The sequence below is a fragment of the Solanum lycopersicum genome, chromosome 8 (genome assembly GCF_036512215.1).
Source record: "Solanum lycopersicum chromosome 8, SLM_r2.1".
NCBI lineage: Eukaryota > Viridiplantae > Streptophyta > Magnoliopsida > Solanales > Solanaceae > Solanum > Solanum lycopersicum.
This window is the reverse complement of record NC_090807.1, coordinates 51942331-52014419: the sequence shown is the minus strand read 5'-3', so window position 1 is coordinate 52014419 and position 72089 is coordinate 51942331. Positions and strand designations below refer to the sequence as shown.

The 72089-nt window shown below is 34.8% G+C and overlaps 2 protein-coding genes and 1 long non-coding RNA gene across 3 annotated transcripts; 1 reads left to right on the top strand and 2 right to left on the bottom strand.

The window, feature by feature from the left end:
• Positions 1-25411: 25411 nt before the first annotated feature.
• On the bottom strand, positions 25412-27821 carry LOC101245973 (uncharacterized). Its single transcript, XR_183017.5, has 2 exons — positions 27021-27821; positions 25412-25992 (listed from the first exon to the last, which is right to left on the bottom strand). It is a non-coding gene; the product is annotated as an uncharacterized lncRNA (long non-coding RNA).
• A 4711-nt stretch (positions 27822-32532) lies between these two features.
• LOC138338022 (uncharacterized) lies at positions 32533-33458 on the bottom strand. The gene is made up of 3 exons (XM_069288482.1): positions 33285-33458; positions 33012-33162; positions 32533-32897 (listed from the first exon to the last, which is right to left on the bottom strand). The coding sequence occupies exons 1-3, from the start codon at positions 33456-33458 to the stop codon at positions 32533-32535; spliced, it is 690 nt and encodes a 229-aa protein (XP_069144583.1).
• Positions 33459-37136: 3678 nt separating this feature from the next.
• On the top strand, positions 37137-46821 carry LOC138338021 (uncharacterized). The gene is made up of 11 exons (XM_069288481.1): positions 37137-37175; positions 37290-37403; positions 37609-37857; positions 37900-38078; positions 38153-38307; positions 38461-38522; positions 38640-38762; positions 38915-39037; positions 44806-44884; positions 45334-45578; positions 46708-46821. The coding sequence occupies exons 1-11, from the start codon at positions 37137-37139 to the stop codon at positions 46819-46821; spliced, it is 1482 nt and encodes a 493-aa protein (XP_069144582.1).
• Positions 46822-72089: the final 25268 nt, after the last annotated feature.

Genomic DNA, 72089 nt, shown 5'->3' with positions numbered 1-72089 from the left:
GTCTGTCTAAAATACAAGATGTTACAAATCTTCACCTTGGGAACATTCTTCCTCGAATGAGAATTCTTTATCTAAGCTAAGGATAGAAATTTCATTTCGGCACTCAACAACACAAGCAAGTAATACATGCTTATACATAACCTCATAAAGTATTAAGAAGAGAGTTTAGTACCTTGATTTGCCTCCTTTCCAGATTCAAGAGATGTGGATATCTCTTTTTCATATCCTCCTCTGCTTTTTAAGTCACTTCTTCAACAAGTTGGTTCCTCCAAAGGACCTTGACTGAAGTAACTTCTTTTGTCCTCAACTTGCGAACTTGCCGATCCAAAATCTAAACCGAAACTTCTTCATAGGATAAGTTATCCTTAATCCCAACATTCTCTGTTGGTACTATCAATGAAAGATCACCCAAGTACTTCTTCAAATTGAAATATGGAATACTGGATGAACCGCTTCTAATGATTGGGGTAGCTCCAATTCATAAGCCACATTGCCCACTCTCTTGGAGATTCCTTCAGGTCTAATATGCAGGGGACTAAGTTTCCCCTTCATACCAAACCATATAACTCCTTTCATAGGTGAAACCTTAAGATAAACCCAATCATTTACCTTAAACTCTAATGACCTTCTAATATATGTGTAGGACTTTTATCGACTTTGTGATGTCTTCAACCTTTCTTAAATCACTTTCCCCTTCCCCATATCTTGGTGAACTAAATCTAGTCCTGTCAACCATGCTTCGCCAACTTCAAACCACCCAATAGTACATTTGTGTCTTCTCCCATAAAGAGCTTCATATGGGGCCATTTGGATGCTCGAATGATAACTATTATTGTAAGCGAACTCAACGAGAGGTAGGTGATCATCTCAATTTACCTTAAAGTCGATCAATCAAGACCTTAACATATCTTCTAAGGTCTTGATAGTACATCTGTCTGAGGGTGAAAAGCAGTGCTCAAATTCACCTTGGAACCCAAACCTTTCTGGAAAGATTTCTAGAACTGTGTAGTAAATTGTGCACCTCTATCTGAAATGACAGAGATCGAAACTCCATGAAGTCTTACCACTTCTTGAAGGTACAACTTGTCATAATCCTCAGGCGAATAGGTAGTCTTGACGGGCAAAAAGTGGGCTGACTTTGTCATTTTGTCGACAATCACCCAAATGAAATCATGTTGCCTTTGCGATCTTGGTAACAATGTGATGAAGTCCATGTTAATCATCTCCCACTTCCATTCTGGAAGCTCTATATTCTGAACCAAACCTCCAAGCCTTTGGCGTTCCACTTTCACTTGCTGATAATTTGAACACTTGGGAACAAACTCAGCAATATCTTTCTTCATGCCTTCCCACCAATATACCTCTCTTAGATCACGGTACATTTGTGTGGAACCCGGATGAATGGAATACTTGGAGCTATGAGCCTCCTCCAAGATCCTCTCTTGGAGTCTATCCACCTTAGGTACACATAATCTACCTTGATACTTCAGCACCATCTCCCCGTTGTTCAATGACCACTACCCAGTGGTTATGGACACTTGACTTCAAATCAAGCAAAATAGTGTCTTGGTGTTTTTTCTCTTTCACCTCTGACACTAATGATGATTCAGCCCCATTTGTTACCAATATACCTCCTTATGTGGAATATATAAGCCTGACTCCCGAAGGTGCAAGTTTGTGCACATTTTTTGCCAACTCCCTCTTTTCTTCTTTGACATGGGAAGTACTTCCCATTGATAACCTGATCAAGACATCAACAACCACATTAGCCTTACCTGGGTGGTAAAGAATACTCATGTCATAATCCTTGAGTAATTCCAACCACCTTCTCTGTTGAAGGTTGATCTCTTTCTGAGTGAACACATATTGGAGGCTTTTGTGATCAGTGAATATATCCACGTGAACACCATATAAATAGTGATGCCATATCTTCAACGCAAACACTACTACAACCAATTCTAAGTCATGAGTTGGATAATTATTCTCATGAACTTTCAACATCCTGGAAGCATAAGCTATAACCTTGCCATTCAGCATTAATACACAAACCAAGCCAACTCTTGATGTATTACAATACACCACAAAGCCTTGAGTATCGTCTTGGAAGGTCAAAGTCGGAGCGGTAATCAATACCTTTTTCAACTCCTGAAAGCTCTTCGTACAAGCTTTAAACCATTCAAACTTGATTGTCTTCGGGGTTAACTTTGTCAAATGAGAAACGATAGATTAGAATCCTTCAACAAATCTCTTATAATAGCCAGCCAAACCCAAAAAACTCCTTATATCTGTTAGAGATATGGGTCTAGGCCAACTCTGAACTACTTCTATCTTCTAAGTGTCAACTTTAATACCTTCACAGAAACAATGTGGCCTAGGAACGCCACATACTTAAGCCAAAACTCGCACTTGGAGAACTTGTCATACAACTCGTAATCTCTCAAAGTCTGAAGAACAACCCTTAGGTGACTAGCATGATCTTCTTCATTCCTTGAATAAATTATTATGTCATCAATGAAAACAATAATAAAAAGATCCAAATATGGTTTGAAGACTCAGTTCATAATATCCATGAATGTTGCAGGTGCATTAGTTAAACCAAAGGACATAACCAGAAATTCATAATGCTCATACCTTGTTCTAAAAGTTGTCTTGGGAACATCACATTCCTTAACTCTCAACTGATGATAGCCTGATCTGAGGTCAATCTTAGAAAATAAAGAAGCACCTTGAAGTTGATCGAAGATATCATCTATCCTTGGAAGATGATATTTATTCTTGATGGTCACCTTATTCAGTTGACGGTAATCTATAAACATCCTAAGGAACCCGTCCTTCTTCCTAACAAACAAGACTGGAGCGCCCCAAGGTGAGACACTTGGTCGAATGAAGCCTTTATCTAACAGATCTTTCAGTTGTTCTTTTAATTCTGCTGGTGCCATTCTGTATGGAAAATAGAGATCAGACGAGTGTGTGGGATGAAATCTATGTCAAAATCTATCTATATTTCATGAGGGACTCCGAGTAGATCATCAGGAAAGACTTCTGGAAACTCACTAACTATAGGAACTGACTAGAAGAGAAGGTTCCTCAACACTTGAGTCATTAACTCGGACTAAGTGATAGATACATCCCTTAGAAACTAATTTCCTCGCCTTAAGGTACGAAAGAAACGAACTTTAGGCACTGTTGAACTATTAGCCCACTCCATGACTGGCTCATTTGGAATCTGGAACTTGACAACTCGAGTTCTGCAATCTACTGATGCATAACAGGCATGAGTCAGTCCATACCTATGATGACATCAAAATCTACCATGTCTAACTCTATTAAATCAGCCATGATACTATTGTGATTGATGGAAATAGGAAAATCATGATAGACTCTTTCCGCTAGAAAAGACTCCCCAATAGGTGTAGAAACACGGGAAGGTTCACAAGGCTTTTCAGGGAAAATTTCAAACTGATTTGCAACATAAGGAGTTACAAAGGATAAACTTGCTCCTGGGTCTAATAAAGAATAAACATCAAAAGTTTAGACTTTGATCATACATGTGACAACATTAGGAGAGTTCGCTTGCTCTTGGTGGCTAGTGATTGCATAGAGGCGATTTGCCCTTTCGCCGATACCAGAAGTAGCTCCTTTGGATGCAGCCCTTTTGGTGGAGCAATTGATGAAGATTAGGCTTTGTTGCCCGGATTTCACCACCTTGCTTATTATTAGGGCATTCTCTCATGAAGTGACCTTCTTGACTACACTTGAAACAACCCGTCTGGACATCACGACATTTTCTAGGATGGATTCTAGCACATCTACCACATGCAGAACTTCCACCACCTCTTTGTGACACACTACCCTGAGATTGGGGCGGTCTAGCCTTGAAGTGCTATGAATAGTGACCGCTATACTCGCCTCGATTTCTGGGTGATGGTGCAGTAGCAAATGATGGTGTATGCCCCTTTGATTTCTTGAATTGTGGTCGGCTTGAACCACCTTTCTGTTGGCCAGACTCATTACCAATCTGCGCCTTCTTGTTTCAGTACTCTTCTCTATCATTCACCTTCTCTTCTTCAACTTGTTGAACATATATTATCAACCTGGATATATCCATATCACCAATCAACATGGTAGTCCTACCTTCCTTACTTGAAGCACGACCCAACCCTGCAACAAACATACACATTCCGCTCCACATGTCTTTCACCATCTCCGGAGCGTAGCGAGATAGTTGGGTGAACTTCAACCCATATTCATAAATACTCATGGAGTCCTGTTTCAGAGTAAGGAACTCCCTCACCTTGGCTTCCTTCAGTTCACGAGGAAAGAACCTCCCCAAGAATGTTTCCTCGAAGCAAACCTGTTTTAAGAAAACATTTAATAAAATAAAAAATGACTAAGTTTTGAAAAATCAATTAATCTTATTATTTAAGGAAAATCAATTTTCCGAATTAACAAAATTGCCACTTGATTTTTTATAGTAAAAATCAAGAAAACTTACAATTCTTTTTTCAAAAGATTTAAACAGAAATAAATCAATTGAAAGAAGGTTCGAACTTCAAATATACATTCCGAGAAGGTGTTAGGCCCTCAGAATGCCCACTAACTCGCGGTTGACCGGCGATTTGACTAAAATGACTTTAGACTCTTAATTTTTAAATTTTAAAGTTGAAGTGAAGGATATTTATTTATTTATTTATTCGTTTATTTATTACTACTATTTTCTAATTAATCATTTAGGGAAAAGAGGGAAATCATTCTCAAGGGGGTGACTTGAATTTTGCCAAGATCAAAATTAAAATGAAAAGCTAGATGATAAAATAAACAAATAAATAAATAAGTAAATACTTCAAATTTTAAAATATATTAAATGAAATGGCAAATCTTTGGGGAGTTAATTAAATTAAAACCATAAAGTAAACAAAGTAAGTCAAAATACAATAAAAGTAGGAAAAATTAGTAAACTAGTCAAAATAAATAACATATTTAGTAAAAATATCCATACTTTAGAAATATTAGCAATAATGTCAAAAATGTCATTATTTTTAAAAATTTATGTGTCCCATTTTTCTTCCTATTTTATCTCTCTTTTTCAATTAATTCTATATATTCTTTTTTTTAAAAAAAAATTATTCTCTCTCATATTTATCTTTTCAAATTGTTAATTCTCTCTCCCATTTAATTTTTTTTCTCTCTTATGATTATCTTTTTTAATTTTCCTCCAACATTCAAGTTGCAAATATTTTTTTGCCATATATTTTGGTTGTTTTTTTAATCCAAAATTGAATCAACAAGATTCCCTTCGATTAAGGTATCTCTAATCTTTATCCTATTTTCAGATTTCTTTTCTAATTTTATTTTTGTTTAAATCTTAAAAAAATGTTGTTTGTATTTTTCAGTTTCAGTTATGATTTACTCTCCAATGGCTGAATCCATGAGGCTTACTAGAGGTATTCATCTTAATCAACCAATTTCTGGTGATTTTTCATCCTTTAATTTATTTATTACTTAACAAATTGTGTATAATGTATGATCCGCTGCTAAAATGAGGGAAGAAAGAGGGTAAGAACATTTACAAGACTCATTGGTGTGCAAAACCTTCCTCAAATTCAGAACGCAAATGTAAAATCTTTGTCTACTCGTGAGGATCTTGAAAAAGACGACGAAGATCGCGAACAATTTTCTATTAGTTTGTTTTGTATTTATAGTTCTTTTTTAGAATTTGGTATGCTTTCTTAATTTGTATTCAAATCACTATGTATACTATCAATATTTGTATTTACTAAAAATTTCTATGGTTTATGAATCTTGTATTTGTCCCTAATTTGCATTCATCCAAATGTATGTCAACTAGTTATGTATTTTATTTATAAGAAGAACAACTTTCTATTAGTTTATTTGTATTCGAATACAAACACAAATAATAGACATATTAGAATGAATACGACTTAGAAAAGGAAACAAGATTTTGAAAAGAAAAATAAATACACAGTGAAAAATATATACGAATACAAATGTATTTCTTAAATAGCTACATTTTATTTGACATACATATTGGAATGAATACAAACTAATAAAGGTATGTCAACTGAATTTGATATTTTTTTCTAATTTGTATTTATTCTAAATATATTTCAACTAGTTATGTATTTTATTTAAGAATGAGTACACCAAATATTCAATTATTTCTTTTCAATTTTCTATTTCATTCACTTTTTCATCATACTAATTTTTTGTATTTTATATATTATTATACAAAATTCTAAATAAAAACTAGAATAAATAGAAATACAAATAAAATACATATTGAAATGAATACATATAGGATTTTTGAAAAAAAAAATAACTATATAGGAAAAAATATATAAAAATACAAATATATTTCTTAAATGACTATATAGATAAATTCGGCATACCTATTGGAATGAATATAAACTAATAAAAAACTATAAGAATTATAAGAATATATTGTGGAATGAATATAATTTTAAAAAGGTAAAAATTCTGGAGAAAAAAACAAAATTTAAATTTTATTTGAAAATATAACTGATGAGAAAATTAAGGATGCTTGCCTTTTTTTGAAATATTCACCCCTTAATTTTCTCCTTTTTGTTATTAAATAATTATATCCTTTAAATAAAAATAAATAATAAAAACATACATAACAAACTAAAATGACATTTTTACTAAATATTGAAGTTGTTGCTAATGAGTCCTCTTAAATGCTAAAATATTGACATTTTGAAAAATTTCCCATAAAAGTAAGAGTAGAAAATAGAGATATTGAACTTGGGCCTCTAGCCCAAATTCCAAATTTAATGACCTGTCCTACCCTAAAAGTGACCCGAAATGGTTTGGGCCTGTTCAAATGTTACTGGAATTTCCTCTTGGGCTCTCAGCCCCCTTTTATCCTAATTTACCATGGTATATATTTGGCGTATATACCATGTATATCATCTATTCTCGAACTCCAAAACCTGTAGTTTATAAGTATTTTCGTGTTTCTTGCGTTTTATCATGCAGTAGAACGTTTTGGCGTATATATATATATATATCATTTTTTTGGTTGTATATGAGTGTATATAGAAGGTATATCAGCCAGTTCTTTGATTTTCCGGGGCTGGAAAATTAATTTTCAGAAGTGTATTGCTGCTCTTAACCTGTCCGCCGGTTTCGAGAGGGGGCTGACCAACTCGGGGTAAAGGTTTGAGCCTTCGTGTCTCAAACAAGGGATGCAAGGATGGAAATGGAGTCCAAATGGACTCGAGAGGAGTTCACACAAGAGAAAAAATGATTAGAATAACTAGTTATTGAACTTGATAAAATAACCAATTAAAGCCATTGGAATACGATAGGTGATAGTAAATTCACAGCAATTTGGGGTGACAATATTAACAGATACTACATGTTGGCAATGTATAAATAAAGATACAAATACACAACCATTCAAATTTGGAAAAAAGAAAAAACTACCAGAAGACAAACTTAGCATAGTAACTTCTAATTTTTAGATTGACCAGACATCTCTAATATTATAATTCCAAATAGGAAAGATGGGCTAGTGATGAAGTAACTGGAAGCAATTGAAAGCAGGAAGAAATCGGGATAATAATAAAGGTCGAACCGTCGACCGTCGACCAACAAACACAAATAACACAACACAACCTCCATATGAGCCCATTCTCAACATTTTCCCTCATTTCCTTTTTTAAAAGGAGAACAACATTAACACTAGTAATATGAGAGATCTTTTGGAGCTTACAGACAATAAAATAACAGGAAAAAGATTCAACATCCAGGCAAATAAACGAGAATGAAAATGACCAAAGAAAATTAGACAAGGAGTAGAAAGATCACAAGAATGACGACAACTTGAATCATCCCATTCAACGATTCCCCTTTGTTATAAATAAAGCTTGAAATTGACTAAGACAGGTGCAAAATATATACTCGAAGTAAAAAACTAACTCAGAACATGAACTCGGAATATTGACATCCTAATTCATTCTTCATGTCACACCCTGAATCTAAACCCGGATGCGACCGACGTCGTTAACCTCTCAGAGGTTGCAGACAAGCCTCTTCTTAGAGTTCATCACAATCATACAGTTAAATTTTACGGAAAATTTAAAACTTTTAATATACTAATGAAGTATACCTAGATTTTATACTTAAGATTTATAAGAACATACGATATTCTAAAACTGTCTCACATATATAGAAACCATCTAAGAGTGCAAATCTGAACTTAGCCAATAATAGTTAATAGGGAAAAGGGTCAAAAATACTCTTGAACTATAGGGAAAAGTCTAAAAATACTCTCTATTCATCTTTTGGTCTAAAAATACCCTTCCATTCACCATTTTTGCTCATGTATACCATTGAAACTAACAATTCTCTCTTTATTCTTTATTTTTAAAAAATATTTATTATGTGTCATTCTTCTATTGTATAATATAAAGAGCCCAACTCAATTAGATTATTTATCATTATTTACTCAAATCAAAACAATATATTTTTTCAAGACCTAATTTTTTATTTTTTAAAAATATTATAATTTTTTTATATTTATTTTTGGATCTAATTCCTCTCTATAACCTCAGTTTTTTATTTGAATTTTAGACTCATGACAAAAGAAAAAATTAACGGCTAATATTTACTTAATTAAATCAAAAAATGATATAGATGATTAATATTTTATAAAAAAAAATATTATTTCATACTTATAACTATATATTATTTTATCTAGAAATACATTATACACATTTTTCTCTATTTTCTTACTTAAATTTTCCCTACGAATATCCATCTTTTTTTTAAAAATTTCTTTTTAATAAGTTAATCTTTTAAATAAAATTGTTTGTGGAACTTTTTCTTTAAAAAGTTTTGTTTTTGATAAGATTTTATTTATATCACAGATTATCAAAAAAATTAAGTTAACAATTTTTTCTATTTATTTATTTTTAAAAAAGGAAGATAGATATTGTGGCACTATTAATATTTTTATGATATATTAGTTATTTAAAATAAGAATTTTTTAAAAAAATAAATAAATTAGAGAAAATACAAAAAGTACTAGATTTTTTTTTTGTTGAGAAAATTGGGATTTTGAAGAGGTATATATATTTTTGATTTAAATAGATTGTGGGAAATAAGTAATAGAGATGAGATTTATATTTAATCTAAGAAAAAAATGACAAATAATAAATATTTTTATAAAAAATAAAAATAAAAATAAAATTGGTTACTAGTTATTAAGGTATAAAGTTAGTCAAAAAGGTGAATGAAAGGGTATAAGTGAGTCAAAAAGGTGAATGGAAGGATATATGTGAGTCAAAAAGGTGAAAGGAAGGGTTTTTTTAGATCAAAACATGGATGGAGGGTATTTTTAGTCCCTTTCCTATTGTTCAAGGATAGTTTTGACCCTTTTTTCTTAGTTAATATGCCATATAGGTCTTATTACAAAAGAATCCAAAGAACATAATGGAAATAGAGTAATTCTTAAAACTACTAAAAATCTACGTAAGCTAAAATATGAAAGATAGCATCCCCGAACATGATGACCTACCAAGACTTGGAGAAAGAATTCCAAGCTTCTTCAAATCGACCTCCTTAAGCTTCAACGGTCGGAACCTACAGTTGTAGTAATCTAAAGTAATGGGGTTAGTACGCCACATGTACTAAGTATGAGTATATGCACATAACACATAGGGACAACTTTAGATTACTAAGACTTGGAGAAAGAGTTCCAAGCTTCTTCAAATTGACCTCCTTAAGCTTCAACGGTCAGAACCTACAGTTGTAGTAATCTAAAGTAATGGGGTTAGTACGCCACATGTACTAAGTATGAGTATATGCACATAACACATAGGGACATGCATGAAAAAGTATCATTTATCATTCTTTAGAAAAAATGCTAAGTCATATGAAAGTCTTCAATGCACATACCATATAACATTTACAAGTAACGATTCCATCACTTAACGCATGATCATAATAGAAGGAATATTCTCATAAAGTCACGCTAACAATTCATATTCAATAAATCATACAATCATAACATACAAAACACTTACCAATGATTTCATCCCGCAACCTACAAGTGCAATGGTCATGTGAAGCCCAATAACCCCACATAACCAAGTAGATAAGATAGGAGACCATAATTAAAACTTTGCTTCATATAACAATATAACTCAATAACATATTCATTATAATAGCCAACGTTCACGTAAGAGTAACATCATATATCATAAACATATATCTTTCACATCATCATATTACTTAAGAACAATCTGATAGGACTTCCCTTAGAGTCAAATTGCACAATGTCTAGGTAGCGTCCCATACCACTACCTATACTAAGCAAACTCCTCAAGTCACCCTAGTCAACGTTCATTTACTCGTCTTTCGTATCACATGAGGGAACATACGCATTAACCGACATAGACCATTTGAGCTAAACATGGAATCCGGTGTCTTCTCCACACCGAAAAGAGGTGGTCTACCGGCCAAAATAGAACAGAACATGACATAATTTTCTAGGTGGATCCACTAGCTAATATCCTATGGTGGAAACATAGTTCAAGAACTAGGAGATGTATTAGAGAATCATAGTTCCACATTACATGGAAGCCTCAATCTCATGAGAATCATTGTGAACCTACCTTCCCCTAGGGAAGGGACACTTCCCATCTGTAGTTCATCGATGGCTAGCTTAAGTTCCTTTTCTTGAAATAACCTTTAATTTGTTTTTCATAATAAACTATCATAGGTCATAAGAGATTATCTCCTTGTATAACATGATCACTAGCTCTTTATATTAGATGAGAATTGTCCTTTCATCGTAACCTTTCTTTTGTGAGATTAACATAGCATAATCACCTTGTGTAAAACATATAAGGGATATCATACACTTGCATATTTGTGTTCTTATCATGATCTCACAATTTACATATTCATAGCCAGCATATTCACATAGCAATATCATACATACTTTTCATAACATAACATCACAACTTATAGGCTAACATAAACATCTTAGAGTAATCACAATTTTAGAAGACTTACCTCTTGTTTCCAAGAACCTTATTCATCATGCTATATTCATAATAATACTTAGTGAAATAGTCAATGACATAATCAATAGCAACTGATAAAATTATGTACAAGATCAATACATAGCATAGGAGAAGGTAAACGGGTCATTAAAGGGTTCATTTAAGTCTTAATCTCAATCCTAATGTTTACATGTTATCAAATACCATAAACAACCCATTCGAAACCATCACTTAGAGAAACATCATGTATCACACGTCATTCAAACATTATCAATCAAATACTCAACAATTCGTGTGAAATTAGCAAAATGTTTACTTTTCATTGAAGAACATAATTCTAGAGTTAGGAAGAAAATCCGTTTTGTAGAGTAAAAACCCTAGTATTTGAAGTTCTTGAAAACTTATCTTGAATGAACCTCTTGGGGAAATAAATCCATGAGTTAAAACCCACACCTTATAGATGAAGGATCCATGAAATCTTATTGGAAACTTCAAAACCTTCGTCTTCTTCCTTAAGCTTTTCTTGTTCTTCAATGGATTTTGAAAACGTGAGCGTTTCTTGAGAGCGAATGAAATTTCATTTGATTCTTATTTGGGATGTGTAAAAGTGGTCTAAAACTGACCTAATCTCAATATATAGACGTCCCAAGAATTACCTTAAAGACCCTCCGCTTAAATTACCTAAAATGCCCCTCCTAGATTGACTACAACTAGGAGAATATTTGACTTAGGGTCTCGAGTTTTGACTAGGATTAAATTAATACATTAAGTTGCTAATTTAATTAATTTAGTGACCTAGCGTAACCACTAAAGTCGTTAGGACCATAACCAACCGCTTTGGACCATCCTAGGTTAGGTACTAGGATGTTTCTTTAGTTAGTTACTCTGCTAGTGTCAACCGGTTAGGTCTTAGGTTGTCGGGTGAACTTGTTAGTTTATTTTGTTTGTCCTAGGTTAGTTAGCTATATAGGCGAGTTAGAGCCTAGGACTGGTTAGGAAGCTAGGCCCCATGTGGCTTGGACTACCGTGCGCCTGACCCCTATCCACCCTAACCGAATAGGTTGGGCTTGTCTTATGGCGCTCGGCCGGCAGCACATGTGTTTCTACGCCCTTATTATTGTCCCAAGGATCCTCACTATGTCCTTGGGCACTGTTTAATCTACATGATCATTTTAAATGGTTATGTGCTATGGTACCTAGGCTTGACACTTGGATGCGTCGTACCTAATGTGCACAACTAAGAAATTAATATTTTAGCTTAGGGTCTTCATTGCTGGTACAATTCCTAAACAATCTTGGATTGGGCCATTTGAACATCAAATTATATTCTAAGTTACTTGTTAATACATAGAAATTGGCTAACACCCTTAAGTCAATATTTTCTAACATGCCCAATATTACTAAATATTGGACAATGGGATGCCTATGTACCCGAATACATATTTTTAAACCTAATAGACTCTTCACTGGATAATAATATTTCTGGAAATATCATTTAAGCATTATTAAATATATTAAGCTCTAGTCTAAGTCATGGAGTTTCCGGAGTGTTACAGTTCATTGAGGTGAAAGAACAAAAATAAGGAATCAAATACCAAACACTACTGGTTGTTGACATTAGATAAAAAAAGACTCCTAAAAGAGAGTATAATCTAACAAAAGGCTTCAAACGAAGTAACAAAGAGATAATACGAATCTAAAATTTTGAATTAGCATATAGGCTCGATTAACTATTAAGAATTATACTTCACAACGAGACAGTGTCAACTTAATAACAGCAGACAAGCAACAAACACATAAATGAAAATTTTAGACGTCAAGCTATCATTTCAAAGATGGAGAAGTGGGAAAAATTATACGATGTAGAGAGAAGTATCACCTTTCTCCGGGCAGCGACTTGGAGACGAACGAACTTTAAAGGGAGGCAACTTCCACACTAACACAAACCTTAAAAAGGAACACAAACTCGTGCAAAAGGTCGACCTCAAAATAGACTCGAGAAGAGCTTTGGCAGCAAAACGGAAAAGAGAAAAACTAGACCAGAATTCACTATTCTCTCTATCTATTTCAAGTACTCAACAAGATCTCTTCACCAAAGACCAATCTAAATCCCTCAATTTTTTCTATATCCACGAATTCTTCAGACTAAAATCTCCCCCCAAAAAATTATCCCCCCTATTGAATGCTAAAGAGAATATGTATATAGAGGGTGGATTTAGGGTTCCAAACTTTGTGGAAGATGGATAAAATTTGGATCCGCCCTAGGCCCATTTCAAATTCAAAATCAAAAATTTTATCCGAAAATCGAATATTCCTTTGATTCCAAGTGATTTCGAACAAACTTGAGGCGAGGTGGAGGGCTGAGATCGGCTATTTGTTCGGGCGAATGCTGAAGGTAAACGTTGCAGTGTCCATATTTCTCTTGATGGGAAAAATGGATATGGGTTGGCGGGTTTATGGATAAAGAATGGGTTGTGAAAATTAAAAAAAAAAAACAAAGGGAAATGGGTTATGAGTTGGAGGTGGGATGAAGTAATATGGGCTGAGGGAGATTTTTTCTGGTGGGCAATACAGTTTACTAATGGGGCTGGGCATAATGACCCAACATTGGCATTTGATGAGTTCAGGGAAATGGGTTATGCTTTTGAACTTTAAGAAAATAGTCAAATTATATTAAATTTCGGAACTTTGACTAAAATTTAAATAAGACGAATTAATATTAACTAATTAACGAGCTTCTTAAATTTTAACAAGACAAAATAATTGTTTTATAAGATACTAATTTAGACAAAATTAATTTAATGAAGTGTTAAGTAAGCTAAAATTTTTAGACGATTTTCAAATATTTTATAAAATAAATTGATTATATAACACATATGTAATATATATATCATTTAAAAATTATATAAATCAAACTAAAGCTATCTTACGATTACTTGAAAATATTTAAATCTTATAAAATCAAGTATTTCAATTCGTTTAGAATTTAAGAAACTCATCAATTAATTAACATCGAGGAAGGCTAAAATAGGTGTCAACAATTGTCCCTCATTTTACTTGGATTGGTGCAAGAAATTCGAGGAAAATGAAGTTAACTAATCCAATTTTAACCGACCACGTATTCGTCCTTAGGAGAGGAATTTGTTACGGAATTAAGAATTATGGCCAAACCCCGGAAATGGATATCCAACATATCTCAGGCTACATGAGAATTCAGGCCACTTGTAGTTCGATACGCTTGAATTAACGCATGATTTTGAAAGAATTTAAAAGTCATACCGATATCGGATTATGAAAAGACCAGAATGCTCGAGAATAAGATTTAAGAGCGAATGTTAGAATACAACCAAGTTTTTGACATTGAGTCCGCCTACATATCCTTAAACCTTGGGAATCAGGCTGTTTTTAGTTCACTCGATCAGCTGAAAAGGAAATCTATTATGTTAGATAACCTTTGGTTTGAAAAAGTGACAAAATAGATCGAGTATGGAAAGGATGCTTGTAACCTCTTATCCATGAATGTGACATGCTTCACACCCATAAATAAGAACTTACATGGACATAATTTTTAAACTCCTGGTGTATATCACTTCGATTGGAAAGTTGCTTTTAATAGATACCAAAATTTCCGAATGCAAGACTGAAATAAATAAATCTAAAGAAAAACCCACATGCCTTCTGATAAGGGTATGGTTTTATAATGGTGGAAGTCGCTCCTTTGCTCACGTCCTAAGAGTGTGACACTCCTCTTTTGACTATGTCCCAGTTCGCTGCTAAAAAAAAGTTCCATATTGTGCTGCATCTTTTTTGATATCATCTGCGTCGGTGGTTTGCTTGTGGAGAATTCATGCTTCCTAATGCTCTCAATAAGGACTGAGATAAAACTCGTTAACATAAAAAAGCAATTCAAATGGGAGATAGTTTCTTTTGCCATGTTGACACTTAAATGTTCTCCTTTAACATTTGACGTCAACTCGATCGATTTGATGTAAAGCAAATCTTATGTTTGTAATATAATCCTCAATGTTATCTTCATTTGATGTCAAAATAAATGAAAACCAATGCAGTGTTGATATTTTTCTTGATGTCATCTTCGATGATTCTCTTGGTTTTTACTCTTGTCAAAATAAAAGAAAGCAGTTAATGTTGATGGGCAAATATTCTCCAGGAATGCACGATTTCCTTCTCTGCAGTGCATGATTTCTCTTCCGCAATGCATGACTTTTCTGCGATGCATGAATTTCTCTTGCAATGCATGACTTCTTATCCACAATGTGTGACTTTTCTCCGCAATGGATGGCTTTTTCGCTATGCATGAATATTAACTTGCGATGCATGATTTCTCTTGCAATGCGTGACTTCTTATCTGAAATGCATGACTTCTTCTTTGCAATGCATGACTTTTCCGCGATGCATGAGTTTCTCTTGCAATGCGTGACTTCTTATCCGCAATGCATGACTGCTCTCTTCAATGCATGACTTTTCGGCTATGCATGAATATTAATTCGCGATGCATGATTTCTCATGCAATGCGTGACTTCTTATCCACAATGCATGACTTTTCCGAAATGCATCAATATTAACTCGCGATGCATGATTTTCCGAATGCATGCATATCTTCTTAAGGTGCATGATATTTTCTGCGAGGCATGAATATCTTCCTGTGATGTACGATTATCCACGATGCATGAATATCAACTCGCGATGCATGATTTTCTGCAATGCATGAACATTAACCCGCGATACATGATTTTTTGCGATGCATGAATATCTTTGGTACCAAATGAAGATAGTGCTTCAATCAAGCCACATAATGATCTTCTGGGTGTCTTCTGGATAATGACATAATCTTAATTGACGATACAGTAAAATGACCCTCCAGGCAGTGCATTATCTAAATCGATAATACAATTAAAATGACCCTTTCTCGAGATTTGCATTTGATTCATCTTTGAACATAATTACTTCTTCATTATAGACTTCATTGTTGGAAATTGAATGAAACAATAATGTTGACACTCCTTAGTCTTCGATAAATAAAAATATTTCCTTCATCCATAGAAGAATTGTAAATTTTGGGGAGCTATTCGCCCCCTTGACTTCTTCAAATTCATCGCTCGGAGGAATTTATTGATTTCAGTGCAACCTATAAACCTACGTCCACAGAAAAATCATTAGTTTTAAAACAAGCTAATCTGTGTCGATTTCTTCAGTTGTCTGCTCCTTGTCCTGCTATCTCCAATTGATTTTCTGATCTCCCGACACATGATAGATAAGACAAAATATTTTATGCCAAAATAAAATGAAACATAAAGGGGAAATTTTAAGAAAAATAATTTTTTTGAAAAGTAGTATTTTGAAAAAAAAAAAGTTACTACCAAGCATCATGTCAAGTCAGGCTTAGCGAACTACTTTGAGTCTGATGTTCGTAAGACAATTTGATTTTTCACTAGGAGTATTAAGAGTCACTCTAGACGGCTAATGAACCCATGTTGAAATTTTGAGGCAATCCTCAAAATTTTTGTCTCAGTTAACTATCTTGGTTTATCTTTGACTGCCGATTAGTAAATCACAGAATTTTTTAGATCATCACTAAAATTTTGTCCTAGTTGAAAACTTCAAAGTAGCTTCAGTATTCACTTGTTAAATAAAAAAATTCTTCCTTGAGAAGTTTTGAGTCCCTCTCAAAAATTCTGTCCCAGTTTCTATTGTAAAGAGGAATAAAAATCTTATGGGAGATATGACCGAGTCCTTGTGGGATGACTGAGGCCGACGTATGCCGCCTACGTATATCTCATTTTTTAGAATTCAGGTCAGACGTAGTTCATTACAAGAGGGACAAAATTTTAAACAAAACCAATACAAGCAAATAGAACGATTACAAGTAAATGAAAGAAATGAAAACTGAAGCTTCACACATAGTATCTCTTGACAGCATCTGAGTTAATTGGTTTAGATCATGCAGTGCCATATTTCCAACAGGATCAAAACACCTCCAGATAGTATCTTGCGAACCATGTAAGGTCCTTGCCAATTCGGCGCGAATTTCCCTTTGTACTCATTTTTGTGAGGAAAAATGTTCTTAAATACTAACTGACCGATTTGAAAAATTCTGGCTCTGACTCTCTTTTGGAAAGCAAGAATCATTCTCTGTCGATATAGTTGTCCATGACAAACAAAAACAATTCTCTTCTCGTCGATCAAGGTTAACTGATCAATCCGCTTGCGGCCACTCAACGTTACTTAATTAAACTTCTTTGATGATTCTCAAAGACGCTATTTTAACTTCAGTAGGTATGCCGACTTCTGTTCCATACACCAATAAGTATGGGGTAGCTTCAATCGACGTTTTGACAGTCGTTCAATAACCCGACAAAGCATATGGCAAAATATCATACTAACCTCGATGATTGTCAATCATTTTCCTCGAAATCTTCTTGTTGTTCTTATTGGCGGCCTCTACAGATCCATTCATTTGAGGATGATAAGCGGTTGAATTTCAGTTAGTAATCTTAAACTGCTCACATATATCTCTCATCAAGTGACTGTTAAGATTTGCACCATTATCAGTATTGATGAATTCTGGTACTCCACCTACATATCAGATTATTGCGAACAAACTCAGCTACAATTTTCTTGGTTACCGATTTGTACGAAGCGGCTTTCATCCACTTGGTGAAGTAATCAATGGAAACCAAAATGAATCTGTGTCCATTAGAAGCGACTGACTCTATCAGACCGATGACATCCATGCCCTAAGGTACGAATGACCAAGGTGAACTCATAACATTGAGTTCGTGAGGCGGCACTAGAATTAAAAATCAGCATGCACTTGACATTTATGACACTTCTATACAAACTTGTAACAATCATGCTCCATAGTCATCCAAAAATAATCGGCTTGAAGGATCTTCCTCGCCAAAGTGAGTCCATTCATATGCGTGCCATAGACTCCAGCGTGTATTTGTTCAATAAGATTCGCAGCTTCAGAAACATCGATACATCTAAGAAGACCCAAATTTGAAGTCCTCCTATAAAGGATTTCTCCAATTAAAAAGAAGTTGAGGGCCAAACGATATATCGACTTCTTCTTGTTAAATGTCACATTCTCAGGATAAGTTCCAGACTCTAAATATTTCTTAATATCAGAATACAATGGCAATCTTTCAGGTTCTGCTTCAACATGGGAACAATGAATTGGTTGCTCCTTATCTCTATATCCAGAGGATCAATATAATCAATATCTGGATCCTTAATCATTGAGGTGATCTATTCCTTAATCTTTATTAACTTAGTTTTAAACTTCCGAGCTTTCTGTTTCACTGGACTGAACCAAGGATTAATCAGCAACTTGTGAGACACCACATTGGTACTCAGGCCTAGTATGTCGCAGACTTCACAGACGAACACATCAATGTATTCAGTAAGCAAATAAAATCAGATACTCTCTTTGAGCTTCATTCAATTGGACACTGATTTTGACTTCTTTGACACACTCTTGGTCTCCCAGATTCACGATTTCTGTTTCTTCCAAATTTGGCTTATGATGATTTTCTAACTGTCAAAATTCCTCAGCGATGTATTTCGGTACCTCATTTTTCTCTTCGTATTGTGCACCCTCGTCATTACCTACCTCATTTTGTTCGTTCATCTCGTGACATGACATGACATTGGCAAGTTTAAAATTAGTACTACTTAAATAATAAACAAACAAAGTTAGGAAAGTGAAATATAGCATATAAGTAAATGAAACAACTTTCAATAAAAGAGGCTTTCATTTAAATTGGAAAACAATGCAAGATTTGACTATGTAAAAGGTCCATGTTGCATTTTTAAACATGACGGGTGGAATTTTTTAATTCAAGCAATTAAAGAAAAAGAAAAAGGGAAGATCTCGGGCCTCTTTCGGACTACCACCGATTTTCAAAACATGCATAAACAATGTCCTTCTAACAAGATGATCAGGAAATGAAGATTGGTGTAAAAGTCCAATTTTGTACCTGCTCTCCAGGCTAAGCATCACGTATACCAGCTAGCTCGACCTCGTCCTCTATGACATCATTGATCTATTCGAAAAGGACGCAAATTCCTTCCTTGAGGACATCATGATCGGCGTAATCATGGACTGGAAACGATTGGTATAGGTGTCCTAGCCAATGCTTGATCACCGCTCTTTATCATTTTCACCTCATCATCTGTGGAGATGTACCTCAAACCATGTTTTGCTCATTTGACGGGAATCTGAATAGACTCAATAATTCATTGGGAATTATTTCCCAATCCGAAAACTAGCTCGAACCCATTCTGCAGCATCAGGGTGGCGATCATCTTGTACATAGAAGGTATGGGAGGTTTTGGGGCCAAATCTTCGGCGGTTGCATTTACTAGCTCCACCATGTAGAAATCGGTGTCTCGCGAGACTTCGTCAATAATTGGCCCTCATAGTATTCAGGCTCTTTCACCCGCACAAACACTTCAACTATTTCTTTCTCGGATAAAGGAGGTCGTACTCTAGTTGCTTCCTTGCGCTACCTGTACGAAAACTCTGTAGATTTCGTTGGACTTTTGTGTCATCTTTTCTAATAAATAACAATCAGGGACGATATCTACATTGTAGGCAAACCGTCCGATGAAGTCCTCAGCCAAAGCATTCCAGCTAGGCCTTTGTCTCGTCTCTAAGATGTAAACAATTCCAAAGCTTCTCCGATCAAACTTCGGCTAAAATGTCGCATCAACACAACTTTATCCCTACCAACTCCTACGAGATTCTCACAGTAGGCCCTTAGATGCGTTAAGGAATTCCCCATTCCTTCAAAAGTATCAAACTTTGGAATCTTGAACCCTTGTAGAAGGTCCAGATTTGGATGAATTCATAAGTCCTTGTAATTCAAACCGGCGACTTCAGGAATACACTGAAATTCCTTCATTGCCTTTTCTTTGGCCTTCCACTCTCTTTCCTTCTCCTCATAATGGTACAACATAGAACCATTCACATCATGCTCATTTGGAATGAGAATTTGGAAGGTGGTTTTTCTAGGTAGGGGTGGAGCTACGAAGGGACTTGGGGTGTTTTGAGTAGCTTGGTAATTTTTGTGGGAAGGTATATGGTTAGTGTGATGATTTTGATGATGGAGAGGTGTTCGAGGATGGAATGTATTTTGGTTTTGTGGGAGCGGAGCGGTTTGATGATGGACATTTTAAAGAAGAGGTGGTATTTGGGAATTGTTGTTTTCAGGAGGGGGTGGGGTTTGGTAAGAGGTGGAGGTGTATTGAGGATTTTATGTGGTCAAGTCTATTAATGAGGGATTTTGAGCATGAGTAGATGATAGAATCTAAGCTGGATCAATGTTTGGAGAGGAAAAGTATAGAGGAGGCCTTCCATCAATAGTACCGTTAGCAGTAAAACCTGGTGGAGGTAGATCATGTCTCTTTTGCATTTCCACTCTCATCTCAACAATCTGCTGCATTAAATGCATAATCAATTTGTACTTATTTGCTATGGTGGGTTAAGCCACCACAACATCAGTAAGACTAATTTCTTCGTTATTGTCCCCCATTACTGTTTTTCCCTTGTCTGGCCTTTGGCCGAGAAACGAATTTGCAGGTCCTTTAGATCTAGTGTAGTATGGATGATCAAACAGTTTAATCGACACAGACCAGTTTATAAGTACCTGTGGAGGAAAACAACTCAAAGGTAAATTTGTTAGTTTGAGTTCGGAATACGCAATGCAGGATATAACATAGAGAACAGATAAACACACAAAGTTGTTTTGTTTGAGGACATTTTGAACGACGAGTAAACGGAAACTAATGTTTGAACAAGCAAGAGTTTGCTTGTTTTAGTTCGACATTGTCTCAGAAAGGTTAAATCACATTGAGCTAAGGTCTTCTTGCTGTATATCTTTGACGTCCGTTGATCTGAGCTTCACATTTTCTTGTAGGATGAAAGAGAGGGAATAAAATTTTTAAAAGATAGGGGTCGGGCCTTGTAAGGCTGCCTACGTATCTCAGAAGGAGTATTCAAGCCCTACGTAGTTCGAGTACAAAAGAAAATACTTGTTTTCATTCATTCATTCATTACGATTACAAGGAAATTGAAGAATAACAACAAATCTTTTAAAGATAAACAGTGGTTCCATCCCAGTCGTTCCTCTTCTCATTACTGCTTCAGTCACGGGGAACAGACTCGAATCGGATCTTTCTCAGGTTGATAAGGGTTTCTATGTCATAGTAAAAACTGAGGCACCTTGAGAGACTATGATCTGTAGTATTATGATAAGCACAAGGTTTCCAGATTTCTACCCCGAGTCGTCAAGTGCTTTGTCATTCTCTTGGGCAGAGGCTAGGACTCCACTTTGAACCAAATCGCTGTAGATTTCCTGTAACATCTTCTTAAATGGCGTGAAACAATGACAAATAAGTTGGGTGTGATCACTGGGCTTTGACTGATCGTAGGTGAGGACAGTGTTCCATCCCAACAAGTGCGTGATGTTTCCAGTGTCGATCGGATGACAGATTCTTGCTTTAAGCTATATACATTCCTCTATAGTATGTCCTCGCTGGTTCGGATGGAAGGAACACACCTCTCAATAATTCTCATGTTCCAAGCTGAAGTTATTCCCTCGCGAGATTTCCATTTAAGATGCTCGCACAGAAGGGCGCACGACACAACCTTTACCCTTACTCTATGTGTTGGCTCGTAAGTTGGGAGTGTGATCCACTTGTCTCCTCCTCTTAGATGGCCCAGGAATGGAGGCATATAGCCGATTTCTTCGTCGCTGTCTTCCCCAGTTGCTCCAGGGTGAGTGTCCTCTGGACCATCATTAGCTTCTTGTTCACAGACAAAGTATTTACCACGCACTTTCTAAAGTTTGACGATCATGTCCTTGTGGAAAGCCTCATTCTTCTTCCTCACTTCGACCATTCTTTTCCTCATGGTAGTGAATTCCTCCATCTCCACTGTCGATTCCTCATTAAGTGCTGCATTTCTTGCTAGCACATTTGTGGTTTCTAAATCTATCTCTGCTTCTCTTGCCTCCCTTTCCTAAATCATCAGTCGAAGCATATCCAACTTCATCCTTAAGTCCTCTCTCTCTCTCTCTCTCTCTCTATCTCTATGTCTCTCTTTTTATTCATATTAGACGCCAAATCCTCATCCAACGTCGTAGTTGCGGATTTGTAAACCGCTGTGGCAATTGCGACTCTGAGTCCTTTATCTCTAACTTCATGAATTTCTTGCGCGATTTGTTCTATTTTTTGCAACTCCTCTCTAGTAAGTTCCATCTTGACACTCTTACCCTTTCCCATAGCAATGATCTTGTTTTTTCAGAGACGATAGAGTATCATTTTAGGATTTTGAGATAGAATATTTTTTGCTTTTGATTGAGAATCTTAAGACTCGGAAAATTTGGTCAAACATATTATAGTAGTGATTTGTATATATCTTTTGGAAATTTTTGGGAAGGAGTGGATTAGCAACATCCTCATTCAAAACAACACATCACATAAACAGTTAAGCACACAATAATATAGATAAATATCGCATCCTAAACATGTTTGTGACCTTTTTATGTTAAGGGTAGGCCTAACGAATTAAAGGATGTATATGCCTTTTTAAACAAATTCATTATCCCCAAAATAATTCATTATAACATTCAAAATGTTTGATAATCATAAAACAAGGAAATAGTTATTCTGAAATTAAATTAAAAAACAAAGTACAAATAAAGTAGTCCCATGCAAGGGATGATAATAAAATTCAAGCCTGCTCTGATCCTTCGCCAAGTGTAGTCCTTTTGGCGATGCTAACCTCTTGCCACATAACATATGTGTTTGTCCATAGATGATCTGTCGCTAATCGAGCTCCCTCCTTATTTCTAAACCCATCCAACAACTAAATCTATTGTTCCATGCTATTGTCTAACTCTGTCATGCATTGTCTGGCTCTTCTTAGCTCTTGTTCCAATTGAGTTATGACTTTGGCGTCTTCTGAATGGTGGCATATATGCTCTAATTCATTCTTATCAAACTTCTCTTGAAGTCGATGGAGTCGGACTTGATGTTTGGCTCCAACATCTACGATAATGCGAGGAACGTTTGGACCAGGCTCAATAGTTCCAGCGAGACTCTTTTTTTCAACGATTCCTTGTGCTCCCTTCAGGACGAAACCTATTAAGTACGGGTTCACCCAATACTCTTTGAGACCTCCACATCCTACGTATGTCTTCAGCAAATGCGACTCGTTCGTTCTCGTGGTCAGTTGCAAATTTCCTTATATCTGCAATCTGGGGAACTCTTTTTTCCCTCCTAGTTTCCTTAGGACTCGACTGGGAGGATATGATCTAGTGCCTCTTAACCCAACAAACACCAAGTAAGGAACTTTTTCAATTCAAATTACCATATTTTTAGTTACCACCAGACTGTCTATTGACCATTGTACCTCTTATTCTCTCAGCTCTCGATGTCTTGGATACCAAAAATATTTTTCTCCAGTTTTGTTGCAACGATTCTAGTATAACCACCAATCATGACCATGTAACTCGTCTGACAGCCTTAGGGGGTCTAGTTCTTTCGGATTATGAGTCTTGAGTAGATGTCGCATCATCCACCATTGAAGTATCAGATTGCACCCCTGAAAGAAACGCTCTCCACTTTTACATTTATCTAAAGTTCTATAAATGTCGGCCAAGATCATAGACGCTAAGGTGTAGTACTTGGTTGATGATTTATAGTCCACTCTGTAGAAGATGGCATGAGTGACCATAAACACACTAGGATGAATGTGTATTTTAGCCCTTGAGGAAAAACCATCATTCCAAGTAAGCATATTGCAAAGGCAAAGGGACGTGGCTCATTCTATTTTTCTTTTGATACGAACTCTTCTTTGAATTTCTCGTAATCCCTCGCACGTCCAAATGAATAATACAACTTTTTGAAAGGAATGTTCGGACAGGGAAGCTTATCCATCCACTCAGCTTTGACTAGTGACAATTTTTCTTTGATTTTAGTGAATCCCATATTTTGAGATTTTGAAGATCTGTATCTGGATAGCGTTTCTCTTGTTGCACATGACGACACTTTCATAGCTTGTGAGGACCTCTTCAATGGTTGGTGTCATTTCCACTCCCTCGAACAGAAAGATCATATTTTCACTATCTCAGAATTTCACCATCGTCCTGATTAGACCGGACCAGCCATTCATTTCTAACAGTGACGGAACCTGTGTTTCTTAACTATAATCTTGTCATCATTATTCATGAATCTCCGCCACACTTTGAGGAAGGAATCGGGGATAGTAACCATTCTTGTTTTTAGAGGCTCGTGTTCGGATCCATCCTACAAGAATAGTGACAAAGATTAGTTAACCCCCACCCCATAGACAATAAATCGTTTAAAAAACACATATACATCCTTCAATTAACACGTAAGCATGGTTGTCTATTTGTTGACAAATGGAGCCAAGTAGACACAAGGTGGGCTTCTAATAGGACCAACACGCCTTGGGTGATGGGTCATCTTAGTTCAAATGCTCCTAAATTTGGGTTTTTGGCTCGGCTCTACGCTAGTTAACTAGGAGTGACTTTTGAAAAGACCGGGGACCCAAACGGAAAATTTGTGCTGGAACTCGCGATAACCATTTGACGCATGACGAACCAATAAATTACTGCTAATTCCAGAAAAGGATGAATATAAAAAAATCAGGCTAAGGTTCCGCAAACCGTCATTTAATATACTATATAAACAGAATATGCCATGAAATGCAATGCCATTTATATAATTTAAACAAATTAACCACATATAAGAAATTTAATAATAGTAATTAGTAAAAATAGTCAAATATTTTTTGTTAGAACTTAATTAATCCCCAACAGAGTTGTCTTTTTTGTTTTACGAAAATAATTAATAAAAAAAGTGACTAAGTTTCTAAAAATTAATTAATCTTACGATATAAGAAAAATCAATTTTCCGAATAACAGAATCGCCACTTGATTTTTTTAGTAAAAATCAAGAAAACTTAAAATCATTTTTTCAAAAAATTTGAAACAGATAAAAATCGATTGAAAGAAGGTTCAAACTTCTAATGTCTTGGGTGTTAGACCCTCAAAATGCCCACTAACTTGCGGTTGACCGGTGATTTGACTAAAATGACTTTTTATTTTTAATTTTTAAATTTTAAAGTTACAGTGAAGGATATTTATTTATTACTATTATTTTCTAATTAATCACTTAAGGGAAAAGAGGGAAATCAATCTCAAGAGGGTGACTTGAATTTTGCCAAGATCAAAATTAAAATAAAAAGCTAGATGATGAAATAAATAAATAAGTAAATACTTCAAATTAAAATATAAAATTAAATGAAATGGCAAATCTTTGGAGAGTTAATTAAATTAAAACCACAAAGTAAAGAAAGTTAGTCAAAATACAATAAAAGGGAGTAGAATTAGAAAATAGAGATATTGAACTTGTGCTTTTAGCCCAAATTCCAAATTCAATGACCTGTCCTACCCTAAAAGTGACCCAAAATTGTTTGGGCCTGTTCAAATGTTATTGGAATTTCTTCTTGGGCTCTCAGTCCCCTTTCATTCTCATTTACCATGGTATACAAAAAGTGTATATTTGGCGTATACACCATGTATATCATTGATTCTCGGACTCCAAAACCTGTAGTTTATAAGGATTTTCGTATTTTTTGCTTTTTTATCCTGTAGTAGAACGTTTTGACCTGTATATCATTTTTTTTGATTGTATATTATTGTATAAATCAGATATATCAGCCTGTTCTTTGACCTTCCGGGGCTGGAAAACTAATTTCCAGCAGTGTAATGCTGCTCTTAACCTGTCCAGCAGTTTCGAGAGGGGTATGACCGACTTGGGGTAAAGGTTTGAGCCTATGTGTCTCAAACAAGGTATGCGAGGAGGGAAATGGAGTCCAAATGGACTGGAGAGGAGTTCACACAAGAGAAATAAATGATTAGAATAACTAGATAATAAACTTGATAAAATAACCAATTAAAGCCATTGGAATACGATAGGTGATAATAAATTCACAGCAAGTTGGGATGACAATATTGCAGATACTACATGTTGGCAATGTATAAATGAAAAGATAAATACACAGCCATTCACATTTGAAAAAAAGACTACCAGAAGGCAAACTTAGCATAGTAACTTTTCATTCCTAGATTGACTAGACATCTCTAACTAGATATTATAATTCCAAATAGGAAAGATGGGCTAGTGATGAGGCAACTGGAAACAATTGAAAGGAAGAAGAAATCGCGATAAAAATAAAGACTGAACTGTCGAATCGAGGTTTAGTTGCCTATTGACCAACAAACACAAATAACACAACATTAACACTAGTAATATGAGAGATCTTTTAGAGCTTAAAGCCAACAAAATAACAGGAAAAAGATTCAACATCCAGGCAAACAAATGAGAACAAAAATGACCAAAGAAAATTAGACAAGAAGTAGAAAGATCACAACAATGACGACAACTTGAATCATCCCATACAATGATTCCCCTTTGTTATAAAGAGAACTTGAAATGGACCAAGACAAGTGGAACATACAGTCTCGAAGCATAAATCTAACTCAAAACATGAACTCAGAATATTGACATCCTAATTCATTCTTCAATGAGGTGAAAGAACAAAAATAAGGAATCAAATACCAAACAGTAAAACGAGTTGTTGACATTAGAGAAAAACAAACTCCAAAAAGAGAGGATAATCTAACAAAAGGCTTCAAACGAAGTAACAAAGAGATAATACGAATCTAAAATTTTGACTTAGCGCTATGCAGGCTCGATTAACCATTAAGAATTATACTTCACTACGAGACAGCGTTAACTTAATAACAACAGACAAGCAACAAACATAGAAATTAAAATTTTAGACATCAAGCTATCATTTCAAAAATGGAGAAGTGGGAAAAATATACTATGTAGAGAGAGAAGTATCACCTTTCTCCCCAGCGACTGGGAGACGAACGATCTTGAAAGGGCGGAAACTTCCACACCAACACAAACCCGAACAAAGAACAAAAACTCGTACAAAATGAAGAGCTTTGGCAGCAAAATGAAAAAGAGAAAACAGGACCAGAATTGACTATTCTCTCGATCTTTTTCAAGTACTCAACAGGTTCTCTTCACCAAAGACCAAACTAAATCTCTTTAATTTTTTTTATATCCAAGAATTCTCTAGACTAAAATCTCCCCCCAAAAAATTATCCCCCCCATTGAACGTTAAAGAGAATATATATATATAGAGGGTGGATTTAGAGTTCCAAACTTGGTGGAAGATGGATAAAATTCAGATCCGCCCTAGGCCCATTTCAAATTCAAAATCCAAAAATCTAATCCGAAAATCATATATTCTTTCGATTCCAAGTGATTTTGGACAAACTTGAAGTGAGGTGGAGGGATGAGATCGACTGTTCGCCCTGGATGAGCTACGTGGAATGATCTCGCATTGCCAAGGACGAAAACGCGTCCTTGGAGCTCTTCCAAAGCTTGACAATGAAAGGGACGCGGGGTAAGAAGACAACATTGCAGCGTACTATCCCTGTTCTTGCTGCTTTTACGTCTAGTGGTTGTTCACACCGTGTCCTTTGTGAATGTTTGATGCAAGCTTTCGTTAACTCGCCATCACGTGAGGCGCATCCGGGCGAATGCTAAAGGTAAATGTTGCAGAGTCCAACTTTCTCTTGATGGGGAAAAAGGATATGGGTGGGTCGGGTTCATGGAGAAAGAAAAACAATTTTCACATATAGCAAACAAAAAATTCATATTTATATGCTATAGCAAATTTTGCATAATTACGCTACATAGCAAATATAAAACTGTATAATTTGCTATACATATACAATTGTATAATTCGCTGGCCTAAATTGTATAATTCGCTGGCCTATTTCGCTGCAATTGTATAATTTATTTTGCATACAGTTGAATCGAATTAAAATGTATGTATATTGCATAATTATAAGTGTATAGCAAGAAGATATATATTTTTCTCGCTTTATACAACAACAGAAACACAATATATATACTTCTGTTGTATAAAACTAGAGAAAATTGTATTTCACTACAATTGTATAATTTGCAATTGCACAATTCGTTGACCTTTTTTTCTGCAATATCTGAAGTAAAACGTTTGTAAATTGTATAATTAAATGTATAACACGAAGATATACATTTTTGCATGTGTATATACAATTTTCTCTCGCTTTATACAAAACAGAAACAGAATTATACACTTCTGTGTATAAAGCGAGAGAGGCGAGCGAGATTTTTGGGAGAGAGACGCTGGCAAATTTTAGCTAATGTTTGCTATGGAGCACAATTAAATCAAACTCTAGCTATTTCATTTAATTTAGGTTATTAGTTTGCTATTATATACAATTTTCCCGAGAAAAAATGGGTTGTGAAAATTTGAAAACAACAAAGGAAAATTGGTTAAGTGTTTGGAGGTGGACTTAAATTAAATAAGATGAATTAATATCAACTAATTAACGAGCTTCTTAAATTTTAACAAGACAAAATAATTGTTTCATAAGATACTAATTTAGACAAAATTAATTTAACAAATTGTTCAGTAAGCTAAAAAAAATTTAGACTATTTTTGAATATTTTATAAAATAAATTGATTATATAAAACATATGAAATATATATCATTTAAAAATTATTTAAATCAAACTAAAGCTACATTAAGATTACTTGAAAATATCTAAATCTTATAAAGTCAACTATTTCAACCCCTGTAGAATTTAAGAAACTCATCATTAATTAACATCGAGGAAGGTAAAAAATGGGTTTCAACAATGCCCAACTTGGATGTGGTGCATCCTCATCCCTACCATCCTTTCATTGATCGAATCATGTTCTGGCCACACCTTTCTGTTGGTATGCAGTCAATTCAACCCTCTCAGCATCGACCATATGCATTACCTTGTACACCTTCTTTAACTCCTCTATGATGTTCTCCGGATCTTCAGTAGTGTTTGATCCGGTGAAACTAGGGGGATTCATCCTAAGGAACTCACAAATTCTCGAAGTATCAACCCCTTCATGTCAAGCTCCTTTCTACTTCACGACTTGGTTAATCACAACCTGACTTAGCATCCAGACAGCTTCCCGAAATTCGACATTGGTAACCTTTCCTTGGGGTTGCACCACTGGTACATTTGGAACCTCTTATTCCTCAACATTCCTTCGTGGTCGACCTCTGAATGCTCTTCTTAGAGGCATGATGATCTGAAAAGTACATGGAAGCACGAATTAGAGAGAGACTTTAGAGATAAACTTTTCGCATGAAAAGAATATTAAAGAAGGGAAACATTCCTAAATGTCGTAGCCTTCTAATCATAGATGTGGTCCTTCACACCAATAACTAAGACTCTAGAGACACGACTTCATTGACTCCTTAGGACTCTCAAACTCTATGCTCTGATACCAAGTTTGTCATGCCCCAAGACTACACCCTGAGTAGGTTTAACACTCAAAGACCATTGATGGACCTCAAGCGAACCCTTGGTCTGGCTACTTAAATTAGTAGAAGACAAAACTTAACTAAAATCCCAATAAAACATATATAAAGGGAAGTACTTCATATTATAACCTTGGCCAAAATGACACTTGAGTCTTAATAACTAAAAACAACTCCAAACTAAAATACTGTAGTCTACAAAACCTCTAAACTGTCTATAGAGGGATGTTGTGATAGACCCCACAACATCCGAAAAGCTAAGTTAATATAGAAATGAAAAGGATGTCCTCCAAAATGCAATGAGGCTCACCACAAACTCTGAAGCTCAATCTGGATCAATGAAGCGCTGCGTGCTGATCCTGGGTACCTGGGTCTGCACCATGAAACTATGTAGGCTAACTAGCACCAATACATTGAATGTACGATTAGCGAGTTGGAGAGCAAAACAACGACTTAAGCTTGAGGGAATTAGATGAACTTACCTTAGCATTGCTCAACTCAAGGTATACTTAACTCAAATGATATACATATAAAGCAGTTCAAACCACATGCAAGATATATGTATATAAAGCTCATAAAACATAGAAAACAATTTAGTTCGGGAAAGGAAATGCAATAACAAACTCAACTTTACTTATATAAGAAATTTATATCGCCTTTGTGGGAGTTTCTCTAATTGACAACCATCACTATGAGCCTAAGTGATGATACAACATCTTATCTCACGTTGCAAGAGGACCATATTACACCTTGACATCGGCATAGGACTTTATTCAACTTAGTGGATCCACTAGCTCTCCTTACGTGATCATCTAAAAAGTATGACACGTCAATTCCCATGTTGGGACTACATGGTTTATATGGAGACTTGAGTTAATTTGAACTCTCATCTCCACATCGGTGCTGAATACTACTCCCAAAAATGTACTTTAGCTCATACTTTTAAATAAAACTTCTTTCCTTTAGATTGAGATAATTTACGAATCCCATTAGTTTTAAAAAATATCCTTTTGGAATCAATGTTCCCCTTTTAGTTCAAAACTCTTGTGGAACTTCTAGTTCCTCTTTTTACTCAAATGTGAAACAATTATAAACCTCTAGGGAATACTTAGTTACCTTATATCTTTTTGAGAATTGAACTCAAATCTTGCTCTTTACTTAAATTGAAACTTTGACTCTTAGGGAACACTTAACTCTCATAGTTTTTGAGAAATGAACTCAACTCTTTACTTGACTTGAACTTTAAGTCTTCAAAACAAAGTGAAAACATTTATGAAAGAATTTAGAAAAATTTACCTTGCCTTGCTTATTAACTTCTAGACTTGGTTCTTAACTTCTTTGACTTGACTCTTAACTTTACTTGAATTGAAGTATGGATTCAAGGTTCCAATTTTAATTCTTGGATGTTTTCTAGGTATTTACAAATCATTTGAAGTGATTGGAAATCATTAGAGAATGTTCATCTACCTTGGAAGGACTTAAAAAGGTTAAACTATGAAAACTGGATGAAAAACGCTGGGTCGAGCGCTCTGTTGGCGCGCCAAGCCAGCTCTCAGTTGATCACATATTGGAGGCTCTTGTGATCAGTGAATATATCCACATGAACACCATATAAATAGTGACGCCATATGTTACAAACACTACTACAACCAGTTCTATGTCATGAGTTGGATAATTCTTCTCATGAACTTTCAATTGCCTGGAAGCATAGGCTATAACCATGTCATTCTGCATTAATACACAGCCCAAGCCAACTCTTTATGCATCACAATACACCACAAAGCCTTGAGTACCCTCTAGTAAGGTCAAAATCAGAGCAATACTCGATCTCCTTTTTAACTCCTGAAAGCTCTTCGCACAAGCTTCAGACCATTGAAACTTGCTTGTCTTCTGGGTTAACTTTGTATAGATGAGAATCATTCAACAAATCTCCTATAATACCCATCCAAACACAAGAAACTCCTTATATCTGTTAGAGATGTGGGTCTAGGAGTACTTAGAACTGCTTCTATCTTCTGAGTGTCAACTTTAGTACTTTCACCAAAAATAATGTGGCCTAGGAATGCCAAAGACTTAAGCCAAAACTGGCAGTTGCAGAACTTGCATATAACTCATTATCTCTCAAAGTCTGAAGAACAACCCTTAGATGACTAGCATGATCTTCTTCATTCCTTGAATAAATTAGTATGTCATCAATGAAAACGATGACAAAAAGATTCAAATAAGGTTTGAAGACTCAATTTATAAGATCCATAAATGTTGCAGGTGCATTAGTTAAACCAAAGGACATAACCAGAAATTCATAATGCCCATACCTTGTTCTAAAATATGTCTTGGGAACATCACATTCCCTAACTCTCAACTGATGATAGCCTGATCTAAGCTCAATCTTAGAAAAGCAAGAAGCACCTTAAAGCTGATCGAAGAGTATCTATCCTTGGAAGAGGATATTTGGTCTTGATGGTCACCTTATTCAGTTGACGGTAATCTATACACATCCTATCCTTCTTCCTAACAAACAAGACCAGAGCGCCTCATGGTGAGACACTTGGTCGAATAAAGTCTTTATCTAACAGATCTTTCAGTTGTTCTTTCAAGTTCTTTTAATTCTGCTGGTGACATTCTTTATGGTAAAATAGAGATAGGATGATTGTCTGGGATGACATCTATGCCAAAGTCTCAGTAGGGAGGTAGATCATTAGGAAAGACTTATGGAAACTCACTGGCTATAGGAGCTGACTGAAGGGAAGGCACCTCAACACATGAGTCACTATCTCAGACTAAGTGATAGATACATCCCTTAGAAACTAATTTCCTTGCCTTAAGGTACGAAATGAAATGACCCTTAGGCACTGCTGAACTACTAGCCCACTCCATGACAGGCTCATTTGGAATCTTGAATTTGACAACTCGAGTTCTACAGAAGCACAACAGGCATGGAGACACTCCATACCTAGAATGACATCAAAATATACCATGTCTAACTCTATTTAATCAGCCACGGTACTTTTGTGATTGATGGAAATAGGAAAATCATGATAGACTCTTTCCGCTAGAATAGACTCCCCAATAGGTGTAGAAACACAGAAAGGTTCATAAAGCTTTTCAGGGAGAATTTCAAACTGATTAGCAACATAAGGAGTTATAAAGGATAAAATTGCTCCTGGGTCTAATAAAGCATAAACATCAAAAGTAAAGACTTTGATCATGCCCGTGACAACATCAAGAGAGTTCTCTTGCTCTTGGCGGCTAGTGATTGCATAGAGGCGATTTGCCCCTTTGTCGGTACCAGAAGTAGCTCCTCTGGGTGCAGCTCTGTTTGGTAGAGCAACTGATGAAGATTGGCCTCTGTTGCCTGGATTTTCACCACCTTGCTTATTATTAGGTCATTCTCTCATGAAGTGACCCTCTTAACCTCACTTGAAACAACCTTTTTGGACATCACGACATTTGCTAGGGTGAATTCTACCACATCCAAAACTTCCACTACCTCTTTGTGCTACACTATCCTGAGATTGGGCTGGTCTAGCCTTGAAGTGCGATGAATTGTGACTGCTGTACTCGCCTCGATTTCTGGGTGTAGGTGCATTAGCAAATGATGGTGCATGCCCTATTGATTTCTGGAATTATGGTCGGGTTGAACCACCTTTCTGTTGGCCATACTCATTCCCAGTCTTTGTCAGCTTGTTTAGCTACTCCTATCTATCCTTCACCTTCTCTCTTCAACTTGTTATATGTATACCATCAACCTGGATATTTCTATGTCACCTATCAACATGGCAACCCTACCTTCCTTACTTGAAGCACGACTCAACCCTCCAATAAACATACTCATTCTTCTCCTTATGTCCTTCACCATCATTGGAGCATAGCGAGATAGTTGGATGAACTTCAACCCATTTTCATGAACACTCATGGTAAAAGTACGGGGGTTATAAAGGGAAATTTTGTTACAATAGTAGGTGAATTGTAATCTGAGAATGCCAAAGAATATGAGCATTAGCTGACATATTATTGAATTGAATTTCTTGTATGATTGTGTTTCCTATTTAAACTTGTATATTTGTATTAGTTGAGGTAATTATGTATTATGCTAATATTTGATTGATTGAGATGTATCATCATCCCCGTATTTCGAAACAAAATCGTGTACATGCATAAACATGAGATTGAGTATAAGTTGGGCACATGGATATCGTCTATGATCGGATGGTGAGATATTAAGATTATAATTTGGGAAAATAGAGACTGTCTTTGTGGAAATCATTTAATTTTATGATAGTGTGTTGATATCGCTGCACAGACACGTAGAGATCATCCGTGCCGGCATATGGACCTCGCGAGATCCCATGGGTCATGAGCTCTCGATGTATTTCTAAGGAGTATCATGTATAAACGGTCGAGAGACTAATTTGTATTCTAAGACATATCATTTCATAGTATGATATTGCATTATATTTCATGACATCCTTCATTTGTATGAGTATGTGTTTCTATTGGTGCTTGGGAAGTGCTTGGTATTTGATTACCTCTATTTGATGAAACTTGACTGACAAATATACTATAAACTTGCATAAGTACAGTAATGATTTTATTCTATAAACTCCCGTCACTACTTCTTCGTTGTTGATCAATGAGTTACACTTGGTACACATGGTTTCACACCCATACAACACTTGTTGTACTCTTTTATGGGCAGATTCGATCTCGAGTACGAGCAAATCTTGTGGATCTTTTTGAGTTTCACCTTGGAGTGTCTTGGAGTTTTAAGTGAATTGTTTGGCTGTCCCGTGGCCTATACCTCCCTCTACATTTTGGCTATTCTGTTAGTTTAGTATCCTGACATGATATTCCTTATGTTGGATTTGTTATTTTAGTTTCTGACTTGCATCTTATTTTAGAATCTCTTGTACTTATGGCACTAATTCTGTGGTGGTATTTATAGCTTTACGCATTTCGTAACTATAAAAAACTCGATTTTGGATATTTCTACTTAATATTTACCTTTTTCTCATTAGTTAGTTAAAATTGATAAAGTATGATGGTTGGCTTACCTATTGGTTGGGACCATAGGTTCCATCACGACTTGTGAATTTGGGACGTAACAGAGGCTCACCTCTGACTCTGAGTGCTCAAGGTGGATCAACGAGGCACTGGATGTTGATCCTACTTTCCTGCGTCTGCATCATAAGACGATGCAGACAAATATACATTACTACATTGAATGTACGAGTATGCGAGTTTGAATGCTAAACAACAGTTTAAGCTTGATAATAATAAGATGAACTTACATTGGCTCTGCTCAACTCAAGAATTACTAAACTCAATGTATGTATATAAATAAATTTAAAACATATGTGATATATATAAAGCATGTAGAATAGTAAATCAACTTAGAAGATTAATGAAAATGCATTAATGAACTCAACTCTATTTCTATATGAAAGTGATATGGTTCTGTGGAAGATTTTCTAACCGATAACCACCACTATGAGACTAAGTGGTGACACAAAGTCTTGCCCATGCTGCCAGAACTGTCCTATACTTTGCCCTTGCATAGAACTCCTTAACTTAGTGGATCCACTAGCTTAAATTACATGATCATCTAAAAAGTATGACTCATTAATACCCATGATGTCTACATGTTTTACATGGAGACTTGAGTTAATATGAACTCTCATCCCCATATCGGTTCTCAATATTACTCATAAAATATACTTTATCTCATGCTTTTAAAATTGGTTCCTTTCTTTGGGTTGGCTAATAGCTCTGTCATGGTTGTTGGTAATTATTAAATGATTGAAAGGGTTAAGATGATTAATTTTCCGACTTATATTGACAACCTCAATAAGAATGATTATGAAATTATTGTTAGTTTTCATATGAAGTTGTATGATCTTTGATCAGGGGAGCCTTATGGAGTTCACTACACAATGTTTCTTATGATCGGCTCTGTCAATCAGTAGTGGGATATTACTTGATAATAAGCCAGCTAGATCACCTCTACTCTCATGGATTCAATTTGCTCGAGGTGTGATGAACACTCGAATTTTATTTTAATTTATTAGATCATTTTTAGTGTTCATGTTTACGATAAGTGAATAATTTAGAAATCAAAATGTATAATATTGATATTTGTAAGAGAAGTGTATCAATTAAGAAAATAGTGATTATGGTAAGTCTATGAGGAGAAGTTAAGGAAGGACAAAAACATAAATATGATCACTTAATGACATTTGAAGGGGATAATACTTGGTATAAGATTCGTATACATAGTTTCTATATCTATTGGAGGGGAGGTATACTCAAGATAGTTGAATAGTCAAACTAGATGATATGATTGTCATGTTGGTATTCATTTGATGAGAGTCGAAAGGTTATTTAGTCTAATGCATCAAGAATGTATGAAAGTCTAAATCTGATATAAGTCAACAGGAATATTTATTGTGGCGTGTTAATGACAAATATGAATAAAATCATGTTTTGAGGAGTCTTTCAAATAGTGGACTGCGGATTAGTAGTATAAATTGAAACCAAGAGGAAAAAATGAATTTTTTTGTTACGAAATTTTCGCAGGCCGTCTTGTATGAAACTATATGAGAACATGCATAAGGACGTTCACATAGTAGTTATAAATGGCTATACATATTATAGAATAATTCATTTGGATTGAGAATATTACATTAATAAATAACTAACTGTATTGAAGTAACTAGGGTTTCCCAGGGTATTGGTTGATGTGCTTTGGATTAGTGATAAGTTTTAGTTCGAATGTGGATCTGCTTCATTTATATAAGTACACACCTTATTTGGATTTAAATATGTTTGCAGCTCTTCTTTTATGTCTACATATATTTTTAACATGTGGATAGTTCTTAGTTGTAGACCGATTACATCGATCATATGTTGTTGACTTGGTAGTTCATGTTTCATCGATAAACTTAACTATTTTGAATGTGGTAGATTTCAACATCATATTTGATATAGATTGAATTTATTCCTATCATGCAATTTATACTATTAAACCAAGATAACAACATAAAATAGTAAGTTATTCCTAAACTAAGGTAGTAGGAACTCTTAGTACTTATTCAAGAAGGGTATTTCTGATGTGAAATATCAACATATGGTGGATTAACATTGATGTATTACCTATGACACTTATGTTCATTATAGTAGTATTAATGCATCTGCTTTGAAATTGGTTTTAGTCAAAAAAAGAGTTCTTGGAGGTGTTTCACATTATTGTGATAGAGATTTAACAGTGACTTAGAATTGCACACTCGACCTATTTCTATCATTCTTATTAAATGCTCATGTGAAATTTAAATAATAGTAACAAGACTTTTTAAGTGAAAGATTTAGTAGATCAAGTATATCTTCATGGATTTTTTCTATTCTACTTGAATTCCATTGTCATTATCTTAATTGATGATATATTGGTATACTCCCGTAGTATAGAGGATTACTAGCGTTATTTGAGGCTTGTTCTTTAAAATATGAAGAATACTAAGTTGTATGAAAGTTTTCAACGTGTGAGTTTTGGCTTAGTTCGGTAGCATTCTTGGGACATGTAGTGTCCAAGGAGGGTATTATGGTGGATCCTAAGAAGATTGAGGCAGTCAGAGATTGGGTAAGAACTACTTAAGTTACTGAGATTTAGAGTTTCTTAGGCCTTACAATTTATTATAGATGGTTTGTAGAGGGGTTCTCATCCATTGCATCTCCGTTAACTATATTGACACAGAAAGATGTGAATTTTCAGTGGTTTGATGAGTGTGAGGATATTTTCCAAAATCTTAAGACTTTATTGACTACTACTCCGATTTTGAATTTTCCCGTGGAAGGAGAGGGTTTTGCTGTATATTGTGATGCTTCTTAGATTAGTCTTGGTTGTGTATGATGCAGAAGGGAAAGGTGATAGGTTATGTTTCGAGGCAGATGAAGGTTCATGAAAAGAACTACCTTATTCATGATTTAGAGTTGGCAGTTGTTTTGCTTGCATTGAAAATTTGAAGGCATTATCTTTATGGTTTGAATTGTGAGGTTTTCACGAATCATTGTAGTCTCCAGTATATATTCAATCAGAGGGATCTCAATTAGAGGAAGTGGAGATGGTTGGAATTGCTCAAAGACTGCGACATGACTATTCTTTATCATCCAGGCAAGGCAAATGTGGTAGAAGATGTCGTGAGTTGGAATGGATAAGTATGGGTAGTCTAGCCATGTTACAGGTTGATGAGCGTCCTTTAGATAGAGATGTCCAATCCTTGGCCAATATATTTGTGGGACTTGATATTTCAGAATTTTCTAAGGTGATGGCTTATATGGAGGCTTGGTAATCCTTGTTGGAGCAGATTCGGGCTCAACAACTTGATGATGACGAATTATCTAAGATTAGAGACAAGGTGTTAAAAGGAGAAGCCAAGGCTGCAAATTTTGATAGTGAGAGAGTTTTGAGGATTAAAGGTTGTATCTGTGTTCCTCGGACTAGTGATTTGACTAGATTGATCATGGAGCAGGCCCATAGTTTGAGGTACTCTATTCATCCGGGGGATACTAAGATGTATCGTGACTTGAAGCAGCATTATGGTGGTGTCGTATGAACAGGGACATAGTAGATTTTGTATCTCGGTGTTTTAATTGTCAAGCAGTAAAGTATCAACACCAAAAGCCTGGAGGTGTGACTCAGAGGATGTCACTTCTTGAGTGGAAGTGGGAGCACATTGCTATGGACTTTGTGGTAGGGTTGCCATGTACCTTGGGTAAGTTTGATGCTATATGGGTCATCGTGGATCGGTTGACTAAGTCTGCACACTTTGTACCGATTCAGACTACCTATAATTCAGAGAAGTTAGCCAAGATCTATATTTGAGAGATAGTTCGTTTGCATGGGGTTCCTGTTTCTATTATTTCAGATCGTGGCACCCAATTTACATCTCACTTCTGGCGGTCAATGCAGAAGGAGTTGGGCACTCAGGTGGTTCTTATTACAACCTTTCACCTTAGACTGACGGTCAGTTTGAACGAACTATTCAGGTTCTTGAGGACATATTGCGGGCATGTGTTATTGACTTTGGTTGTCCACTGTGATCAGTTCTTTCCATTACCGGAGTTTACTTACAATAGTACTGACCATTCGAGCATTGAGATGTCACCATTTGAGACTTTGTATGGTAGCAGATGTCGATCTCTAGTTGGTTGGTTTGATGCATTAGAGGTTAGACCGTAGGGTACAGTTTGGTGAGGGAGTCCTTCGACAAGGTCAAATTGATCCAAGATATTCTCATGGATCAGAGTAGCCAAAAGAGTTATGCAGATTAAAAGGTTCGTGATTTGGAGTTCACGGTTGTAGAGCGGGTTCTATTGAAGGTTTCACCCATGAAGGGTGTGATGAGGTTTGGAAAGAAGGGCAAGTTGAGCCCAGGGTATATTGGTCCTTTCGAGATTGTTGAGCGTATTGGTGAGGTGGCATATGAATTCGCTTTGCCACCTGTTAGTCGAGTGTTCATCATGTATTGCATATTTCGATGTTGAAGAAGTATCATCGGGGTGGTCCTCATGTGATTCAATGGGATTCTGTGTTACTTGATCATAATTTGACTTTTGAGGAGGAGATGATAACCATTTTGGATAGGTAAATTCGGAAGTTGTGGTCATAAGAGATTGCTTTATTAAAGGTTCAACGAAAGCATCGTCCAATGGAGGAGCCTACATGGGAGACAGAGTAAGACACGATGAGTAGATATCCTCAGCTTTTTCAGCGTTCAGGTGAGTCATTTTATTTTTCCGTTCTAGGACAAACAATTATTTAAGTGGTAGCTGATGTTACGACCCGTGGGTCGTTTTGAGAATTACGACTATTCTACCTCTTTCTTAAAAATTTAAAAGGGTATTTTAACTTATCAGGTAACTATGAGTATCTAGTTGATGATTTTTTTAAAAAAAATGAGTATTATAGTTGAATAGTTAGTTGGTCACATTCATAACTAATAGTTATCACTTTACCCATAAAATTAAATTAAGTCAGTGGAATGTGCCACTATAAATACCTAATTATTTCTTTAGAAAAAAAATATAAAAAGAAAAGAGATATGGGAGCAGTAGCGAGGAAAGAAGAGAAAGAATAGGGGAAAATCGAAAACTTAGGCGGAGACAGAAGTGTCAAGTGAATAGGTAATTGAGTTTTTTTTTTTTTGTGTAATTGTTATATATGATTGGATGATATACTAGTAGTATGTGTAAGTTGGGGAATATATCTATATAATATTAATTGTCATTCTTGGTTTAATTGTTGGATTATAGAGATTTAATTATGGGAGAGGAATTGACAATTATTTGTTTGGTTGTTGATAATTTCCAAGGAGTTGAGGCCATGAGTGGCTGTCAGTAACTTAGGGGATGAAATTGTAGATTATTGGTTCAGCTTTGATTATTGCTGCCACTGGTTTAGTAACCAGTGGCTATGATCCAAATAATATTAATTGATCGTTATATTATACACTTAATTTTTAATATATAAAGATAGATAATTAATTATTTGATTTATTATATTATATAAAGTATATGATATTCTACCATGACTAATTAAAGTGGGTGGATAAGAAATTGACATGTTTTTCTCACTATTGAATGGATAATTGAGACTTTATAAATTATAATAGGATGGAAGGGTAATAGTTTGGTAGTAATAATCTAGTGATATATTTTAGATAGAATGAGTGAATGATGGCTAATCATTGGCAACTAAGGATCTCTGTGCTAACGAATATTGCATAATTGCTAGAATAGAAATGTTTTAACTTTGCGTAAAGGGAAGGAAAAATTTTAAGGATTCATGACACGGGTTCAACATTGAAGGTATGTTAAGACTTTCAGACTTGTTGAAGGACGTTTTAATAATTAAAGATTAAAAAATTGAATAGACAATGGGTAAGCGAGAAAGATGGAGATTTCGTAACAATGATGTAACGGGCATTGGTATGAATACCGGGGTTATAAAGGGAACTATTACTATAGTAGGCGGATTATAATTCGAGAATGCCAAAGCATATGGGCATAACCTGACATATTATTGAATTGAATTCCTTGTGTAATTGTGTTTCTTATTTAAACTTGTATAGTTGTAGTAGTTGAGCTAGTAATGTATTATGTTGATATTTGATTGATTGAGATACATCATCATCCCCGTATTTTGAAATGATATTGTGTACATACATTGACGTAAATTAAGTATAAGTTGGGCACGTGGATATCATCCGTATTGGGATGGTGAGATATTAATATTATAATTTGGGCATGTGGAGACCGTCCGTGCAAAAATTGTTTGATTTTATGATAGTGCATTGAGATCGTTCGCACAAACACGTGGAGATCGTCCATGTCGGTATATGGAACTCGCAAGTCCCCCATAGGTCATGAGCTCTCGATGTATTTCCGAGGAGTATCATGTATATATAATTCAGAGAGTATTGGGTATTTTAAGACATATCATTTCATAGTATCATATTGCATTGCATTCCATGACATCCTTCATTTTTACGATTATGCGTTTTTATTGGTGATTGGGAAGTGCTTGTTATTTGATTACCTCTATTTGATAAAACTTGACTGGCAAATATATTATTGACTTTTATAAGTAAAAAACTTATTTTCTTGTATAAATTTCCGTCACTACATCTTTGTTATTGGTCAATGAGACATACTAAGTACACGTGGTTTCACACTCATATTGCACTTGTTGTACTCTTTTATGGTGCAAATTCAATTTCGAGTACGAGGAGATACCGTGGATCATTTTGAGTCCGAGCTTGGAGTGTCTTGGAGTTGTGGTGAGTTGCTTGGTTGTTCCGTGGCCCACACCTCCCTCTATTTTTAGTTCTTCTGTTATTTTAGTATTCTGATAGATATTCCTTATATTGGATTTGTTATTTTAGTTTCTGACTTGCATTGTATTTTTGAAGCTCCTCTAGTTGTGGCACTATTCTTGGATGGTATTTTCAGCTTTTCACATTTTGTAATTTTAAAGAACTTAGTGTTGGAGATTTATACTTAGTAATTAACTTTTTCTCATTAGTTAATTAAAATTGGCAAAGTATAATGGTTGGCTTACCTATTGGTTGGGAACATAGTTGCCATCACGACTTGTGAATTTTGGTCGTGTCAGATGCTCACCACTGATTTTGAGTGATCAAGCTGGATCAACGAGGTGTTGGATGTTGATCCTGTTTTTTAGCGTCTGCATCATAAGGTGATGCAGGCCAACTGACATCAGTACATTGAATGTACAAATATTCGAGTTGTGGTTTAGCTTAACAAGAATAAGATGAACTTACCTTGGCTCTTCTAAACTCAAGAAATACTCAACTCAGTGTATGCATATAAAGCAATTTAAACCAAATTTGATATATATAAATCTTGAAGAATAGTAAAGCAACATAGTTCATTAAACAAAATGCAGTAGTGATTTCAACTCTACTCATATATGAAAGTAATATAGTTATGTGAGAGACTCTCTAACCGACAACCACCACTATGAGGCTAAGTGGTCATACACTGTCTTGTCCACGCTGGCAGAACTATCCTATACTTTGTCGCCGCATAGAACTCCTAAACTTAGTGGATCCACTACCTTAAAATACGTGATCATCTAAAAAGTATGACCCGTTAATACCATGATGACTACATATTTTACATGGAGACTTGAGTTAATATGAACTCTCATCCGCATATTGATGCTCAACACTACTCCCAAAATTTAAAATAACTTCATTTTTTTGGGTTGAGATTATTTTCTCAGCACTTAAGCATTAAAAAGCTCTCTTGGAATCAATTTTCCCTTTTCTTGTTCAAATCTCTGTAGGGAAATCTTAGTTTCCTCTTAACTTAAATGTAAAAGAATACTTAGTTCCCTTATATATTTTGAGAAATGAACTCAACTCTTTACTCTTTGCTTGACTACTTTTGATCTTAATCCACTCTTTAGGGAATACTTAGTTCCCTTATACTTCCTTCAAAGAGAGACTTCAAATTTTATCCTTTCTTTAACTCAAAACTTGAGCTTTAAAATAAAATTAAAATATTTAAATAAGACTCTTGAAAACTTTAAGAAACTTCACTTTGACTTACTTTTTTACCTTTTAAACTTAACTCTTAACTTTTTAGACTTTGATCTTAACTTTCCTTGAATTGGATTATGGATTCAAGGTTAATGATTTCATGTTTATGAATTATTTCATGATGTTTAGATGTACCTTAGAGTGTTGGAATCAACTAAGAAGTATGGGTACATCACTAGAGAACTAGTACAAAAAGATTGGAAAAGAACAGGGTCTCCAGGCGTCCTTGGCGCTCTTAGGCATGGAGCACCAAAGCCTAATCGACAGACTCTGTCCTGAGGAGCTCTGGAAGGCGTGACTCCCCAAGGTCTGTCAGACGGGACTTCTGATTTTCTTCTCCATTTTTCATCTCTAAATCTTCTAAACTTTCATGGATCTCACCCTAATCACTTAGGATCACTAATAACCTCAATATCCAATATATTAGACTCGAAAAAATTCAAAAACACGAATCCAATCAACTAAAAGCATACAATAACTTAACCAATAAGAATTTAACCACTGTTCTTCAAGAACTTCAATGTTCATCATTCAATCTATTCAAACTTCGTTGAATTAAACAAATTGGTGTGTTACTTTTCAACCATATAAAGAACTTACTCTAACTCATCCTGAGTTATAAATTATACTTGTGTCAAAATAACCAAAACTCACCTTTTTACGCTTTGGAAATTTTGCAAATTTTTTCTATTCTTTCCAAAATGATAAGTTTTAGTTTCTCAGCTTATTTCCAGTTATTTCGAGTTACGAGATGTTACATACATTTCCGTTTAATTTACTAAGTTATCATGTATCGTTTTGTTTTTAATTAATTTCAATTTACTTTTGTCTTTATATTTACGTTTAAATTATGTTTCTTCATAAAGTTTTATAACATCAAAACTCTTATAATACGTTTAAAAGAATAAACTAATTGATAAAATATACGATAAATTTCAGTTTTATAAGTTGATTTTACTAAGAGATGGTAAAATAAATAAAATCTAAAATTTAATGCTAGTCGTTTATTGAATGTCAACAATGAGATCTTTGCCGCAGACACTTAAGTGTTTTTCTTCCCTAGTCAATAGCTTTTACAGATAGTTTAAATATACTTCCCAAAGACAGCTACTCCTTCAACAAATGGTAGGTTACTCAAGTAGTTTAATTAGGATAAACAACTTTGATAATTTAGTTCACGCATTTTTAAAGACCAGTATAGTTACAAATTACAAAGTACTAACAGAGTAATTTCAATTTTTTTTGGATAAAAAAGGGATAAATATATAAATAAAATTCGTCTACTGATAATGAACGAATGATGTCGCTGTGCGATTGGCTATAGATAAAACGATTAGTCATTAGGTCACGAGTTCGAATTCAGTATTATGTCCTTCCGTTTAATTTTTTTATAAACATAAAATTGTTCAATTTATTCGTACAAAAATATTTGCAATGACTTTACATTCTATTTGCTTACATAGTAATATAATATATTTACAAATGAACTTATCTTAAATGGAAAGAAGAAGTGTGCAAAAAAATTCAACTCATAAAATCAAGTCTTTTGAACAATAAATAGATGTATATAAAATGGATGCATAAATAAATAAATGATCCCATTACTCTCACACATTTTTGTTCCTTCATTTACTCGGATGAAAAAATAATATCATTATTATTCAAGTTTATGTTTTCAATGTTCATACCTCATTAAAAGCATATTCATTATAGAGTCCGTTCAGTGGATGGTAAACGAAGAGTTTCAACTTTTGGTGTGAAAGTAATCCAAAATCTTTAGGTGGAAACTATAAAATTTTAATTACTCCTATAAAAACACAACACATGAGTCTAACTTATACAGTAATATTTTCTCTAATTGATAAAATGTCAGAGTATATCCAAGTCGATTCTCATCCCCTACCATAGTTCAAAGTGATACTAAGTAGATCATATGTCAGGCGCAATGGAATAGTAAAATATTTCTTTGTATTTACTCTTTGTTTATTTATTTCATATATGTTGAATTAAGGTCTTGTTATCTTTGTTTTATGTAGTGGCTTCTGCAATACGTATCTCAGTATTTTTCCAAGAAATTAACATAGACGATGCTAACATTTATTGGAATGGACAGGACATTTTCATTAAATCACTATTTAAATGTAGGAAGTTGCGGATCGAGAAATCGGAGGAGTTTCTCTGATGGTTGGAGGTCGTTTATACATGAGACTGGATTGGTTTTTGAGTATGTTTTGATATTTGTTAATTTATAGTACTGAAGACAACACGGTCAATGTAATTTGTAGCAAATAAGATGAACACCATGTTCATGATTTGTCGATCTGTTCATTGTGAATAATATTGATTGAAAAAAGTTTGTTTTTAATGGACGAGATTTGTTGTGATTTTTTCTAAATCTTTTATGTTCTGATTTCATTCTTTATTATTAAACTGAGTGAATCTTTTGGAAATCGTCAGTCAAATTAGACTAGGCCTCTGTTTTCTGACAGGTATAACAGAGAAGACTTTTTTATATACACTTTTTTGGAACCAATGTGATCATTCGGACTAATGAAACGTTTCGTATACTTAATGGGTTTTAAATAGTTGCAACTATATTTATAGTTTTCTTTCAATAACTTACTCTTCTACCATAAATATTTCGATTTTATATCTCTATCATGCGTCGTTCAGTCAACAGTAATGCACATGATAATCGTAGAAGACGATTTCATACAGTTTGGAAGATTGAACTTCTAAAGGATGGAGTACGAGACCTCAATGTTGCAATGGATGCAATCAAGCGTGAATTGAGGACATTATCTCGTTCTTTTCATACATTTTCTACTCAAGTTCTTAATGCATTGAAAAATAACAAACATGGTGGTGCCGATAATAATGAGGGTTATGGGGTCGATAATATTCAGGGGGTTGTGCTTGTAACATTTATTTCTCTATTTTTGATGCAATGATATTAATGTCTTTAGGAATCTATTATTTTTTTATGCAACTTTATTTATAATTTCGGTCCGAATTACTCTATATTATTTAAGGAAAAATCTTTTCGGTTACAATTTGGCCCGAATGAGATTTTTCTATGTAATTTTACTTTTTAAAAATATTTTAAATACCTTTTACTAAATAATGAAAAAAGGATCGATTTATTTTGCACTTGACTCCATATTATTATTAACGTTTGGGGATACTGAACAGGCAACTCTTGAACTAAGGAAATAAAATGTAGGTTTATTATAAATTGAGCATGTCGCTTTATTCTACCCTCAATCCATCAAAATTCTGTAAAATAAAATAATTTTTCGCTATCATGTCATTCTCAACTAACAGAAGCGGGCATATTAGTTTTACAAAATAGAAATAAATCCTCTGGGATATTTCATTGCTTAGTCAGAAACTAAGTCGCCTCGAAGAGAAAATTGCATATCTTAAGAATAAAATTTGAAGGTTGTCAGGTTGTATTCATGTTTTAGCTATTAAACTAAATGTAGATGATTATGTTGCTAGTGTGTATGTTGATGGAGGTGTTGGGAAATAATGGAGTATAAAAGTTTGTCTACTTTTACGTTATTTAGCTTTAATTTTACAACCTAATTTACTCTAATATTTAATATTGACATAGCTTTTTTTTTGAACGGAACATATGATATGATAATGTTAATGTTATTTTTATAACATTAAATGATGTTGTTGTTCTAACCAAAAAATATATTGGAATCTTCAAGAATTCTCTAACAATTAACGAAGTTGTTTCTCTAACCAAGATAACTCTTGGAATAACCAATGCATCTCTTAGACTAACCGACTATAAAAAGCAGTCATCTTCTATCCAAAAATTAGAAATATTTATATCATATAACACATTACAACTCTAATATGTCTAAATCATAGAAAAAAAACATTGATTTTACTCCTGGGGGACGGGTAGAGGCGACCGATGAACTTATCAAACTTAAAACTATGTTGTTGAAACTTGTTCAGAAAATTTTAGAAATTCACCGTGAAATGTGGAAATTGAAAGGGCACGCTGAAGAAATGATTCTCCATGCCTAGGCCTTAAATATTAAGTATGCAGGTGGTCATCGTGCTGGAGCTTTGGATACTAAAGATGCAGGTGGTGGTGTCGGAACAATTGATGGCAGTGTTTCTCCCAGTAATATTAAGTAGAATTTACCAAGCTCTAATTTTCATTTTAGAATAGATTTTCCTTTATTTTTAAAGTTTTTATGCATCGAGTTATTTTTAAATTAATATCAATATACTCTTGCCTTTCAATTACGTTTATATTATGTTTCTTCATAGAGTTTAATATATGTCCAAAAAATACTAACTAATAGGAGTATAATACAAAAATTATATAAACTATATTCAATTTTATGTATGTTGATTTTAAAAAGAGCTGTAAAATAGTAGAAATTGTTTAAATCAATTAAAATCTAAAAAGTAATGCTAGCCCTTTATTATACGTCAAACGAGAATTGGGCAGCCAGCACGCACTTGAGTGTTTGCCTTCCCCATGTTAATGGCGTGTACAAAAACTTAAATATTTGAGTAGTATCATGTAATTATGAATCAAATAACTAGATAATTTCCTATAGTTCAATGATCCTTAAGATAACTCACATTTTAGTTCTTTATTTTGTTAACTTTTTTATTGATTAGAAAACTAATAGGAGATAGATAGAATGAATAAATTTACTTTCATAATTATGAACGAATTTTGTTGCAACGCGAATGGTTAAAGCTTAAACGTTTAGTTAGTAGGTCACGATATCGAGTCTATGACCGAATATTTTAGCTCTTACTTTTGCTAAACCTTTTATTATTAAACAAAAGACATGAAAGCGAGTAAATACATTTTCTTTCGTTAGTATGGACGAATGCTAATGCAGCAGGATGGTTAAACATTGAACTTATAGTCCAAAATGTCATGATTTAGAGTCTAGATTTTGCAGAATTTTATTTTATTTTACAAACAAAAATTATATGGACTGGCTTAAAAAAGAAAACTGAATGAAAATTCAACTTATCAAATCATATATTTTCAATATCTTGTAGGTGTACTTAAGTAGTTCTCTCAGAGTAGAATAGGAGTAAAGTAATACTACTCCGTCAGTTGGCGTTTGTTATAGTAAAATTCTACTATAAATTTTTGATATAACAATGAATTTAATTGCAATAAAAATTATATATAAAGGTCTGAAATAAGTATATCATAAAATATTTTGATAAATAAAAAATTTATTTTCTTACCTTCTAAAAAATTGGTTAATTAATACATGGATTTGGCTTAAACACGAAAGAGCAAAAGAAAATTCAACTCATATCAAGTCAACTCTTTTCAACAAGTGGTAGGTTTACTCAAATAATTTTAATTAAGAGCTAACAACTACAGGATCTTATACACACATTATTTTGGAGATCAATTATCTTGTGAAAATTAAAAAGTGATAATAAATATATGTTTTAGTAAAAATAGATGAAAAATAAAGAAATTTCGTTTAGTGATATGCCTCACTTTTGTTTGTGGAAATTTTTATAAACACAAAATTAACATGTATATTCATATGAAAAATGATTCTCACACACACGTAAGATTTTATTTTCTTATCATATGTTATTATAAGAGGGAACAAAAAAAGTTAAAAGTTGAATTACAATTTTACCCTTACTATAATTAAAATGTTATAAAGCATTTAATTATTTAGTTTAAATGTTAAATTGTCTCATTTTAATAAAAATGTAGATGACTTTTGCATTTCCTTAAATTAATTCTTAATTAAAATATAAGGAAATAATTAAATATTTGGAATATGAAAATATATATTTTAATTGTACATGTATATCCTAGAATAATTACTGGCATATGAAAAAAGTGACCCCCCATTTATCCGATTAATGTCACTAATTTTATTTATTTGATTTATTATCACTAAGATATTAAAAGTGTGTTATTATATATGAATGAATTAGTAATAAATTATTGAGATGACTTGTAATTTCCTCAATTTATTACTTATTACAATGACTTGTGTTTTTCATCTTTTTAATTATTCATTCAAACTAGACTAGATTTCAAGTTCAAAGCAATAATTATTAGTGGTAATGTTAATTCTCTTATTAAGTCTAAGTATGATTTGTATTTTTTCATCTTTCCATCTATCCATATATTAAAGACTATTTTAGAACTGAAAAAATATAGAATTTAAACAGACATTTTACTACTATTTAAGTACTAGGTGATAACCATTGAAAAATGAAAGATATTGTCATTCAACTAATAATAAAAAAAACTATTCCATCTATGATAGGCAAAAAAGACATGAAAAAATAGAATACATGAGGCGGGGAGAAGAACTTGAAGACTTCTTTTTAGACATGCCTAAGTCCTCATATCTCTTTTGATATATATTCTCCATCACGAAGATTAGTGTTGTTTCTAATTTCTTTTGCATTTCTAATAAACTCATTGTGTTATTGTAATCTTTTAGTTATTATTATGAGCTTTTGAAATAGATTTATATATGAAGTTCAGTGTTTAAATTATATATCTGTCAGTTTTATATTTTAAATATAATTGCTTTTAATCTTGTATAATTTTGATATTATTGTCTTTTAATTTTAGAACCTTAAATACTATAAATATTTCACTCTATCATTTCTCATTAATAAGTGTGCATGTATTTTTAATATCCAATTATGGCTATAAAATGTTATCACTGATATTTAGATCATAAAAAAAAGTTATACAAAGTTAAAGGAGGCTATATTATATTAATTAATTTCACATACTTTTTGCTTGATGCCAAATGTGCAATCCCTTTTTATTTCTTTTTGTTGATACATGAAATATAATTGGTAAAATTAATATTGTTGATTTAAACATTTTCTATTTGATAGAAAAATTTTATATTATGTAACAATAGTAAAAAATAAACGTGCTACGCATGTTGTCAGAAACTAGTCTTCTTAAAAGTACGTGAACTAATGGATTTGGATTAGAAAAAAAAATGGAAGAAAATTCAACTCATCAAATCAAGTCTTTTCAGCAAGTGGTAGGTATATTCACGTACTTTTCATTAAAGTTTGTATTTTGTTATTGTGAATGAATGCTATTGCAGTGCGTATGGTAGTACATTTAAAAATTAACAACTACGAGTTCGAGTCTAGGTTAAATCTATCTCTTTATTTTAAAAATTATTTATAAACATGAACTTGTAATTTATATTCCAAAGAAAATGTATTTTGACTACTCGTAACTTTTTATTTTCTTATATTCAAATTGATTTATCTTTAAAATAAAGTGGTAGGTAATCCCAAGTAGATTTAATTAGATAAAAGAAAAAATCCTTTCACTAATTTAGTTTCCTGTCTCTTTTATTTTTGATTTATAATATTAGTGATTAAATTGATTTATAATTATTTTGAAATATAATTAAAGAAGAGTGAAATAATTACTTTAAAAATCTTACAATATGGTCCCTGTTATAAAATCAAGCTCATAAGAATATAATCATAAAGAGAAGAAGACAAGAGAAGTAAGATGGAAGATAAGACTTTCTTCTTATTCAAGTGTATTCAAGTCTCATATGTATATATTACAATAGTGAATAAACAACCCTATTTGTAGAGTGAGAAATCACTCCAAAGGTCACCATATTAAGTATCATAATAAATAGATACATTCTTATCCAAAAAGGTTCATGTAACCTAGTGAATATGAATGGTTGTTCATGTACCAACCTTATGGACTATCCACTCATTCAATGAATTTATAACACTCCCCTTTGGATGTCCATAGATAATGTGCCTCGTTAAAACCTTACTAGGAAAAACCCTGTGGGAAAAAATTCTAGTGAAGGAAAAAGAGTACACATATCTTTTGATACACACCATTTGTTGCCTCATTAAAAACCTTGACAGGAAAACCCAGTGGGAAAAAACCTCGATCAAGGGAAAAGAGTGAAACACGTATTGTACTCCCCCTGATTAAAACATAACTTAATTTCTTGTGATGATGTCTCCACTCTTCGTACATTGTGGTTGGTATATTCTTTTTTTCAAAGAAAAACCACACATTTCTTGAATATGGTGTGTCATTTATCTCAACCATACGCACTTTTGACTTGCTTCATGGAGGACTTTTATTTCTACAGAGCAACATTTGCTTCATTGATACCCAGGATATTATTGTGTCTCCACATGCAAACACATAGCGTGATTGAGATAGAACTTTATGCAGATCAGATAAATATTCTGCATCTGCGTAACCAATCAATTTTGTCTTGGATTCCTCGGAATAGAATAAGCTCATAACTATGGTCCTTCGAGGATATTCAATCATGTGTTCAACACCATTTCAATGTCCTTTTATCGGGGAGAAACTGAATCTTGCCAGTAAATTTACTGCAAAACAAATATCTAGTCAAATATTGTTAGTAAGATGCACTAGTGCCCTGATTACACCAAGATAGAGTTTCATCACCAAGAAACTCATCATCCTTCTTTTGAGATCAAACTGAATCATCATTTATGTCAAGTGATCTCATAATCATTGGGGTACTTAATGAATGCGATTAATCCATATAAAATTGCATCAAAACTTTTCAGTGTATGTGCACTGTTAAACAAATATTTCATTTGTCAAATTATCAATCTGTAGGTCAAGACAAAATTTTGTCTTACTAAGACCTTTTCATAAAAATACAAGGACTATTAGGGTCATTCTTTTGTACCCTTTTTCTTCCTTGACTATTTCAATCCATATAAGGATTCTTGAAGCTTTATTAGAAAAGTTTCTTTCAAACTCTTATATGGTTCAGACACCTCGATTGTTTCAAGGATTTTCAAATAACCTTCATTGTCTAGCTAGACAATACAATTATTCATTACATGCATTCAAGTTTTCATATTTTGCCAGATCAAAACAAACCTCATTGCATCCACCAAAAGAGAAAACATCTCCAATAATGTCAGGATTTTTGTGATAAATCTTTATGCCCCAAGGCACAAACCGTATTTGATATATTACGGTTATACTATCGCATAATTATTTATTTGTACCCCACTAACATTATACCTTGATTTATGGACTACCAGTCCAAAATGTCACTTTTCTAAGTGAAACAAAATATACTTGAATTATGCATTTTACTTGGCCAATCATTTATCTGTCCACACTATATGACAGATTTGAATTCAAGATCCTCGTCACAATTTATATCATTGAGCGCTACCTCATATCAAAGATATCGTCGACGGTTATTTGATATCGATTCCAACAAGACATAACTTATTGAGATGTCTTCATTTTTCATTATTTCAGGTACCTGAACCTTTTTCAAGATTTTATAAAGTGTTATGTCAATGTGCTCTTTTATAGCACTTGCCTCATTATCATGACCATATTGATCATTTGCTCCTTCCTTCTTCAAGGAATTTCATATTTGGAATCGATTGGTCAATTACGCTTCCGGCGTATTATAAACTCTGTCCTTCAAGGACTTCACGCTGGAGCATTTGCAGCTGAATTATATCATAGGGTCAGTGCATTCATCTGGCAACTGATTTGCAATATTATGTAACTGAATTATCCCTTGAACTTTAAGTTCACATATTTATTTAACGAGGATTTAGATAATTCATAATTAACCTCACACATAATTTTCAGCTATCAATCATTTCTCCCCCGAATGTTAGAAAATCTAACATTCATTCCAACCTTATTTGGAAGTTGATCTTTGTGCGTGGTGGAGCAATTAAAATCATAACCACATATTCAACATTTTAGATGAAAATTATATGGTTCCTGACCCTGAACCAATTTTAATGGGGAAACCTTGTTGGTTTGATGCATACACGTGTTGCTACATGTTAAATAAAATTATCTCATACCAAATCTTATTTGGGAGTTTTGTTCTCATAACCATGATTTAACTATAATTTGAGGCATACAATTTCTGCTAAATCAACCAGCATTATTAATATAATTTCATAGTTTGGAACTGTGCTCTTAATTTTAACAATTCGAGCAAACAACCTTACAAAAACCAATTTGTAAGTTGACAATAAAAGCATGTGATCATCGCATAGATGCATCTATCATATAGTTGCAGATGATCCACATGGAAGGTGAATGGGCTCATATTCACCTTTTTATATGTTCCAAAAACTTCAGGGGATTACAATCCCAACCTTAGCGGGTACAATGAAAACAAGTAATACAAGAGAATTCTTGAAGAATCTTTTATTTCTTCATCATATAAGCCACATAAATTCTCAATTACGTTTGCATCACATTTAAATCAGAATGGTCAACTGATCATGCAAACTGATCTTTATTTCAGTATACTTATAGTTTACTTTTGCATGTGATTCCATCAGCATGCAAATGTTTGTGTGCAACAAACACGAGGAAAAAATGGGTAATATTTATAATCCTCTTCGATTGTAGTAATTTATAGATATTAAATCTTTTCGTAATTTATAGTCTCAATATTTCTTTTCAATTCATCCGAAACTTAAAAAGTTTCTTTTGAGACTTACAACAATCCAATATTATTCCTTTGATAATAGCACAACTCGTTAGAGCTTGCAATTTAATTTTGTGTACTATCACATATTCCATGACACCATCCCTATGTTGAGCATCTCCTTCAAGGAGGAAATTATATTATTATTGTCATGGTCAAAATCATTACGAGCAAGATGTCTTTCTTGCTTTACTTTTGTTGTACCATAGGTACACAACCAATGACAAATTTGTATTGCCACACAATAATGACCACAATCCTTATAGGCAAGAACTATTTCTTTCTTTTGCCCTTTCGATAGTTCATACCATAGTGACGTATAAAACGTACAATACAATTAGCCATTTCTGCCAAATAAAATTTATTTCCTCTCAAATCTCCCGTAGAGATGAGAAGTGACATGTATCATTTTTTCTCAAACCGTCCATAGAGGTGAGTTGTGACATATATCCAACCCATAATGATTTTATCACATCTGGACCCATTCTCTTATAGAATGGTCGAGCATTCACGATACTCATTACAAGTCACATTCTCTTCAAGGATTGGACTAATTATTTATATGTACTTCATAAAATTTGCATTATAAGCACATTGTCATGGCTTTAAAATTTATCATATTTCCATGACACACCTCAACATCACTTTGAAAGATTAAGTGTACCATCACTTTATCTTGTATCATGATAGAGGATTTATAAATTTGTCAAATTATTGGGTTGACAACATTCACAAGTCTAATGACCTTTCATACCATTTTGATAAAAATTGCCTTCACATTTTGAAGGACTATTTGAAGAACTCATAGTGTTCTTCCTTTTATCATTACCACAATGATGACTATTATAATTATGTCCCTCCACGCCCTTATTCATATCATTAATTATTTGTCATCTTTCAGACTAACATTCACTGCTACCACATTCGTATGATTGAATGGAGCAAGTTAACAGGCGGATTTCAGAGTTATTACATGTTGCTACCACATTCTTTTCAAGGAATGAAGCAAATTCAATAGAACGAATTTCAAGACTTTTCATCAAAGCCTAGTCATCATTATATCATCATTATGGTGCATTGACTCAAACTCAATGTCTTATCAATATAAGGCGTTTACGCCATAATTCTATGGGACTTGAACCCAATCACGGTGCATCAAAACTCAAATTGATGTCTTACCCTTTTGGTGCGATAGAACTTGAATCTATCGTCTTATCCTCAAATATTTTTCATTATGGTGCATCCGGACTTTAACCTGATGTCTTACCCTTTTGGTGCGATGAAACTTGAATTCATCGTCTTACCCTTAACCAACGGTATAATAAATCGAAGTACAACATGACTCATCCTTTGAGTCTTTCAAAACAATCAAAATAACATTCAAATTCATGCTATTAAAATCTTACACCTTTTTCTATTTAAGAAATTTTGTATAGCATGTCATATTCAACCAATAGTAGCATATGTCTTCGGTTCCTGATAATTGTTAGTGACTGAACACTATTTTATTCTAAATCATAAAATATTTTAGAAAATACATACCTGATTTTATGCATACAATACTTTGATCTTCATAACGAGATCAACCAAAATATGAGCTAAAGTAAAAGAAGAACTCACTCTCAATTAGATAGAGACTCGTGCTGATAACGTGTTATAAAATCAAGCTCATAAGAATATAATCATAAAGAGAAGAAGACAAGAGAAGTAAGATGGAAGATAAGACTTTCTTCTTATTCAAGTGTATTCAAGTCTCATATGTATATATTACAATAGTGAATAAACAACCCTATTTATAGAGTGAGAAATCACTCCAAAGGTCACCATATTAAGTATCATAATAAATAGATACATTCTTATCCAAAAAGGTTCATGTAACCTAGTGAATATGAATGGTTGTTCATGTACCAACCTTATGGACTATCCACTCATTCAATGAATTTATAACAGTCTCACGTTTCTTTTGTATCCAAATGCTTCACATTTCGATGCAATTTTTTTTACTGTAAATAGAGAATCTACTAAATGTATTCCATACTCACACTAATAATATTCAAAGTAGCAATTTATAGTAGCTTTCTAAAAAAATATGGTCAACTATTACCAAACTACTAAATAAAAAAAGGAAATGTCATTCTCAATCTCTCTAGAGATTGTGAAAAAATTATATTACTTGGAATGAGACTCTTGTGAGAAGATGGAGAATGACATAGCCGAGATCATGAAACGGCTAATTGCATGCATAAGGAATATGTGGGTGGAGATGATGTTGTTAATGGATGATCCTCCCCTCACCAAAATATCCAAGATATATGAGAAGGTTGTTACAAAATCATCACACGGTTCACTATTAGCGCCGATGGAGTTTGTAAATTAACTCCCTTAGCTTGATATGGAGAGGTAACTTTTGGTGTTGGTTGGTCCCTGGAAAAGATGGGTTGTCATAGGAATCTACAACTGTAGGTTTATTGGCACAACACAACGACGTTGGATGAGGTCCTAGTTGTTATTTAATTTTCCTATTTATTTTGTTGTTATTGCATAATGCATGGGTGGTGTCTGTTTTTTATTTTTTTCTTTTAATGCAAAAAATATTTCCAACTTCTACGATACGTATTGTCACATTTAAATTGAACATATATCCCTTTAAAATTACGAACTAATGACGAAATTAAATACCCGTGAAAATGTAGCAACAACACACGGAAGAAAAGACATTAAAAATTTGACCCAATGTTAGCCTCCATAAAACAACGTAATTTCTTCATCAGTACTACAACCGTAACAATGGTCAACTAGCTCACATGGATGCTTACTTATGCAACAAGGAATGGTTTTTCAATGAATAAACGATTGAAAATCCACGACACGCTTAACATTTGTCAAAGACAATTTCGAGAATGCATTGTTAGTCTTTATTGGTGTTGTGTTAGTTTCATCTTTCCAATAGTGTTTATATCATTTCATCTATATTCACCGCTATGAATATTGAGAATATGACAATCACATGTGATGCAACGATGCGACCAGTTCTTGATGCTTGCTCTAGTAATAGCATTGCACCATATAAATCTTGATAGCTGAAAAACATCATCTAAAATACAAAAATATATATGTTAGAAGGAATTTAATGATTCGAATACATCAAAAAGAATTTAATTAATGATATAACCACTCCTTTTCTACACATGGCTTCTGTATTTCAACATTCAACGCACATGTTCATGAAATAACCATAGATTTTGAACTTTGTTGATGTTTGGCGCAACAATAACTTCAGTGGGACATCGTCCAGGGAGAGTTTCTTGTAAACCCACCATTCACTTTCGATTTGATTAAATAACTTACAGCTTGAAAAAAATACTTAGATTATTAGACATGAATATAAACAATTGATTTGAATTAAAAATTTACATACCTCATTCTTAAATTTAATAAATCTTTGAATGTCTTAGAATTCACCCTTTCTACAATCTCATCAAGGAGAACCCTAATCAAAGTATTCAAAATAACAACGTATCCTCTTCATATCATTAACTTTAGGATGATTTTCTTGTTATAATATGTAAGGACACAAAGTTGTGACTAGCCGAGCTGTTGGGCCTGTGACTAAACCACAAAGAGGCCGAACAATTAGATGGCCCAATGAACAATACTAGACTTGATCTAGATCCGGGTTGAGTAGAGTTTAAATGAATTTGGTCAGCTGTTATGGAGGATTATGTATGTTAGTCAATTCGATCTTATAATAAAAATTTCCAATATTCCATTCCCTGATGAATAGAAACTACTTAAAAAATCTATTAAAATAATGTGGGATTAAAAATTAAATTATTTTCTTCGCATTTATACAATCACCTCTACCAACCCTTCTATCTCCACCACGTCTCCCACCACCCCCGACCTTGACTAGACTCACACTCTTGATATGCATGATGATATGTTCTAGTCCACCTTCCACCATCTCTCCTAAATCTATTAGTCGTTGGTCTTCCACGTGTTCAGACTTCCCTCAGATTCTTAATGAATGTTGCATCTTCATCTGATCCTGGATCACCAATGCTAGGAACTGCCATGTCGTCATTCCAATTACAATATGCATTTAAATGACCTTTCAAAACATTTTTGAAATCCACATCTTTAGCGTTGCTGTCCAACACAACATCACAATTCATATCTAACCAACTCTTCAAGGAATTGTACTTCTTGTACTCTTCCGTCATTGTTGAATAGCCTCCTTGAAGGAATTTTCCTAGGTTTAGATAAATTACATCTCTTATCCGCCAGCATAATATATATTTGTCATGAAGCAATTTAATTCTACAATGAGACATAATATTTAAAATGTGGCAGCAGACAAAACATTCACTTTGGAGGTTCTTGCAATTGCAATCCAGATATTAATTGTTTGGGCGATATTCCACAGTGTAAACAAATCAATTTCCATAAAAATCACTACTAATGGAAAATCTGTTACATTGTACTTCTCAACTCCCTTTGTGGTATTGAAGTCATGGTGTCTTTCAATTTAACAGTGGTACAAACGATTCATATGCTCTGCTACTGTAACATTTTTGTAACTTGAAACATATAAGCATAAGCTATAAGACCAAGAATAAACATTTTTGGAATTAAGTAGGGAAATCTGAAAAATTTCCAGCTTTCAAAAGTAAGCTTTGATTATTTCAAACGGCCATAACTCCCAACTCAGAAAGAGTTTGGTTGAGTTCTTTATATGGTTGGAAATCCCTTGGGAATATATTTCCAACGGCGCTGAGTTTGCACAAATATGATGTCGTATGAGGGATATATATCTTTAAGAAGTTGGGTTGTTGGACTGAGGAAAGTCCAATCTGGATTTTCGCAAGGGAAGAGTTGTATTTTCACCCTAGTATTGCCTAATTCGTTTTAAGGGTTATTTAGGGATAAATACCAAGTTCCAAATTAGTTTTATAATAATTTAGAACGCTTAGGGCTTGGGAGAAAACAGAAAAGAAGAGAAAAATCAAGAATTGTCCAAGAACTCCAAGATCATTGCGTGGATTTCGTCGGGGTGATCCCTATCGATGTATCTGAGATCATTCGGTGTTGGATCCTTCCACCCACACCGTACTTGTTTAAATTCAACAAGTTAGTGCATATGAATGATGAATATGGGATTTCTTAACCAAAAGTTGTGAAATTCTTGTTGGTTGAATTGTAGTTCGTATCTAGTAGTTTTGATTCATGTTTCTGGATTGTTTTTGGGTCTAATCTATTAAGTATTGAGTATATTAATGATTTTAAGTGTTTGGGGGAAGATCCATGAAAGTTTTGGAGGTAGATTTGAAAATCAAAGAAGAAAATTTAAAAAACCCGTCTCACAGGCCCTGGGGCGCCGTGCCTACCAGATCCCCTCAGGACAACTCTGCCCGTCAGTCTTTGACGCTCCACACGTCTCAGAGCACCACAACCCCCTGGAGACCCCGTTCTTTCCCTATCTCTTCGTATTAGTTCCTAAGTGATGTGCCTATATTTTTTAGTGAATTTCAAATCTCTAGGGTACATTTAAGCATCATGAAATCATCCATAAACATGAGATCATGATCCTTGAATTCATAATCCAATTCAAGGATAATTAAGATCAAAGAAAATAAAGTTAAGAGTCCAGTCTAAAAGTTAAGAAGCAAGTTAAATTAAGTTCCTAAAGAATTTAAGAGTCTTAAACAAATGTTTTAACTTTGTTTTAAGATTCAAGTAAAAAGTTGAGTTTAATTTTCAAATGCTATAAAGGAACTATGTATTCCCTTAGAGTAAAGTTTCGAATAACCAAAGAGCATAAAGTTAAGTTCATTTCTCAAGAGTTATAAGGTAAATACGTAGTCTATAAGAGATTAAACTAAGATGTTTTCAAACTTTTGAGAAATAAGGGAAGCTAGACTTCCATAGAGCCTATGGCTAGTTTAATAGAAGAAAAAGGAAACTATGATTTCCAAGAGAGCTTTTGAAAAGCCAAGTTTTGAACACTAATATCAAATCACAAAATCAATATGTTTTAAAACATAATAGCCTGTGTATATATATTTTTGGAGTAGTATTGAGCACCGATATGGGGATGCGAGTTTAGATTAACTTAAGTCTCCATGTAAACCATGTAGTCATCATGGGTAGAAAAGGATCATACTTTTTAGATGAACCCTCTTCATAGTTTGCTAGTGGATCCATTAAGAAATTCAGGTCCTATACTCTGGCAAAGTTAGGATGGTGGGATAGCGTTAGACGAGTAACGCTATATCATCACTATATCTCTTAAGTGATAGTTGTCGGTTAGAGAAGCTCTAATAAAAGTATTGTATTTTCATATGCATTAGTTATTTGTATTTTTACATATGTCTCAGATATTATTTGTATATTTGTATATATTCAGAGTTTATAGCATGTTTTAATTCAACATTTCTTTATATTGCAATTAATTTTAAACTACGTATATTGAATAAGTGTTACTAGATCATGAGTCAAGTAGAGCCAAGGTAAGTGTTCCTTCCTACTCTTTTTGAATCTTAAGTGTGTTTAGAATTTCAACTCGCATACTCGTACTGTCAATGTGCTGATGCTAGTTTGCCTGCATCATTTCATGATACAGACGCAGGTAACTAGGATTAGTATGCAGAGCACCATTGATCCCATTGACCACTCCATGGTCACTTGGTGAGCCTCTTTGCGTTCCGAAGGACATCATTTTATTATTTTTCTAGCTTAGATCATTAGGTTGTTGTGGTGTCCGTCCCAACATATATCTCAGTTAGTTTAGAGGCTTCATAGGCAATGTAGTAATTCAGTTTGAAGTCTTCCTTATCTTATACTTCACGTGTTATAGTGTTGAGGCTTATGTGTCAATTTGGCCAAGACAGTATTTAAGTTACCTTATGAGAATGTTTTCAAATTCTTTGTATGAGATGAATAAGTCTTTGCTTAGTGAAGAAAGATAGGTCAAGGGTTCACTAGGGGGTCAACAATGGTCTTCAAATGTTAGACACGTCCAGGCTGTAGGCTCTGGGCATGACAAACTTTGTATCAGAGCACAGAGTTCAACAGTCCTAGGGAGTCTATGAAGCCGTGCCCGTAGAGTCTTAGTCCGGTCTGAAGCGCGCCACATGTATGATTAGGAGGCTACAACATTTAGGAATGTTTCACTTCTTTGATATTTTTTTTGTGCATAGAGGTTATCTCTAAATGTCTTCCTCTATTTCTTGCTTACGTGTATTTTCAGATCATCATGCCTCCCTGAAGAGCAATCAGAGGTTGACCAGCCTGAAGAAATGTTGATGAACAAGAGATTCCTCATGCACCGGATGTGCAACCCCAAGGAGAGGTTACAATGTCGAATTTTGGGAAGTTATCCGATTGTTAAGTCAGGTAGTAACCAATAAACTCAGGCAATACAGAGAAGCTTGACAAGAACGGGCTGACACCTTAAGGTTCGTGAATCTTTTAGAATGAATCCTCCTATTTTTACAGGATCAAGCACTTCTGAAGATCTGGAAAACTTTGTGGAAGAGTTGAAGAAAGTGTTTGAGGTAATGCATATGGTTGATGTTGAGAGGGTTGAATTAGATGCATACCAACTGAAGAGTGTGGCTAGAACCTTGTTTTACCAATGGAAAGAGGTCAAAGCTGAGGACGCACCAGCTCCAATTTGGGATTATTTCGATGAAGATTTCTTGGGAAGGTTCTTTCCTCGAGAATTGGGAAGCAAAGGTATGGGAGTTCCTCACTTTGTAACAGGACTCCATGATTGTTCATGACTGTGGGTTTAAGTTCACCAAATTGTCTCGCTATGCTCCGAGGATGGTGAAAAACATGAGACGCAGAATGAGTTTGTGTGTTTCTGGTTTGGGACGGGCTTTAAGTAAAGAAGGTAAGGTTGCAATGTTGATTGGTGACAAGGACATATCAAGGATAATGGTCTATGTGTAGTAAGTTGAAGAGGAAAAGTTTAGGGAAAGATAGGAATGTCAAAATAAGAAAGCAAAGACTAGAAATGGGTATGGTAAAAAAAGGGGTGGTTCAAGTCGACCACAATTTCAGAAATCAAGGGGAATGCACCATCGTCTGCTAGTGCACCTGCACCCAAAGACAGAGTTGAGCATCATGGTCAGAACTCCCGAGCTAGACTTTTATATTCACAAGGTAGTGTAGCGCAAGGAAGTAGTAAGCCTCCTACCTGCGCTAGGTAAGCTAGGAATCACTGTGGCATCTATTGCGAATGCTCCGCGAGTTGTTTCAAGTGCGGTCAGACCGGGCATTTCATGAGAGAATGTCCAAAGAGTAAGCAAAGCGGTGGTAATGGGGGGAAAAGATCTCAGTCTTTGTCAACTGCTTCACCAGACAGAATTGCACCTAGGGGAGCTACTTCGGGTACTAGCGGAGGAACAAACATCTTGTATGATCTCAATGATCGCCATGAATAGGAGAATTTGCCAAATATTGTCACTGGCATGATTCGAGTCTTTGACTTTAATTTTTATGCATTGTTAGACCAGGAGCAAGTTTATCTTTCATAACTCTCTGTGTTGCTATGAACTTTGAGATTACTCCTAAGCAACTTAGCGAATCATTTAGTGTTTCTGCACCTAGGGGTGAATCCATTCTAGCAGAAAGAGTCTATCCTGATTTTCCTGTTTCCATCAATCACAAGAGTACCATTGCTGATTTAATAGAGTTAGACATGGTAGATTTTGATGTCATTCTAGATATGGACTTGCTCCATGCCTGTTATGCATCAATAGATTACAGAACTTGAGTTGTCAAGTTTCAGATTCCTAACGATCGAGTCATAGAATGGACTAGTAGTTCAGCAGTATGTAAGGGTCGTTTCATTTCGTACGTTAAGGTGAGGAAGTTAGTTTCTAACGGGTGTGTCTATCACTTAATCCAAGTTAATGACTCAAGTGTTGAGGTACCTTTCCGTCAATTAAGTTCCTATAGTCAGTGAGTTTCCAAAAGTCTTTCATGATACTCGGAGTGCCTCCCTAAAGAAAGATAGACTTTGGCATAGATATCATCCCATATACTCATCCTATCTCTATTCCGCCATAGAGAATTGCACCAGCAGAGTTAAAATAGCTAAAAGAACAATTGAAACATTTGTTAGACAAAGATTTCATTCGAACAACTGTCTCACTTTGGGGCGCTCTGGTCTTGTTTGTTAGGAAGAAGGATGGGTCCCTTAGGATGTGTATAGACTACCGTCAGTTGAAAAAGGTGAACATAAAAAATACATATCCTCTTCTGAGGATAGATGATCTCTTCGATCAACTTCAGGGTACTTTTTTCTTTTCCATGATTGACCTCAGATCACGCTATCATCAGATGAAAGTAAGGGAATGTGGTATTCCAAAGACATCTTTTTGAAAAAGGTATGGGCAATAAGAATTTTTGGTTATGTCCTTTAGTTTGACAAATGCACCTACAATGTTCATGGATCTTATGAACAGTGTCTTCAAACCTTATTTAGATCTGTTTGTCATTGTCTTCATTAATGACATGCTAGTTATTCAAGGAATGAAAAAGATCATGCTAGTCACCTCAAGATTAATGTTCTGCAGAATGTGAAGGATAAAGACCTATATGTTAAGTTGTCCAAGTGTGAGTTTTGTCTTAAGTTTGTTGCATTCTTAGGCCACATTGTTTCTAGTGAAGGGATTAGACTTGACACTCAAAATATTGAAGTAGTTCAGAGTTGTCCTAGACCCACATCTCCAACAGATATTAGGAGTTTCTTGGGTTTAGCTGGCTATTATAGGAGATTTGTTGAAGTATTCTCATATACCTCTTCTCCTTTGACCAAGATAACGCAGAAGACGGTCATGTTTCAATGGTCTGGAGCTTGTGAGAAAAGCTCTCAATAGTTGAAAAAGAGATTAACTACCGCTTCGTCTTTGACCTTACAGAGGGTACTCAAGGTTTTGTGGTGTATTGTGATGTATCAAAAGTTTTCTTGGGCTGTGTGTTGATGCAGAATATCAAGGTTATAGCTTATACCTCTAGACATTTGAAGATTCATGCGAAGAATTATCTAACTTATGACTTATAATTGGCTGCAGTAGTGTTTGCTTTGAAGATATGACACCACTACTTGTATGGTGTTCATGTTGCTATATTCACTGATCGCAAGAGCCTCCAATATGTTCTCACTGAGAAAGAACTCAATCTCAAACAAAAGAGGTGGTTGGAATTACTCAAGGATTATGACATGAGTATTCTTTACCACCCACGTAAGTCTAATGTGGTTGTTGATGCATTAAGCAGGTTGTCCACGGGTAGTACCATCCATGTTGAAGAAGAAAAGAGGGAATTAGCTAAGGATGTGCACAGACTTGCACATATGGGAGTCAGACTTATGGAATCTAAAGAAGGAGGGATAGTGGTGACTGGTGGGGATGAATCATCATTAGTTCATAGGTGAAAGAGAAGAAAGATCAATCTCACATTCGGGTTTACCCTAGACGTAACCGACGTCGTCGTCCTCTTTAAGGACTACGACTAGCCTCTCATTACATTCATAGGTTGAAATTTTGTGGAAAAAATTAAAAAAATTCATTACATCTACTTGGAGGTTTACATAGACCTCTATATACACATAATATAGTCGTATCGAGTATACATAGAATCTTCGTATAGGAACGTTACATAACCTTCTACTTTTATTGCACATTATTATATAGAAAATATCATAGTCATAAAAGTCGTCTCATCTCATAACCATCTATTTGGAGTATATCAAATTTGGACATAGTCCTTACATCAATCCAACAAGATCACATATAGGTCATACAAAAGTATAGTACTCAATTTAAAAGGAAAGAAATTAAAGAGTCTAACACTCATAACAAGTCCATAAGCTAGATAGTGGCATTGTCCTCGGAAGTTGAGGACCTACCCTACTTGGATGAATAAGGAATCCAAGCCTTCTTCAATGTCGCCTTCCAAAACACTTTAACGACCGAAACCTAACAATGTTGGGGAAAAGGGAAGAAAATGGGGATAGTACTCAACATGTACTAACTATGATACCATATGCACACATAAAGGCCAAACATGCCAAAAAGTGACTTTTAGTCAAAACATGCCATTTTACAAGTTTAAAAGTCTAATGCATAACAAAGCAAGTCACACCATTCAATAAGACATGATTACTAACTCAAACAAGTAATATGTATCCAAACATACTTGAATCCTATGATTTACTACAACCCTATCGTCAAGGAATAACGTCACAAGTATGGCTAAGAGTTAATCATATCATAATAAACAAGACAACTACTCATGAATCCTTATCAAGTCAATAAGTGCAATGACCAAGCAAAACCCCATAACCTAACTCAATCATGTAGCCTCAACAAGAAACCATAACCAATGTCCAATATAACATTTATATATACATTTCTTCTTATTTAAACAATATAACCCAATACATACTCATAAGTGAACTAATCAACGTATAGTATTAACAATGTGCAAGTTCATTATGTACATATCATATATATTCATAACATAACATAACATAACATACATAAGAACATCCTCCTAATACTCCCCTCAAGGCTAACTAGTACAATGCTTAGGTAGGGTCCCATACCCCTACCTAGACTAAGCTAGACACCTTAGGTTATCTAAGTTAGAGTTCAAATCCTTTAATTAATTTTACCTTTTTGGGAATATCTTGCCCTAACTGACATAGACCACATCAGATAGTGTGGAATCCGATGTCATAAGACCCTACACCGAAAGAAGTGAACTTCTTGCCAAGGTAGTACCAAAACATAAAACATAGAAACTAAATGGATCCACTAGGTAGTATTCCTATGGGGTCAACACAGTTCAAGAACTAGGAGATATAGTTGGGACCTCTTTATGAACCATGCATTATGTCTCCAATCTCAAGAGTAATTTAGTTCTTCTACCTTCCCGATGTAGGAAGGGACACTCCTCCATTTAGTTCACTCAGTGCTAAGCTAGAGTCTCTTTTTGAAATGTCTTCAAGCCTTTAATTATCAATCATATCTTAGTTTAGGTCATAGAGTCTACCACTTGTATAATCATTATATCAATAGCTCAATCAGAATTGTATGAGTATAATTCCTTTCATCACAATTCATATAGGTGACATTAACAAAGTAGACATCATTTTATAATAAACCACATTGGTATACATCACCACCCTTATAACCTTTACATATTAACAACCTCACAGCCATAATCAAGACATTTCAATTCAACATCGTAATAGCCTATTAATCCTAATACAAGGCATACTCATATATAACATCATGACTTAACCACAATTAATCACAATTGGAAGTAAAGATAGAGATTTTAAGACTTACCAAGTCTTCCTCATAGTTCATCATCATGGCCTTACCATAAAACCTCAATTCAATCCAATTTAGATGTTTTACATCAAAATTCAATACTCAACATGATAAAAAGACTAGAATAAACACTATAGCACAATTTAACACTAGATCGCATCTTAAAATAAGATGCCTAGGTCAACTAACCTTGTAACCTAGATCATCTTCTCAAGACTAGCATGAAAGAATAGAATTAGATCCAATTTGTTAATGATTATTTTAATGACATCATCTAAGAGTGATTTAACCCATAAGAAAGACAATTGAATCAATCACAGCCCAATTTACATAAAGATCAAACTTAGGGTTAAGGGTTAAGGGTTAAGGATCAAAATCTTCAAATTTAACCAAATCATCACAATTGATCATAATCAAGTTAAAATACATGTAAATATATCCATTATATCCTAAATAAACCATAAACAACTCAATTCACAACATATCCCTTCCTTAGCTTAGTCTTCAATAGTGTCTTCCAATAGAGAGAGAAAGAAGAGAAAAGGAAGAGAGTTTGTATTGAGAGTTGTAATTAGATTAATTGGGGTTGGGGCCTTTATATGGAAGTTAAATTAGTTTATTAGTCTTCCCTTAATCCCTAACTAACCACTAAACCACTTGATTAATTAAATGAATTAACATTAAAGCGTGCAGAAAAATCAAGACCCTCACAGACGGAACACCGTCGACGGGCCGTCTGTGAGTCGACGGACTAACCCCCCTCCATCCTGCACATCCATAAGTAAGTTCAGAGACTTGTGCAGGCGAGGGCTTCCTCAAATTGTATAAGTGTGGGATGGTGGTGGCATCGACGCCCTGCCAGTCCACACATGAACCGTAGCTTGTCCCGTCGATGCACACTGCCCAGGCAGTGTTGCCTCAACCTGCAGTGTTGCCTCAACCTGCAGAGGTCCTCCTCAAGGGCCCTTGGTTTGTCCTTGGGGAGTCGTACCCGGAATTTTCGACCATGAAACAACTTAAACACCTATTATCTATCCTTTCATCATTTTTCATGAATTTTCGACTCCTAAAAGCTAGTCAAATAGGCTAAGGCACCCGTGTACCTCTTTGAACCAACTTCCCGACATCATGGACGTTCTTGGACGTTTTTGTTCTTAAACTTCCTAAATGACCTATATTCACTAAAATAGGTCTTAAAACTGTGCTTAGACCCCATGGAACCTATGTTAAGGTCTAAGATTCGTCTTGGATTTTCAAAAAGTTACATTATCCCCCCTTAGTAACATTCGTCCCTGAATACACTAAAATTCTTTTGAATGGAGGAATAGACTCAAGACTAGCAGCCCAACCAATCAAAAATATTAAATCAACATAAATCATATCATTTCAAAAAGAAAATTCCAAAACTCCAATTACGACACATAAGGTTCAAAACACTTCATCATGAGGTATTTCCTTCTCACAACACACATAAGCTCAACATACATTACATAAGTCAATTAGCACCAAGTTCAACTTATCAACATCGCATATAACTTTTCACTGCGGCTCAACATATCAAAATGCACAAGATAACTTAAATAAACCACAAAGGCAAAATTTTAAGTTCAAGTGTTAATTTCACTGTAATGCAAGTCAAAATGCACATTTTTGCAAGGCTTCACCAAAAATCATGAAACTTCAATTCCTAGTCATATTTATATTATTAAAAGAATGATTAACCTTAATTATAAAAAAGATGAGGGTAACGGGAATTCATGTCGACCTCAGCCTCCCATGTTGCATTCTCTACTAAGTGATTCTTCCATAACATGTTTACGGAAACCACCTTTTTATTCCTTAACTTCTTGGCTTGCCTATCAAGAATTTGAACCGGAACTTCCTCATAACAGAGGTTATCCTTGACACCAAGACCTTCAATAGGAAGAATGGACTCAGGATCAACAATACACTTCTTCAACATAAAAACAGGGAAAACTAGATGAACCAAAGCCAATTCACTAGGGAGTTCCATTTCATAGGCCACCTTACCAACCCTTTGAAAAATTTCATAGGGACCCACCTAACGAGGACTCAATTTGCCCTTCTTGCCAACTCTAACCACCCCTTTCATTGGAGAAAATTTCAAATACACCTTATCACCTTTTTCATACTCCAAATCCCTTCTCCTATGATCGGCATAATACTTTTACTGACTATAGGCCATTTGCAACTGATTCCTTATGATATGAACCTTCTCTAAGTTCTTATGGATCAAATCGGGACCAATAAGCGAAGGCTCGCCCACTTCAAAGCACCCTATAGGAGACCTACACCTCCTACCATACAAGGTTTTGTAGGGAGCCACGGAGATGGATGAATGAAAACTATTATTATAAGCAAACTCCAACAAAGGCAAATGTTTATCCCAATTTCCTTTAAAATCAATAATGCAAGCCCTAAAAATATACTCAAGGGTTTGAATAGTGTGTACCGCTTGCCATCAGTTTGGGGGATGAAAAGCGATACTAAACTCCACCTTAGTATCCAACACTTTTTGGAACGATCTCCAAAACCTAGATGTGCATTGTTCACCCCCGATCCGATATGATGGATAACGGAATACCACGGTGACACACAATCTCATCTATGAAGATCCTAGCATAATCTTCCGCCGAATAAGTAGACTTGACGGGAATAAAGCGAGCGGACTTAGTCAACCTATACACAAACACCCATATAAAATCATATGACCTTTTAGTCCAAGGTAAACCCACTACAAAGTCCATATTGATGTCTTCCCACTTCCAAGTAGGAATTTGGATCTCTTGTAGTAAGCCACCCGACTTTGATGTTCGACCTTTACTTGTTTTCAATTTGGACACTTAGCGACAAACTCCGCTATGTCCCTCTTCAAACCTTCCCACCAATATATTTCCCTTAAGTCATGGTACATTTTTGTCAAACCTGGATGAATGAAGCAGAGGGATCCATGGGCTTCCTCAAGGATCCGGTCCCTCAACCCATCTACATCGGGAACACACAATCTCCCTTTATACCTTAACACACCATCCCCTCTAAGGAGAATGACTCATTTAACTTATCGAGAAACAATTCTTTCAACTCCATTAATGGTTAATCAAGGTGTTGTTTGGACTTCACCTCAACCACTAAATATGACTCGGAGTTATGATGGACTATAACACCATCATCCTGAGAACCTTCCAACCTCACCCCTAATCTAGCCAACCTATGAACATCCTTTGCTGGTCCTTCTTGGCTTCGTCAATGTGATATACACTACCCATTGTCATACGACTTAGGGCATCCACAACCATATTAGCCTTTCGGGGTGATAGAGGACACTCATATCATAATCTTTCAACAACTCTAACCACCTCCATTGCCGGAGGTTTAACTCTTTTTGGGTAAACACATAATTGGAGACTCTTATGGTCGGTAAATACATCAACATGAACCCCATACAAGTAATGCCTCCATATTTTCAAAGCACACACCACGACCGCTAACTCAAGATCATGAGTGGGATAGTTTCTCTCATGTACCTTAAGTTGCGTAGAAACATAGGCTATGACCTTCCCATGTTGCATAAGCACACGCCCTAAACCAACATGCGATGCATCAGAATACACAACAAACCCCTTTGTACCCTCCGGTAAGGTCAACATCAAAGCAGAAGTAAGCCTATCGTTCAACAATTGGAAACTTTTCAACATGCCTTCGACCACTCAAATTTCTTATAATTTTGGGTCAAAGTAGTCAAGAGAGATGCAATGGATGCAAAATCATCCACGAACCTCCGATAATAACCCGCTAAACCCAAGAAACTCCTGATGTCGATTGGATTCAATGGTTTAGGCCAACTTTTCACTGCCTCCATTTTCCTTAGATCTACCTCAACACCCTCGCTAGAGATGATGTGCCCAAGAAATGTCACCGACCTCAACTAAAACTGACACTTCCTATATTTGGCAAACAATTGATGTTCCTTAAGGGTTTACAATACTACCCTCAAATGACCCAAATGATCACTCTCATTCTTCGAATATACCAAGATATCGTCAATAAAGACAATGAAAAATAAATGTAGGTAATTTTGAAACACCCTATTCATTAGGTCCATAAACGTCATCGGAACATTAGAGAGACCAAAAGACATTACCAATAACTCATAGTGCCCATACCTAGTCTAAAAGGTCGTCTTTGGTACATCCTCACCTCTCACCCTGAGTTGGTGATACCCCGATCTCAAGTCAATTTCAAAAAGTAGCTCGCCCCTTGGAATTGATCAAACAAGTTGTCAATTGGAGGGAGAGGGTACTTATTCTTAATGGTCACCTTGTTGAGTTGGTAATAGTCAATACACATTCTCGAGGACCCATCCTTCTTCTTTACAAACAACACCGGAGAACCCCCACGGCAAAATTCTAGGCCTTATAAAGCCCTTATCTAGAAAATCCTTGAGTTGAGCCTTCAACTCCTTCAATTCGGCCAGAGACATCCAATAAGGAGGAATTGAAATGGGATTTGTATACGGTGGCAAATAAATACCAAAATTAGTTTTTCATTCGAGAGGAATATTGGGAAGGTCATTAGGAAAAACCTCCGTAACTCACTCACTAAGGGTACCGACTTAATGGGAGGAATTTCGGAGTCTAAATCTTGGACTCTTACTATGTGGTATATACACCCCTTTCAAATCATTTTTCATGCTTTTAATCAAGAGATGATACAACCTGTAGGAATAGAATTTCCCCCTTTCCACTCAACAACGGGTTCATTTGGAAAGTTAAACATCACCATTCTTGTCCTAAAATCGATGGAGGCAAAACATGCATGCAACCAATCCATACCCAATATAATATCAAAATCAAACTTATCCAGTTCTACTAGGTCAACATAAGAAACTCTATTAAGCAACATTATAGGACAATTTTTGTACACTCTTTTTGCAACCACTGACTCACCCACTGGAGTAGACACTAAAAAAGGTTCATGCAAAATATCGGGAATAATTTCAAAATTTTTAGCTACAGGAGGTGTAACAAATGATAAAGTAGAACCAGGATCAAGTAAGGCATAAGCATCAATTGAGAAGACTTTCAACATATTGGTTACCACGTCGGGAGAAGTCTCTTGCACACCCCTAGAGTAGAGAGCATAAAAGATATTCTTCTTTGGAGCATCACTAGAACCACTTGCTTGAGCTTTCCACTACCCTTGTATTGTCCCCTTACATTAGGTGTGCCCGATTTTACCACATCCAAAGCAATTGTCCGTCCCTTTGAGGCAATCACCATAGTGTTTCTTTCCACGCTTTCCACAAGTTGGCTTCTCGGTTGGTGAATTAGTACCTCTTACCTTCTTGAACTTATGGTTAGACACCCTATCACCACTAACATTTGGGAACTTGGAAGGAACTTGACTTGAAACCCGCTTCTTAAACCTAGGCGTGTTTGTATCTCAAGCCTATTCTTTAAAGAACTTCCATCAAAAGATCTTGCCCTCTTAGCATCTCTACTTTTCCTCCTATACCTTGCATCTTCCACATGTTTGGCATGCACCATAAGAAGAGATATGTTCATATTTTCATGCAACATAGACGAATGACACTCCTCTTGCAAGTCATCCAACACTCCCGTCACAAAGTGACTCATTTCATCTCTAGGATCGGAGACCAAGGAAGAGCACATTTAGACAACTGAATGAACTTCAAAGAGTATTAATGCACACTCATACCTCCTTGGCGGAGGTTGATGAACTCCACCACCTTGGCCTCCCTTATCTCTCTATGGAAAAATCGATCAAGAAATGCCTTCTTGAAGATCTCCTAAGTCATCGGCCCACCCTGAAGCGGCTTATTATCCCTCCATTTCACATACCAAGTTTGATCGACATCCTTGAGTTGGTATGTGGACAAGTCAGCCTTCTCACTCATGGACAACCCCATAGCCAAAAGTATCTTATATACTTCATCGATGACTTCTTGGGAGTCTTCCTCAACCTTAGACACGTAGAAGGTAGATGGGTTTATTCGAGTGAAGTCTCTTAGAGGGAAAGCCATAATAGTGATTTGTTGATGAGAACGGGGCACAGCCTCCCGGTTTGCTTGGGCCGTCATAGCTTGGGCTTGAGCCGTGGCCGCTTGGGCTTGAGTAGTGATATCTTGGTCCATATGGAGAAGAGCGGTCCTTATATTCTCATCTGTCAACGGAGGAGGATTGACCAGTGCATGGTCCATGTTCGCATCTTCTTCAAGTGGAGGAAATTGATCACCATGAGGAGGAGCTCCAACATTGGCAATTTCCTCTTCAAGTCTTCGTGTCGTGTTCCTTTTTGTGTTCATTCTTCATATAAGCACAACAATATGATTATATGCAAAAGCAAACCATAAGTATACTCTAATGGCATGATATAAGATTTCTAAGAAAGAGAGTGATTCCTAGGAATCAAATAGATTCATATTCATAAGTGTGGCGTGCTTCACAATTATGAATACAAACCTACATAGACATGGTAGAGAGAGGCATAACTCAACGATATTCAACCT

What these genes read in the sequence shown, in the direction of transcription:
- LOC138338022 (XM_069288482.1), bottom strand. Translation starts at nt 33,458, where the DNA reads ATGAGTGTTCATGAAAATGGGTTGAAGTTCATCCAACTATCTCGCTAT. An exon ending in TAGAAATATCCAGGTTGATG is followed by an intron (nt 33,163 to 33,284) that starts GTATACATATAA and finishes CCATAATTCCAG; the next exon opens with AAATCAATAGGGCATGCACC. An exon ending in TAGTGGAAGTTTTGGATGTG is followed by an intron (nt 32,898 to 33,011) that starts GTAGAATTCACC and finishes GTGAAAATCCAG; the next exon opens with GCAACAGAGGCCAATCTTCA.
- LOC138338021 (XM_069288481.1), top strand. Translation starts at nt 37,137, where the DNA reads ATGGTGGATCCTAAGAAGATTGAGGCAGTCAGAGATTGG. An exon ending in TGGAAGGAGAGGGTTTTGCT is followed by an intron (nt 37,404 to 37,608) that starts GTATATTGTGAT and finishes GAATCATTGTAG; the next exon opens with TCTCCAGTATATATTCAATC. An exon ending in AGGGTTGCCATGTACCTTGG is followed by an intron (nt 38,308 to 38,460) that starts GTAAGTTTGATG and finishes CTATTATTTCAG; the next exon opens with ATCGTGGCACCCAATTTACA.